The 72,089-nt window shown below is 43.2% G+C and overlaps 2 protein-coding genes across 3 annotated transcripts; one reads left to right on the top strand and one right to left on the bottom strand.

Annotated features, from left to right (window-relative positions):
• Window positions 1–18,631: 18,631 nt before the first annotated feature.
• traf3ip3 (TRAF3 interacting protein 3) lies at window positions 18,632–64,899 on the top strand. Of its 2 annotated transcripts, none has more exons than XM_080210037.1 (15): window positions 18,632–19,852; window positions 28,766–28,916; window positions 31,842–31,905; window positions 32,990–33,014; window positions 36,531–36,560; window positions 36,823–36,918; window positions 37,989–38,060; window positions 41,153–41,293; window positions 41,911–42,048; window positions 45,586–45,730; window positions 55,143–55,205; window positions 57,763–57,810; window positions 57,893–58,005; window positions 60,369–60,482; window positions 62,182–64,899. In XM_080210037.1, exons 1-15 carry the CDS (start codon window positions 19,445–19,447, stop codon window positions 62,275–62,277), a joined length of 1,704 nt encoding a protein of 567 aa, XP_080066163.1. In that variant the 5' UTR covers window positions 18,632–19,444; the 3' UTR covers window positions 62,278–64,899. The 2 variants fall into 2 exon arrangements, with proteins under 2 accessions (XP_080066163.1, XP_080066164.1); XM_080210038.1 differs by having other exon boundaries at window positions 60,369–60,523; window positions 62,182–62,258.
• A 2,580-nt stretch (window positions 64,900–67,479) lies between these two features.
• c22h1orf74 (chromosome 22 C1orf74 homolog) lies at window positions 67,480–69,929 on the bottom strand. The gene is made up of 2 exons (XM_080209793.1): window positions 69,807–69,929; window positions 67,480–69,114 (listed from the first exon to the last, which is right to left on the bottom strand). The coding sequence occupies exon 2, from the start codon at window positions 69,096–69,098 to the stop codon at window positions 68,286–68,288; it is 813 nt and encodes a 270-aa protein (XP_080065919.1). The 5' UTR covers window positions 69,099–69,114; window positions 69,807–69,929; the 3' UTR covers window positions 67,480–68,285.
• Between the last annotated feature and the right edge of the window lie 2,160 nt (window positions 69,930–72,089).

The raw sequence follows: 72,089 nt of genomic DNA, 5'->3' as shown, positions 1-72,089 counted from the left end.
CTGTACCATTTCTATTTAAATAAATTAGGGACGGCATGATAGCATGGTGGGGGCAATATGGTGGCACAGTGAGATGACACGGTGGCGCAGTCGTTAACATTGCTGCCTCTCTGCACCAGAGAACCAGGTTAAATTCCAGCCCTGGGTGACCATGTTGCCTATTCTCCCCATGTCTGTGTGGGGTCCCTCTGGGTATTCTGGTTTCCTCCCACAGTCCAGTTAGGTGGATTGGCCATGCTAAATTGCCCCTTAATGTCTAAGATATGCAGGCAAGGTGGATTGGCCATGATCAATGTGTGGGGTTGTGGGGCTAGGGCCGGGGGATGGGCCTGGGTAGGGTACTCTTTAGGAGGGTTTGTGCAGACTTGATGGGTTGAATGGCCTCTTCTGCACTGTAAGGATTCTATGAAGTTACTTTGGCCCAGATATTCCTGCTTGAAACAAAGGATGAATGCTTAATTCCCAGAAATTCCAGAGAATAAGCACAGGGCGGAAACCACTAGGATCTGTCTCCTGTCCCTCTGCACAAACCAAGGACTTCTGAGGGTTTTTTTCCCCATGGGCAGAGTGAAACCTGGGTCTGTATCAGCAAGATACCACAACAGAACCAGGAGCAAAGTGGGGCCGAGAGAAAGGCAAAGTAATTAATTGTGGGTAGGCCCTGCCTTTTTCTGTGATTTCCCGTGGATCCTTGAGCTTGGAGGTCTTTGTCTGCTAGTCTGCAGAAAGCACCCAAAAGAACCTGAGGCCAGTTAATTTTCAGTCTATTTAACATATAGAAAATTGGATAGCCTCCTTATGGGCGATCAACTCTCTTTTCCCTATTTTTCTCAATATATTGTGCTCAGGTAGCCCAATGTATTAGGCACAGTAACAGGAATATTTCACCATGACCTGGTCTGATTTCTTTTTATTCATTCGTGAGATATGTGTCACTGGCTGGCCAGCATTTATTGCCTATCACAAGTTGCCCAAGGGCAGTTGAGAGTCAACCACATTACTGTGGCTCTAGAGTCACATGCAAGTGTAAGGACGGCCAATTTCCTCACCTGAAGGATATTCATGAACCAGATGGGTTTTTCTGACAATTGACAATGCTTTCATGGTCATCAGTAGGTTCTTAATTCCAGATTTTTTTTATTGAGTTCAAATTCCACCATCTGCCATGGTGGGATTTGAACCTGGGTTTCCAGAACATTAACTGAGTTTCTGGATTAATAGTCTAGCAACAATACCACTAGGCCATCACCTTCCCTGATGCTGTGATGTATGTCTCGGGTCCCTAATCCTGAAGCCTAACTACAATGGAATACACATTGGTACATTGGCTATGAGAGTTTTGGCATTTGGCACTTAAGAATCAGAGATGATGCCTAGATATGACAGTTTAAGATCCGGCCATTCAAAGTCTTCCCATACTTTTTATTATGATCTGTTCTAGCCTTTGAAACTTTCATCTAAATGACCTTCAGTCAATAGTCTAAAGGATATGAGATTTTAGTGTTCTAATGCATCGATCGCTAAAGGTTCATGTGCAGTGCCTTGAACCAATATTTAGAATGAATAAGGTGTTAGGCAGAACAGTTAATTATACATCAAAATGAAGTATTTGGTTTTTGCAGAAGAACTTGGTTAGGCCTGATTTGAAATACTGAGCAGAATTGCATGGATCTCCTGGGATTGGGAAAGAGGTGGGTGGGAAGTCAAAAATCAGATTCCTGATGGTGAAATGAAAGTATGGAGTTAGAATCATAGAATCCCTACAGTGCAGAAGGAGGCCATTCAGTCCATCGAGCCTGCACCGACAACAATCTCACCCAGTGTAACCCCACACATATTTACCCTGCTCATCCCCCCTACTCTCAGGGGCAAGTTATACGCCCAATCAATGTAACCCGCAGATCTTTGGACTGTGGGAGGAAACCTGAGCACATGGAGAAAACCCATGCAGACATGGGGAGAACGTGCAAACTCTACACAGACAGCCACCAAAGGCTGGAATTGAACCCAGATCCCTGGCACTGTGAGGCAGCAGTGCTAACCAGTGTGCCATCATTGGCAGTAGGTTGATGCCGGAACAAGTTTCCCAACAGCAAGTGTCAGGAGTGTCTTTTTAATATATTTACGTCATACATTCTCATTAATAGGCAATCTCACCAGAATTAATTTCCAATGAAGCAATCAGTGAATGCAAAACATGTGCCTTCAGACTCACTACTGCTTAAACTTGCTGTGCAGCAAGTGAGGCAGTCTTCCTGGTGGATTTGGAGGAAGGAGGAGTTGCTTGTTTCTCTATCAGGTCTTAACTACTGGAGAGGGGACATTGATGACTGAGAATGGATGGCGGCAGTCAAAGAGGAAAAGGACATAGCTGTCAGGTGGTGACAGATGGCAAGGTCGTGGCAGCATTTGCAATTCCCAAAACCACCTTTCTGACAGCGAGATTAATGCTCTTAGCTTGCAGGCTTTGAATGCGAGCTCTTTAAATATGACACCCAGACTTTCGACCCGATAACAGTGGGGGTATCAAATTCCTGTCTGCCCCTTGCTGCATAAGTCGCCATGCTCCTCATGCATGAATATCTAATTGGCTGGCTGCCATGTTATCACCCGTGGCCACGCGTTCTACCTACAAGCAGAGGTGCCACGCACTTCCAGTCCCACCACCATCAATCTCACTTCCAGCAGAAGAGCTTGGCCATAATGCCCAGTTTTGGTTTCTTAACATAAAGGGTGATATTGAGATTTTGAAAATGGTTGAGAGTCTCTTTTTAATTGAAAACAACATACCCCAATACAGCCGGGCCTCTATGCATTAACAAAGTCTATCAGGCTTTAGGAGTGATAAGATTGAGGTCTATAGATGATGAAGTGAATGGATTGTGTTCCAGTTGGTACTTTGTTCCAATTAACTAGGTCAAGGTGGGCCAATTTCAGTCATATCTAGGATGGACGATAGAAGGTGGTTATTTCCACTGGGAACAGTGAACCTCCAAACAAATTGCTGACTTGGGCGTTGGACACTGATTTGCAGAATTCCTTCAAGTAAGAACGGACCCTGTTTCTAGCTGGGCTGGAGACTATCTGTTACAAAAGCAAATTACTGTGGATGCTGGAATCTGAAGCCAAAAGAGAAACTGCTGGAAAATCTCAGCAGGTCTGGCAGCATCTGTAAGGAGAGAAAAGAACTGATGTTTCAAGTCCAGATGATCCTTTGTCAAAGCTTAAAGGAACTACAAGGATTTACAAGGAAAAGTCAATCTGCTAAGTATGGACCCACTGAAGAACATTGGCGTTGGAAATTATTTAAACATTTCTTCTGCCTTTTCTGTCTCTTGCCTTTTTATCTCAATGTCCTTTAATCGCATCAGTACTTGGTTTTCTGTCCATGATTTAAATCCACTCCATACTCCCTGTCCAATTTATACATCCTGGTTTGAACCATACCTTCGTGAGGATTCTCCAATCTGATTGTTAAAGGGTCTTTTTGTTTTTTGTCACAGATGTAACAGATATCACAGATCACCTACAGAGTGGACCATGTTAAACGAGACTCGAGAGGATGTACGTATTATATGCTGCTGTAATGGGAAAGTGAAAGGTTTGAAGAGGATGTTCGTTCAGGAGAGTGATGACTTCACCAAAATTTATAGGGCCATCATATCAGAATATTAAAAGGAAAAGGAATGGACAGTGGCTGATGCAATTCATCAAGCCTGTGACCTTTCTGTCAGCACTGTTGGCCATGAACCCACTGCAGCAGACCTTTACTGTTACGAAACGTTGTGTATTCCAGCCAAGTTACAGTGATTTACATTGCCTTACTCAGTAATTATCAAGAACATCTCGGACCACTCAAGGACAATGAGCAAGGTACAGTATTTAGTTGCCATCGACAAGCGGATAAGGTTGACACAGTGGTATAGTGGATATGGGCAGCATGGTGGCACAGTGGTTAACACCGCTGTCACAAAGCATCAGGGACCCAGGTTCAATTCCACACTTAGATGACTGTCTGTGTGGAGTTTGCACGTTCTCCCCACGTCTGCGTGGGTTTCCTTCGGGTATTCCGGTTTCCTCCAACACTCCAAAGATATGCAGGGTTAGGTGGATTGATCATGTTAAATTGCCCCTCAGTGTCCAAACATGTGTAGGTTACGTGGATTGATCATGGTAAATGTGCAATGTTACAAGTATGGGGTAAGCCTAGGTAAGATGCTCTTCAGAGAGTTGATATGGACTTGATGGGCTGAATGGCCTCCTTCTGCACTAAAGGGATCCTATAGATTAAAAAAAAGTATCCTTCATTGCAGTTGCCTTGGTTGTAATCAAAACTGAGGCTGTGTGTTATATTTAACCATTTACCATTTAACCATTTCATGCTTATGACTAACAGTGAGAAAAAAAAGGTGGATCTGAAAAAACTGCGGATGTCAATTTTTTTCTGATAATACAGCTGTTAATTGCCCTGGGACGTTTTACTACATTAAAGGCATTACTTAAATTACATTTATTGTTGTTTGATCATAGCAAAATTGCCTCAATTCATCCAGGAGTGATGGTCAGTGATGACCTCACCAAAGTTTTGGGGCCTTCATATCAGAATATTAATAGAAAGAGGAATAGGCAAAGGATGTGCAATTCCTCAAGTCTGTTCTGCCAGATAACTTGTACCACAATTATCTGTCTCAGATCCATCTCCTTTTATATCCTTGTCTTATAAAAATCTGTTGATGTCAATCTGAAACTCTAACTGGGGCTAGGCTCTCTGATTTCACCCGTAGTCAGGATTCTCCAGTCCCACTGCAGTGAACAGAGATTTGGCAGAGTGCCTAATTCCCTGTTCTCGCTGACAACGGCAGTGGGGTGTGAATGGCTGGAGAATTCTAGCCTCAGTATCTGCGTTGTTTTAGGCAAGTGAGTCCCAGATTCCCTCTAACCTCATTCTGTGAGATTACAGGTATCTGCAAAGTTGTCCTTTAGCAGTGTGTGAGAAAGTCATTCCTGATTTTAATTCTGAATGGCCATTTCTGTAATTTTTAATATTGTATCCGTTTGTTCTGGATTTCCCACCAGAAGAAATAGATTTCTGGTATTGAGTCATTTTAGCATTTTAAATATCTTAATTAGATCAATCCTCAAACATTTGAGAAGAATGACAACAGCAGGTTAAAGTCAAAATAAAGTTTATTTATTAGTAGGCTTACATTAACATTGCAATAAAGTTATTGTGAAAATCCCACAGTCACCACACTCTGGCACCTGATCAGGTACACTGAGAGAGAATTTAGCATGACCCATGCACCTAACATGCACATCTTTGGACTATGAGAGGAAACCAGAGCACCTGGAGGAAACCCATGCAGGAGAATGTGCAAACTCCACACAGAAAATGACCCAAGGCCAGAATTGAACCCGGATCCCTGGTGCTGTGAGGCAGCAGTGCAAAGTATTGTGCCACCGTGCTACGCACAAGCTTTTGAGCTTCCTAAAGGAACAGCGCTCCGAAAGCTTGTGATTCCAAATAAACTTGTTGGACTTTAACCTGATGTTGTGAGACTTCTTACTGTGCTCACCCCAATCCAATGCCGGCATCTCCACATCATGGCTAAAACATCTAAACTCAGGAAAATAGTATGCGGCCTGTCCTTATAATTTAATCTTTTCAATTCAAGTGTCCCCATGGTGAATTTGTGCTATCCACCTGCCAAGGTCAATATATCCTTTCGGATGTGCAGTTCCCAAAACTGAATGAATTACTTCAAAATAAGAACTAATTAAAACTCTGCACAACTGAAGCATAACTTCCTCACATTTACATTCCAATCTTCTTGCAATAAAGATCAACATTCTACTAGCCCAACTCCCAATGTTTCCCTTTAGTGCCATGTCTTTCGCCATCAAGAAAATATTTCTGCCTCTCATGGATCCAACATGGATGATCTTCATTCCCCATTCACTTGTTCCTTTATAACTTGCCCGCATTGCTCCAACTTACTGGTCTCCGATGCTTGCTGATGAGTGAAAGCATGTGGAAGTGCAGCTGCTTGGAGAGAAAGCTGGTTAACGGAGAGAAAACAGAGAAAAAAGAACAGAGATCAGAGGATGGCACAGTGGCACCATGGTTTGCACTGCTGCCTCACAGTGCCAGGGGACCAGGTTCAATTCCAGCCTTGGGCAACTGTGTGGAGTTTGCACATTTTTCCCCGTGGGTTTCCTCTAGTTACTTCCCACTGATCAAAGATATGCAGGTTAGGTGGATTGGCCATGCTAAATTGCCCCTTAGTATCCCAAGATGTGCATGTTAGTGAAGTTACTCTTCATCTGACGAAGGAGCAACATTTCAAAATCTTGTGACTTGAAATAAACCTGTTGGACTATAACCTGGTGTCATGTGACCTCTCATAAAATAAAAGAAAGTCATTTTCAAAATTTTATCGCTTGCTCTCTCCTCAGGTGTTGCCAAACTTGTTGTGCATTTCCAGCAGTTTCTGTTTTTATTTACTATTAACAATATTCTAAACCTTTATCAGACTGATTAGTCCTCAGCAGAAATATTGTTGTCTATTCTGTTCAGCGCACTTTAGGAAACATGTGCAAAGTTAAGAGAGGGTGCGGAGGAGATTGTGATCTGGGAGGAAGGGATTATTTTACACGGTGAGACTAGAAAAACTGGGATTATGCTCTTCAGTGCATGAAAGTTTAAAGAGGTTTGACAGAGGTGTTCAAATCTTTTGATAGAGTAAATAAGGACAAATCTCTTACAATGGCAGAAGGGTTGGTAACCAGAGAATGCAGATTTCAGGAAATTGACAAAAAAAAGATTTTTTACATTGTGAGCTTTCATAAAAAAGAATGCATTGTCTAAAAGAGAGATGGAAGCACATTTAATAGTAACTTTCAAAAATAAATTAGTACAATATTTGAAAAGAAAATACTGCATGGCTATGGGGCAGATGGAGCAGTGTGGGACTAATTGGCTAGTTTTTTCAAAGATCCAACACAGGCTTGATGGGCCAAATAGCTTCCTTCTGTACTATCTCATTTAGTTAGTATCTTAAAGATGAGTGCTGCTACACCTTACTAACAGACACCTGTGCATCAAAACAAAGACAAGCAAGAAAGGGGAATTTGCTGGAAAATATGATTTGTTATGTCTTTGTGAGTGAGGTTGCATCGGAAAGTTAGCAGTCTTTATTCAAGTCAGTCTGCAACTGTGTTTGGAGTCGATTCTGTATCCCTGGGCTCATTATTGTTCCTAAAACATTCATGTCCTTAGGAAAATCTGTTTTTGATTTAGAAAGGAATTGATAATTTGAAGCAGATAAATTCAGCCCATCATTTTCCCCACATCCCTGTACACAGTCACTGCAGGAAACATTGCACATCCTGATCCTCTTAATCACCCGAACAGCGGCTGACTATAGGCTCGAAGATCTGCGTCACCCAATACATGAAGGAATATTATGATCTGGCCACTGACTGTACCAGAAGTAATTCCTTTCAGCCTGACAGTGCCAGGTAAGACCTTATGAATATACAACTACTTTTATAAGCAAAACTACAATTTAGAGATTGGCTCAGAATTTCCTCACCATCTTCAACACTAACCCATTGCTAAAGTAAGATTGGCCTAAAAAGGTGAAGGACAGCTTCACATTGTTACATTTGGGTAAACTTGCTTTTTATCAGTGCAAATCTTAAGCTTGTTAAAGCCCACTCAGGACTATTTTTCACAGCTGGACTATTCAAGTACACACATTAAAGTTTCCGGATTTATGGCTCCAGCAATCAAGTTAATCTCATGCTTCAACAAATATAATCCAGCAACTCTCCCATCACTTCAGATAGGTGTGTGTGTGAGGATTTTTGTTTCGCAAAAATATGCTTTACTTGTGTAAATCTGAAAGGCACATCACAAAACATTTTCAAGTATTATAACAGTAAAGTACGATGATATTTACATTTTCTCATGAGATCAAGACTCACTCTGAGGTGCTTCAGTTCGGTAATGAGAACATTACAAACATTTCAGTACTTTCTTTACAGAGAACCTAGTTCTTTACAAATGATATACACTGGTCATGTTGCACTCTGCAGTTCTTCAATAAAGTTACATGAAGTTAGAATTAAGCACACAGTCTGAGGGGTTTTACAACACAGTTACCTAATACAGTGGCCTTTCCCCATGGCACCTTGTCAAGCTTGAATACGTCTCTCAGTACGTAATCCCTGACCTTGAAACGTGCCACTCTGCCACAGTTGAGGAAGATTCTTTGCACTGAAAGATCAGTAGGTTTCGGGCAGACCAAAGATCTTTCACTGAGTTGATGACCTAATTATAATCTAACCTGATAAGTTTTTTTTTATGAATTGGATATTTATTAATTGTGTTCTCCTAAAGAAGGGTCACTTTTGTTAGATCGAGGCTGGGATTTTGGGTGGGTTTGGCAACAAGAGCGTAAAATATCACAAGAAGCCAAAGTTGAGCTTCATGTCCACAAAATATAGGAAGCGATTGTCCCCATCCCAGTCCCATCCTGCTCACCATCCTATCCCTGCCATTGCACCCACACTGGCTCCCCATCCCAAACCCCCATCCCTCCAGTCAGTGTAAGGCTGCTTTTTACACTTTTCAACATCACTATAATAAATTAGCATCTCATTGTTGGGCCCATGCACCAAAATCAAAAAATGCATCCACGGTGGTGTGATGGTGCAAACTATGACAGCTCTCAGAAGATGTGAACCTGATAAGCAGTGCTCTCATGGTGAATGCAAAGCTCGGGGAGAGATGGTCATGGCGGGGTGGGGGTGGTGGGGGCAGTGGGTAATGTCAGGGTAATGCTGGAGTAGTGCCAGAATAATACCAGAAGGTGCCAAGATAATGCAGGGGAGTTCTAGGCTAATGGAATGCACTGCCAAAGGAGGTGGTAGAAGCATATAAAATAGCATAGAACATAGAACACAGGCCCTTTGGCCCTCAATGCTGTGCCGAGCTATGCCCAATCCCAAGATCAAGCTATCTCCTCCCTATAATTCTGAACTGCTCCATGTGCCTATCCAATAACTGCTAGAAAGTTACTAAAGTGTCCAACTCCACTATCACAGCAGGCAGTCTATTCCACACCCCAACCACTCGCTGAGTGAAGAACCTACCTTGGACATCCCTCCTATATCTCCCACCATGAATCTTATAGTTACGCCCCTTAGTAACAGCTACATCCATCCGAGGAAATAGTCTCTGCGCGTCCACTCTATCAATTCCTCTCATCATCTTATAAACCTCTATTAAGTCACCCCTCACCCTCCTCCGCTCCAAAGAGAAAAGCCCCTGCTTCCTCAACCTTTCCTCATAAGACCAATGTTTAAGAGGCTTCTTAACAGACACATGGACAAGTATGGGATAGAGGGATACGGACCATGTTGAGTCAAAAGGTCTTTAGAAAGACATCATGTGTTGGCCCTCATGTGGTGGGCTGAAGGGCCTGATCCTATGCTGTTCTGTTGTTTGTTCTTTGTTTGACAGTAGCGCTGACGAAGTGTCACCCAGACTCGGAAAATTGGCTCTGTTCTCTCTCTCCACAGATGCTGTTAAAACTGCTGAGATTTTCCAGCATTTGTTTCAGATTCCAGCATCTGCAGTATGCCAGAGGGTGCCAGGGTGATGTCAGGGGTGCCACCTTGATGCCAGGTTCATGCTAGATTGGTGCAAGGTGGGGCGCATCTGGGTAAAGTTTGATTCCCAGCTTTCTCGCTGTGGCAGTCTTGAAAAACAGTGCCTGGGTCATTGATGCACTGAGTTGATGGCAGCGTGTGCGAATCAGAGGCCTCCCACAGTGATACGAAATAGAGGTCCCGCACCAAGGGTGGGATTTTACAGCCCTGCTCGTCCCAAAACCGTTAAACACAGTGTAGAAACACAGAGGGACCTAGGTGTGCAAGTCCACAAATCCTTGAAGGTGGCAGCACAGGTGGAGAAGGTGGTGAAGAAGGCATATGGTATGTTTGCCTTTATAGGATGAGGTATAGAGTATAAATGCTGGAGTCTGATATTGCAGCTGTATAGAACGTTGGTTAGGCCACATTTGGAGTACTGCATCCAGTTCTGGTTGCCGCACTACCAGGAGGACGTGGAGGCTTTAGAGACAGTGCAGAAGGAGGTTTACCAGGATGTTGCCTGGTATGGGGGGTCTTAGCTATGAGGAGAGATTGGGTAAACTGGGGTTGTTCTCCTTGGAAAGACGGAGAATGAGGGGAGACCTAATAGAGGTGCATAAAATTATAAAGGGTATAGATAGGGGGAACAGTGGGAAACTTTTTCCCAGATCGGAGGGGACGATCACGAGCGGTCACGGGCTCAAGGTGAGAGGGGCGAGGTATGACTCAGATATTAGAGGGAAGTTTTTTTTACACAGAGGGTGGTGGGAGCCTGGAATGCGCTGCCAAGTAGGGTGGTGGAGGCAGACACGCTGGCATCGTTTAAGGCTTACCTGGATAGTCACATGAGCAGACTGGGAATGGAGGGATGCAAATGAATTGTCTAGTTGGACCAATGAGCGGCACAGGCTTGGAGGGCTGAAGGGCCTGTTTCCTGTGCTGTACTGTTCTTTGTTCTTTGTTCTAAACCCTACCTGAGGTCAACGGACATTTCCATGGTTGTTGCTCACTCCGATTCCTGTGGCAGGTGGGACAGTAAAATTCCGGCCTATCTGTTGGGAAAAGCCACCATTGCCGTTGGCAGCGTCAATGCTGCTTCTCCCACTCAACATCAAAGATAATCTCCCCCCATCCCCACTCCCCATATGTTTGATGACCGTGAGGCAAGCTAGTGTCTTCTTTTCAATATAAAGAGTTAAACCACTAAGGAGCAATTCATGTTCAACTGGACTGGAAAATTAGCTAGCTCGGCATGTTAACACCACCTTATGGCCAAATTGCTGAATTGCGCTCGATTCTCAATTTCCAATACTCAATTCTAAGTGGCAAATTAATCCTTTCTGTGGTAGAAATATTCTGTATTCCCTTGGATCTCTATTCCCCTTCTCCATACTGAGATGGGGAGGAATTCTCATGGTTTTCCACAGCATTACGATCTGAGACCTTGTCTCCCTTTTCAGAAAAAGAAGTCCCGCACTATGGATGGGATTTTACAGTCTCACTTGTCCCCAAACCATTGAATCCTGCCTGAGATCAATGGAGCTTTCCGTGGTCTGCTCCTCACCCACTCTGATCCCTGTAGCAGGTGGGACGGTAAAATTACGCCTATATGTCAGAAAAAGTCTCCAGAGGGTGGTGAATTTGTGGAACTCACTGCCCCAAAGTGTGGTGGAGTCTGAATCATTAAATGGTTTCAAGAACGAGATAGATATATTTTTAAAAATACAGGTTAAAGCAATATGGGATATAGGTTGGGAGGTGGATTTGATACCAAAGAGAGATCAGTCATGAACTTATTCAATGGCAGAGAAGGCTCAAAAAACTGAATTGCCTACTTATGCTCTTAATTCCTATGTTCCTATTTCCTATGCCCTGATTCCACTCCACATGTACTCCTCACTCACTGCAGATCCACCTTTACTAGTAAGAAATGTCCATGCCAGCTGACATTCTCCTGCCTTCCTTCTTTACGTCGCAGAGTTCACCGAAGACAACCACTGAGTTCATAGATAATGGGTGTGGGGGAGGGGATTTTCTGGGCTCCCCGCAGTGGGGTGGCACGGTGGCACAATGGTTAGCACTGCCGCCTCACAGAGCCAGGGACCTGGGTTCGATTCCCGGCTTGGGCCACTGTCTATGCGGAGGCTGCATATCCTCCCCTCCACGGTGTGTTATTATATAACATACACAGCATTATACCCAGTGACGCACTGTGTGTTATTATATAATATACACAGCATTATATCCAGCATTACATCCAGTGACATACATTGTGTTATTATATAGCACCTCTGGGTGCTCTGGTTTCCTCCCTAGTCCAAAATGAGCTGGTTAGTTGCATTGGCCGTGCTAAATTCTCCCTCAGTGTACCCAAACAGGTGCCAGAGTGTGGTGTCTAGGGGATTTTCACAGTAAATTCGTTGCAGTGTTAATGCAAGCCTACTTGTGACACTAATAAATAAACTTATAACTTAAACAGTGTGTTTCTCACCGTGGGAGGTGGTACGCCATCTGCTGACAGCAGGATCTTCTGTAGTTGTGAACGGGATTTCCCATGGACTGCACCCTACGTCACCAGGAAACCATGGTGGGGGTGCACCATTGTTGGGGCAAGAAGATCCTGCCAATGTGAACAGCCGAAAAACTCTGGCCTACTACGCGAAGCTAACTGTCGCACGCCATCTTTAAATGAACCTGAACCAGATGGCACAAGAGTTCTGCGCACGCTCATTTCATCATGAAGGTAGGATATAATTACAAAATATTCTGATAGAATAAGTAATGCTTGCCACAGGACAACATGAGCTGAGTTTATACGATGTTGAGTTGATCTTTAAATTTGAATCCACCATCAGGATAGTGAAATTTTAGCTCCTGCCTAATTAGATCACCTCACCTGCCACATTTTTTGCTCTTCCAGACTCCAGTGAAACTCCACATAGGAAGGGTCAATTTTGATTACTCTGACCGCTAAGGAAATGCCTAGTTTTCCTGGGCATAAAAGGCAGACAAAAAGTGGTAATGATCCAGAGGCCTGTTACATGTCCCAGAATTTCAATGGTTTGTAATGGTGAGGATAGTAGCGTTCACCATTATTATGGAATAAATCGGACAGCAGCTTCCACAAAGATAAATCCAGAAGCTGCAATCTATGTTACACTGCCACCCCACAGGGGAATTGTCTATAACAGAACCTCTCTTGTAACTCTAGCACCGAAAGGCATGTAATAGTGTGAAGTTGGAATGCTTATTAATTAGTTAGTATGAAGTCTCACAACACAGGTTAAAGTCCAACAGGTTTATTAGGTAACAAACGGCCACTAGTTTTCGGAGCGCTGCTCCTTCGTCAGGTGAGTGGGGAGTTCTGACCACAAATATAAAGGCACACACTCAGTTTACGAAATACTGATTAGTATAAAAAAAGTTGGCAGGAAGAGGTGTGGGTAAACCCTGAGGTTAGCACTGGGAAAAACTGGAGACAGGCAGAACTGTGCCCAGCTGCACAAAATAAATCACCCAAAAGATATTGTTTGTTCAAAGGAAGAAATATACAGTTGAGAGCATGGCCAGAGGTTGAGAGTAAGTGGGGCTTTGAAATCTACTGTAAGAGAGGAGGGAGGCTGCAATGAAGGGTGAGGTGTTCATGAGAATGCAAGCAAGGCTGGGTAAGGTGTCAATGGATTGGTGAAGTTTTGAGATTACACAGTGTTGATAATTCAGGAAATGCACAATGCCAGCACCTCCCAAAGTGCTACGCGGTGGCACAGGGTAGCACAGTGGCACAGAGCCTCACACTGATGTCTCACAGTGCCAAGGCCTTGGGTTTGATTCAGGTTTGGGTGGAGATTCTCCCTGTGTCTGGTGGGTTTCCTTCAGGTGCTCCAGTTTCCTCCCACAGTCCAAAGGTGTGCAGGTTAGGTGGATTGGCCATGCTACAGTTGCCCCTTAGGATCCAAAGATGTGTAGGTTAGGGGGATTAATGGGATAAATGCATGAAGTTACGAGGATAGGGCAGGGGAAGGGCCTGAGTAAAATGCCCCATTGGAGAGTTGGAGAAGTTGAATTGGTCAACTAATTCTATTAGTTGAGATGTGTACTAATATAATCACTCACTAATTCCATAAATACACACAGAAATCTGATAAACCTGTTAAACCAGAACAAGCTCAATGGGCTTTTGTCAACATTAGTTAGATAAACTCTATTCATTTCCTTTCATTTGCATACTGCAAGAATCTGCAGGCAAAATGCTTCTACCGGTGTGCGGAATTTTGTATGTGAGAGTGCATGGTAAACCATTGGCTGCACAACCCCATGATTTTCTCTATCATTTTGCAATCGTAGAATTGTAAAGTATGCTGCAAATAAGGAGCCTGCCCCATAATGGTTTTCTAATTAATCCCAGCATCGGCCCTTTCTTTTATTTGATCATATTTCTCCTCATTTTTCCTACCAAAATGCACTCCTTCACATCTCACTGTGTTGAATTTCATTTGCCATGTGTCTGCCCAGTCCACCAGCTTGTGTTGTCCTGGTGGACATTCTCTTTGCTGTTCACTGCACACTTCTGAGTTTTATGTCCAACTGCAAACTTTGAAAAACCACCTTCGTGCCCAAGTAAAGGTCATGATAATATATGAGAAAGAGAAATCTTGCTAATTCTAATCCCTGGGGAACTCCACTGTACATTTCCCTCCAGTCTAAAGCAGCATGTGGAGAATTGTCAAGTTTACATTTGGACCATTTCGTGCCCAGGATCCCATGGAAGATAATAAGCAGCTGAGGTGACAAGGATTTGTTCCGAACTAAGATCCTATGAAGTCATTACATAGAAAGGTGCAATTGGTGGGGCATAACTGAGGATAAATCACATCCATTCCAGCTCCTTAACTACCAAGATCCAAACAAGTCCCAAAATCCTAAAATAATTTTGGACATGATGGGGCAAATTTTCCCATCCCTCCTGCTACGGGAATCATAGTGAACAAGGGACGGACTATGAAAAGGTCGTTGACCTCGGGTGGGATTTTCCAGTTTTGGAAAATCCCACCCGATGTGCAAAGATGTGCTGGTTAGGTCGATTGGCCCTGCTAATTTGCCCTTTAGTATCCAAAGATGTGTCGGCTAGGGGATTATCCATGGTAAATGGGTACGGTTACAGGAATTGGGTGGGGTTAAGGGCCTAAGTAAGATGCTGTTATGGAAAGTCAGTGCAGATGTAACGGGCCAAATGGCTTATTTCTGAACTATAGGGATTCTATAGTTCTTTGATCCAAAATGCAATCAAGAACAGCATCCAAGAGTGACATTCCCACAGGTCACTATAAGCAAATAAAAACACCTCCAGGCAAGGTTACCATGACAACATCTGAGTATACATTTTAGTGGTACATAGATTCACCAGTCCTATGTACTTACGTATTGGTAATTAAACCTGAACAGGTATTGTAAATAGTTATACTTTGGTTGGGGGAAAAGAGGAAGAACTGTCTTTAAAAAGAAAGTGGATGTTGTAACATGCTGTTGGGGCATAGCAGCATGCTATCACTTTAAGGGAGGTGTATCATGTGATCCAGCCTTCACTTCACTTTGGACTGGAGCAGGACACCCATTTATACAACTCTGTAGCTATGATATCCACAAGCTTTCCATCCATTGCAGTACGGTGGCACAATGGTAAGAACTGCTGCCTCACAATGCTAGGAACCTGGGTCTGATTTCCAGCTTGAGAGTTTGCACATTCTCCCCATGTCTACATGGGTTTCCTCCAGGTGCTCTGGTTTCCTGCCATAATCTGAAAGACATGTTGGTTAGATGCATTGGCCATGCTAAATTTTCCCACAGTCAACCCGAACAGGTGCCAGAGTGTGGCGACTAGGAGATTTTCACGGTAGCTTCATTGCAGGGTTAATGTAAGTAGCTTCAGTGCAGTTTTAATGCAAGCCTACTAGTGACTAATAAATAAACTTTATCTATTTTCATGTGCCTGTTCTTAATAGATAAATTCACAACACAGTTGCACAATCCCTTATGAGAGATTGGTACCTTATATCATTATAACATACGCAATCGAAGAAACAATCTTCTTTGTGAAGACTGGAATATATTCATACTGGCAGTTTTATGCAGCGGGGTTCAGTTAACTTGCCAAAGATGCTCAAAGGTAGACATAGGGCCCAGTTTCACCAAAATTTCACGCCCGAAACCGTGGTAAATTCGGGCACCGGGCCTGTGACATGATCTGCACCCGAAGCTGAGCAGATCGCACCTTTACCGACACCCGATTTGGGCGCGGATCCGGTCTGCGCCCCAATTGGGTGGCTCGATGATTTAAATACATTAGCATTCACTTAGATCGATTTAATGAACCTCACGCCCAACTCTACTGCCAAACCCCACTTTACCGTCTTCGGATCTGCTTCGGATCCGCGCTGCTATTGACCTGCAGAATAAAAATCCGAAGCCGATTCCTGTTCTGCAGGGGAACCTCTGAAGCCCTTCCTCCTCGAACACCCTTCGCAGGCCCCCAGCTAACCACCCCAGCAGACCGCACCCCCCCCGCACCCCCCCAGCACCCCCCCCCCCCCCCCCCCCCCCACACCTCCCCCCCCCCCCAGCAATCCGAACCCTCTGGGAGGCAGAAACCCCCTCACCGCCGACCCCGCCTGCCATGATCAGACCCCCTGGGAGGCAGGCCCCCCTCGGCAGAGCACATCCCCCCCCCCTCCACGATCCAAACACCACCCCACCGCCCCACCCCGGGAGGCAGCCGCCATCCACGATCAACCACCCCGTAACTTCCTGGGAGGCAGGCCCCCACCCTCACTGTCAGAACCCCTGGGAGGCAGACCCCTCCCCCCATGATCAGATCCCCCCCGGGAGGCAGGCACCCCCTTGGCAGAGCACACCCCAAACCTACCTGGATTGCTGCCCTCCCTCCACCATCCTTCTGACCTGCACTCGTTGATGTGGAGATGCCGGCATTGGACTGGGGTAAACACAGTAAGAAGTCTCACAACAGCAGGTTAAAGTCCTGTTGGAGGATGGGGGGAGGATGGACTTGGGAGAATCTCCACCACCTCCCCCCCACCCAGAGATCCACCTGAGCCCTCCCCCTGTCCTCTGGCAGACGCCAGCGGAAGGCCAGGAAGGTGCTGCAGGCTGTCCAACGAGTGCAGTAAGGAGTCTCACAACACCAGGTTAAAGTCCAACAGGACTTTCCAACAGGACTTTAACCTGCTGTTGTGAGACTTCTCACTGTGTTTACCCCAGTCCAATGCCGGCATCTCCACATCAATAAGTGCAGGTCAGAAGGATGGTGGAGGGGAGGGTAGCAGTTGAGATAGGTTGGGGCTGTGCTCCGCTGGAGGGGGGGGGCCTGACTCCCGGTGGGGGGGTCTGATCGCAAAGTGGGGGCCTGCATCCTGGGGGTTCTGACCATGGGGGTGTGGTTCTGCCGGAGGAGCCTGCTTCTTGGGGGGGGGGGGGCTTCTGATTGCAGCTCATCCTCTCCCCATTCCACCCCCCCCTTCCACCACCTCTCTCCGCTGTTCTTGTCTTCCGTGCCCGGGCGCGCTGTTTCAGATTTTTTTTCGAAGTGCGCATGCGCAGTTCAGAGCGCTGATCGTACCGGCAGCACTAAGCCCCGCTGAAGTGCAGTCCGGACCAGAGCCGGCAAAAAGTGTACGGGCGCGCTGGAACGAGGAATCCGGGCTCGGATCCGTTTTACATCTGGATCTGGCCCTTAGCCTCCAATTGGTAAAATCAGGCCCATAATATCTTCTGTGGAAAGCCGAGGGAAAAAAAGATGTGAAGTAATGCTTTGTGAACTATTGCAATCCTTTGATTAAAAAATGTGCAATCAGCTGTAGAACATTAGGGGTGAGTGAGTGTTGGCTGTCTTCGGGCATTCAGTGCGAGAATTAAGCAAATATGTTGGGTGGAATTTTACGGCCTCGTTCGTCTAGAAACTGTAAAATCCCGCCTGAGGTCAATGGACCTTCCCATTCCGATTCCCGTGGCAGGAAGGACAGTAAAATTCCGGCCATTAGGTCTGGTGTTCTCACTCCAGTTAAGAGAACAGAAGGAAACATACCTGACTGTATATTTTCCAAGTCATTGCATTTATAAATAGTTGCACTTTTTATTTGGATGATTGACAAATTATGAGCAGCAACACCCTAACACAAGAGCTAACAGACCATCTGACTTGCAAATATAATTTGTGTCAAGTTCCCTTTTAATAGAGGATGATGTCACACATAATTGAGACTCTTTTTAAAAAAGATTTCACAAGAAGTTGTGCATTTAAAGGTGTGAAACCAGATCAGCCCCTTTAGCCTCCAATTAAAAAATAAAAGATATCACTGTGTGGCGGTAACAATTTACAGTTGGATGTTGCATGATGCAACGTATTATCAGCAAACATTTGGTCGTACTGCAGGAGAAAGGACCAGGGTGTTTTTTTTTATTTCTGGGTGTGTTTAAAATATTTTCTCTCTCTCAAATTCTTCTCCCTCCCTCCACCACCCCCCGTCCCATAAACTGATAAACATCTGTCAGAGCTCAGAGCCTAAAATGCACCATATCCTGTGTGATTGGGTTATCTCAGTCAGTGTGTAGTTGAGATACAGCCTGTCTACAAATAGGCAGAATTAACGAGAGAACTTGAAGGAAGGAGCAGGGCACATTACAGGAACAAAGTTGGACTTTACATAGTGTGAACTGGCAGACACAGGCTCTCACAGTGCAACACACACTCAGCACGATGCAGAGCTCCTTGTCAGGTGTACCTTTAAAATAAGACCACCTTTTGTGGAACAGTCAGCAGGGTGACTTAACTGGCAGGATGGTGAAGAAGCCACACGTTCTGACTCGAGTGTGAGAGACAGGGACAGGAAGAACGTTAGAAGCGTGGTGGTTTATTCAAAAAAAAAGTCTATTTCCTGTTTTAAATTGCAAAGAAGCATGAGTACAGTGGAAGTAAGCGACCTGGCTCACAGTCACCCCAATTTGATTCGTGGCTCAAACTGGCCATGAGCGTCACTCTCAGAGTAACTTTGCCGCCTTTGGGAAGTGAGGATTGATATTGCTGAAGAATCCTGCTGGAGTTGGAGTTTATGGGGATGAAGATGAGAAGCTGAAACACCTGCAGACTTCCAGACTCTGAGCAGGGCCCAAGGATTAACACATCCTCTGACTGTTCACCTTGCTTATGTCTCTTTCTCAGTCCCTGGCCAAGTAAGTTCAGATCTATTTGATATGTGGATAGCCAGCAAATGTAGAATGTGCACATGAGGCCTGCTTAACCTTTTATTCGCTGAGGGTTCACCTGTATCTCTGAGGAAGCAACAATCTGTCAGGCTGACAACTAAAGCAGAGAAAGGCTGGAATGATAAACAGTGGATCAATGCATTGCTCGTGAAGAACACAGTAAACTATGCACGTGGAGAAAGAAAGTAACAGTTCCAAAGTGATCGCACTGTCCTGAATGAACTGTTGTTTATTGTATAAATTTTGTTGATTAGAAAACAGTTCTGAAACAGAACTCCTGGATACAGCCAGCTTCTGGAGATAATTTTTGAGTCCAGCTAACCTGAAATATTCTTGGGTAGTTTTACACTCATTGTTGCATTCTGCAAACATCAGAACTAACTTAAAGTATCAGGGCCTCAGAGGATTTTGTGAAAGCTATATCGTGTTTTGTGGCTCATTGCCAATTGCTAAAGGAGAAAGCAGGTTAAACACTTTGGGTCCAACAAGTATTCTGTGAGTATCCCAAGGAATGACCACTGATATCCTGTGCTTCAGAATGACGGTAAACAGTCCAAAGCGGGGTCTAAGCCCAGGGGGACCCGACTTGTCCAAGAAGAGGAGACTCTTTGCTGAAAGCTATGATGAGAAACTTGAGCGGAGGCACGAAAACCATCTGAGTCTCATTGGTCGCAATAACACCACAACCTGCCGCAGCTCGCCGAGGGAGCGGAACGTGGAGCAGAACTCGAGGCAGGCGCAGTTTCTGAAGCGAAGAAATCTAACAGTAGACGAAGAAGAGATTAAACAAAAGCCTTCCAAGGTGACGCGTCACAGGGTGGAGAGGACAACAGCAACCACCACTTCTGCTGCAGCTGCTGCTACAGCACAGGAAGTGGCTTTCAAGCCATCACAACAGAAACCAACTGCAGTCAACCAGGTAAAACTGTCTGCTTTAATAGACGTGGTAACAGAGAGGGGAAAAAAACAATTACTATTGCCTGCTGGAAATTAAAGCTGAACAGGTTTATGCAAATATAATGTGATTCATCAAACAAAAATTAACTCTGAAAATAAAACCTACTTCTCTGCATCATTTTAAAACAGCAAATAATGGCTAATCAGACCAAGATAGAATAGATTATTTTCCTCCCTTTGCTCTTCCTGCATTATCTGCTGCTAACTGCCCTCGCAGTTTGGCTTCTAGGTTCATGGTCTTGGCTAGACTGGTGCTATCTAAATCTAATGACAATTATCTTCCAAACTTGATAGCCTCAAAAGTTGAGCCTGAAAAAGATTTTTTTAAACCACCACAACATTTTGTTACTCAGTCAGAATCACAACTATAAAGATTGCACTTTTGAAAATTACATTGATGTTCAGGATGGGAGACACTAATTTATCATAGAATTATAAAATCTACAGTGCAGAAGGAGGCCATTTGGCCCATTGAGTCTACACTGACAACCATCCTACTGGGTCCCATCTCTGTAACTCCACATATTTACCCAACTAATCCCCCTGACGCTAAGGGCACTTTAGCACGGCCAATCAACCTAACCTGCACATCTTTGGACTGTGGGAGGAAATGAGAGCACCCGGAGGAAGCCCACGCATGCACAGGGAGAATATGCAGACTCCACGCAGACAGTGACCTGAGGCTGGATTTGAACTCAGGTCCCCGGTGTGTGAGGCAGCACTGCTAACCACTGTGCCTCTGTGCTGTAATTTGGGGAATTAAACATTTTTTTCATCCATTGCCACCATCCAGGTCATATACAGTGAGGGTTAGGATTCATATACTGCCAATTAGCAATATTCTGTAACACAATCTCTCTACTCCAACATTGTGGAACTTCAGCTATCTTTCAGGGCTCTCAGAGTGAGACAGTAATGTTATCCCTAATGGTTTGCAATTATTTTGTGTGCATGCCACTCCAAACTAGACTGTCAAAGATTAATCTCACTTGTCAAAGACAGCAAACTATCATTTCTTCATTCAAACTCATGGTTCAGAGATGAAAGACCAGTGTTCTAGCGATGTGGTAATTAGGAGCAGAAGTAGGCCATTCAGCCCTATGTGCCTGCTTCATCATTAGATAAAATCATAGCTGATCTTGTTGTGGTCTCACCTCTACTTTCCTGTCTGCCCTCATAACCTTCAAGTTCCTTGTCTATCAAAAATCTATCGAACTCAGCCTTCAAATAACTCAATGATTCATCCTGCACAAACCAGCACACTTCTGAGAGAAATAAATTCCCCAGTCTACGTCTTTAAAGGGAGACCATTTATTCTTAAACTGTGTCCCCTAGTTCTATTCTCCCTGCAAGAGGAAATATCCTCCTAGTATCTATCCTATCAACTCCTCTCAGGATCTTATGTTTCAATAAGATCACCTCGTGTCCTTCTACACTTCACTGGATGTAGGTAGGCCCAGCCTAATCAGAAGATAAATTCATCATTTCAAGAATAAGTGAAGCAAACCTTCTTTGAACTGCTTCTAACACAATTATATCCTTCTTCAAATAAGGAGTCCAAAACTGTACACAGTACTCCACGTGTGGGCTGGAATTTTATCGGACGCCTGCCTCAATTCTAGGGGTGGGAGAGGCTCAGAGAATGGCATTCTACATTGGCCCTGAGCGGGATTGTATGGTCCTTGCATATTAACTTGTGATTTCAGTACCAGATCCCTCTTTGCCACTAGGTTAAGCAGTCTCTCTCCATTTATGTAGTACACTGCTTTTCAATTCTTCCTGCCAAAGTGGGAAAGTTCTCATATTATGCTCCATCTGTCTTTTTTAGCCCACTCACTTAACCTATCTATATCCCTTTGCAGCTGTCTACTTTCTCTTGACTGCTTGCGTTGCTACTGACTTTGAGGCTATAGCTGTGTCACCCAATTCCTTTATCCAAACTGCTTATCCCGATGAAAAACTCCGATCTACCACACTTGCAAGAGCTGTATGCAACACAGAGATAAACCTTGGAAGATGATAGTATGAATATTTATTCTGCTGTTTTAGTTTTCCATTAAAGGTATTATTACAGGCTAACTATCATGGATAACCCTGGATTTATATGTTGGGCCTTTGCCAGTAGGTAATGAACAGGAGTATCTCAAGATGAAGCACAACAGACTCAAAAAAATGAATGATATTAAGCATTTTATGAAGTTGTGGCTCCCACAGGGCCAACTCTTTAATTACTTAAGGGAAAATCTCTAATTTCCAAATGAAAAACAGATTATAATTATTTGGGGACTTCATAGAATCCCTACAGTGCAGAAGGGGGACATTCGGCCCATCGAGTCACACTGACAACAATCCCACCCAGGCCTTATCCTGGTACCCTACGTGCTAATCCCTCTGACACTAAGGTGCAATTTAGATGGCCAATCAACTAAACCCACGCATCTTTGCGCTGTGAGAGGAAACTGGAGCACGCGGAGGAAATCCATGCAGACAAGGGGAGAACATGCAAACTCCACAGTCACCCAAGTCCAGAATTGAAACTGGGTCCCTGGCCCTGATGCAGCAGTGCTAACCACTGTGCCACCTTAAAGGGTTTTATCAAATGAGGTGAGAGAATTGGTGTAATTACCTTGAATGGATAGGTCAACTCAATAACACAGCTTTAAAATCGGCAGATATAGAAATACGCGACTCATATAAGATCCACAGTGATGGCATAATATCTAGTTCATTAACTGTCTCACTCTGGGAATAATCACAACGTTAATGGACCAGTCCATTAACCTCCACCTTTACTTAGGGTAAAATCAACATTGGCCTATGATTTAATTTCTCATTGCAGTAGTCGCCACTGTTTATAGGGGATATTTTTGCTCTCCTCCTGGCATTGTGTATTGGCAGTGGTTTAATATATATAATATATTATTTATAATATATTAAAAATTCTACATCTACATACATTCTACATTTACATACATAATATCTATATTATGTTATAGATACTATATTAAAAATTCTACATCTTCAAGCTATCTCTGTCTATGAAACCTTAATTTCTGGGAACCACATTTTTGTCATGTTCTCTATTTTTCTGTTATAAATTCTTAACGCAGATTTTTATTTTAGAATCTGCCAATGCAACCTCAAAAGCAAAATACTGCAGATGCTGCAAATCTGAAATAAAAGCTGAAAGTGCTGGAAGTACGTAGTAGATTGGATAGCATCTGTGGAGAGAAAACAGAAGGAAAGACAGAGTTAATAGGTCAGATTCTTGTAGAGTACGGAAGTCTATACGGTCCTTTAAAAATAGTGGGCGGGATTTTTTGGCCACACTCGCCCCAAGATCAGAAAATCCTGCCCGAGGTCAACAGGACTTTGTGTGGTCCTGTCCCGCCTGCTTTGATTCCGGTGGCAAGGAGAACAGGAAAATTCTGCCCAGTGAGTTAGACCAAGGCTCAGAAGTCCTGGCCCCATTTCTGACAGATTGAATTGCCCGCAGGGGGAAAGGGCAAAGCCTGAATCACACGAAAGGGAAACCCAAAATCAGCTGCGTTATTTGAACTTAGTGCTGAGTTCAAACAGACCCCGCTTTGGCTGTTGCAAGGGCCTTAACCTGCAATGTGGGTGTGACAAATTGATGGAACGGACACAAATCTCTTAGACGGCAGATAAGGTCTGTTTAGGTATCCTGATCTGAAGTGTTTTAGATGTCCTGCTCTTTAAACATTAAAAACAGGCTGCAGTTGTCAGTGAAATTTTTAAAAAGTTACCTTTGTTGAATGTACTTTGATTGAGAGGCCACCTGGTGTACATTAAAAAAATGAGCATTGTTTCATGCAGCTCAATGGAATTTTTTGTTGATATTTTCTCATGAGAACTATTATTCTCTTGAATGGATACTTGGCTGAGTTTCAAAAGCTATAATTATCTCAGTAGAATGTCCTGAGGTCACGGTTTGATTGACAAGTTAAAAAGCATATTAAAGGATTAGTTGTTTTTGATGTGGGGTCTGAATAGAAGTGTGTTTGTTTTAACTGGTGATTAACTACTTGAGGATATTTAAAAGTTTGGAATGAGTTTTATGGTTGGGAGTTTCTTCAATATCAAGTGTGTATATTCAAGAACTACATTCGATCATTATTTTTCTTCTGTTTCCCTGTAGCTGTTGAGATTTTCTCATAGTGGTTATGGATTGTGTGGCCATGAGTGAGTATGGTGGGTATGAGGTGGCATGGAGATTACTGGGAGGCATGAATGGATATTGAGCTGCAAGGGGCCAATCAGGGGTTTGGGGATGGGTGGGGGTGGCATGAGTTGAAATTGAGTTGGCATGGGGCCTATAGGGAATGGAGGTTGTGGGAGGTGAGGGTGGGGTGTGAGGGGTGAGAGCTGATAGGTTGCAAATTTGGGAAACAACTAGGATAAAGTCCCAGAGATCTGAGATAGGCCTTCTAACCTGGCCAACCTGTATCAGGCCCAGCTCTATCCCATCCTGGCCCCACACTGCTGGAGTGAACCTTGTGTGTATTGGGACACTTTTTATTGAGACAGGTCTGGCGTATTGGGAAATAACCCAAACATAGTTATCCACAGCAAGAATGAAAATCCAGCCCAATGTTTCAGGTCTCCTGTCAGAAATGCTGCTAGATTTGCAGAGTATTTCCAGCATGTTCTGCTTTTGTGTAACAATAACACCTTTAGTTTAATGCCTCCCACTTACTCAACCTGTATTATAAACTCTTCTGCTTCAACTTCACTTTCCTTCTCCCCGATTGCAGCAATTTTGCTTAGAAAATATAAATAAATTAAAAGTATTACCTAAAAATAAAGAAAATTTGGACTGAACCATGTCTGGGTACCCGCTCCAGTTATTCCAGCACTCTCACACATTACTTGACCTGAAGGCTGCACTTTCTCTTAATGCCTCATGTACAACACCACGAGAGATCGATTATTATTTTAAACAATTTGAGGAGTGGTATTGGAAGATATATAAAAGCAAAGTGAGAAGAGTTAGGATCCCTACAGAGCAGACAACAGCCATTTGGCCCATTGAGCCTGCACTAACAATAATCCTACTCAGGCCCTATCCCTGTAGCCCCATATATTTATCCTGCTAATCCCTCTGACACTAAGGGGCAATTCAACCTAACTCGCATATCTTTGGACTGTGGGAGGAAACCGGAGCACCCAGAGGAAAGCCACGCAGACACAGGGTGAATGTGCAAACTCTACATAGACAGGCACCCAAGCCAGAATCGAACCCAGGTCCCTGGTGCTGTGAGGCAGCAGTGCTAACCATTGTGCCAGCATGCTGCCCAAGGTGCAAAAATAAATAAAAAGGACAAACGAGCAAACATAATAAGAAATTAAAATAAATTTTAATGTATATTGATGATAAATTAAGTATATAAAAATAAGTGACAACTCTCAGAGACAAACAAGACATCTGTTAGCCTAAAAATACTGCTGAAAATCTCTGAATATTACATTTTGTCTTGATGCCTTATGTACAGTGTGTGGGATGAGGCTGGTAAGGAGCAAAAACACCAGCGCTGACATGTTAAATATATTTTTTTATGCTGCCAACCTCCATGGATCATTTGAAAGATACTTTTGTGTTAACATTCTCTGCAGATGGCTCCTATCATAATGGGAGACATTGGTACAGTGGCACAGTGGTTAGCACTATTAGCACTGCTGCCTCACAACGCCAGGGAGCTGTGCTTGATTCCTGGCTTAGGTCATTGTCTGTGCAGAGTCTGCACGTTCCTCCTGTGTCTACGTGGATGTACACTGGTTTCCTCCCACAGTCCGAAAGACGTGCTGGTTAGGTAGATTTGCCATGCTAAATTCTCCCTCAGTATACCTAAACAGGCATTGGAGTGTGGCGAGCAGGGGATTTTCACATTAACTTCATTGCAGTGTTAATGTAAGCCTACTTGTGACAGTAATATAAAAAAAGCTTTAATCATTTGGGCCGCACCCATCTCTGACAAAATTCTTCTTTTGAAATGATAACCCTTTTTTTGGGTGCATAAGCTCTCTTTTTCCTGAACAATGTGTCTTGTGTTGACCACTGAAGAGCATCTTCATTGCACCACTGGGAGTTTTCATTTTTCACATCCTGGGACCTGGGTTCAATTCTGCCCTTGGACACTGTCTGTGTGAAATTTGCACGGTCCCCCCCTGTATCTGCATTGGTTTCCTCCCGGTTCTCTGGTTTCCTGCAGTCCAAAGATGTGCGAGTTAGGTTGATTGGCCATGCTAAATTGTCTCTCAGTGTCAGGAGAACTAGCCAGGATATATACGTGTGGTTACGAGGATAGTGCAGGCTCAATGGGCTGAATGGCTTTCTTCTGCACTGTGGGCAATTCTATGATTCTACGACGCCTTCGAAGTTTGTGAATTGTGTCGAGGAAAGCTAAAAGGTTAGATTGCCCATGTGTAATTCTTGCTGATGCCTGATTGCTGACAAAGGAAACAAATAAAATCTCATTTTACAAAAACAGATTTTTCCAATTTCTAGCGAGCTCCTGTAGGTGTAAGAACCAGGTCCATCCATCTTCAGTTCTTAAAGTACACAGCAGAACTGCAATTGGAATATGTACAGGTAGCTATGATGTTATGAACTGGGAAGATGCTGCAGTATCCCAAATCCATCCTGACAGCATTCTGTGGAGGTTTGTTGTATCACATGACTGGGTGTGTGGTATTATTACTTCCTTGGACAAAAAGTATCATGTTGGATGTCAGGAAATGCCAACAGTACAGAAAATGTTTGTGATAAGGCAAGATTGCATTACATATCATCCCAGAAATTCCTGGAACTCCTCACCATTAACTGTAGCATGAGGCTGTGTATCCTGATATTTTTTATTATCTTGTTTTTGCAAGTTTTATACTGAAACATCAGTTTATGCAAATTTCCTCACTTCTTCGTGTCACTTCATAGAATCCCAACAGTGCAGAAGAGGGCAATTTGGCCCATGGATTCCACACCAACTCTTTGACAGACCATCCTACTCAGGTCCTTTCCCCGTAACCACAAATATTTACCCTCCTAATCCCCCTAACCCACACATCCTGGGACACTAAGGGGCAATTTAGCCTGGCCAATTCACATAACCTGCACAGCTTTGGACTGTGGGAGGAAATTGGAGGAAACCCACAGAGACACGGGAAGAACATGCAAGCTCCACTCAGACAATCACCCAAGGCAAGAATCGAACCCGGGTCCCTGGCGCTGTGAGGCTGCAGTGCTAACCACTGTGCCGCCTTGCCACCCATTTCTGTTATATGTCTGCAGAAACCCTCTTCTACTTATTGACATGGCCCCCATTCCCCACTCCAGCCCATTACAGGCACAAATTTCCTACACTTATGTGGATACTGCACTATTATCGATTACAGAGCAAAAAGGTTGGCGTAGCACATCTGATAAGTGATTTCTGAAATTTCTAAGTTTGTTAGAAAGTTTTTTTCACAAATTAAAGTTATATCTGATACTGAGATCTGCTCTGTAGTTAAGCAAAATGACTGTCAATCTTAGTGCACGTCATTTTGCAGACCCTTAACCTACTACACACATGCACAGCACATACATTCAGAAGAACTAAGCAGCTGGGGTTGTTTTCTTAAAGGTCATCTCTGTGTTCTGTATTATAAGGGCAGAGGGAAGAGAAACAAAGAGGCGAAGCTCTGAGAATGAGACACAGTAGCAGAGGAAAATAGCCCACTCACCATTGCCCCTGATGGTGCTCCAACCACACTTGTTTCACTTTTTAAGTTCCAAACTAGGCAAATAAGTTTAAGCAGGGACTTTGGGTGTAAGCTCCCATCAGCAAGATTGGCACAGACATTGGTGTAAATTTCGGCATGAATAAGATCAAGGAAATTCAGGGTAATTGTCTCTAAACTACTGACAGCAAAGTCCACACTATAGTTAATAAGATGAAAGTGAGTCTCAGTGTTTTACCACATCTGACATCTTCAGTCTATGAATTAATTACTTCAGTACACTTTGAAACAATAATTTATTGTAACAGCCTCCACTGCAGCCAGTGTTAATAGATGGTTGTACCCACTCGTCTCTCAGTGCAGGAGAGGTGGGATCTAGGCCGTTAAACAGTCTGAAGATTTCTCCATTAGGCTAAGAGACTGTTTCAATTTGAGTCACTTGAGCTTTGATGTGGTGATTTATATCTGCAAAATTGGTCTTAGGTAGCAAAAAACAAAGATTCCACTGCCCTAAGGGATTTTTGACGTTTTAGCTTCTGAGTCTGAAGATGAATCATCTTTCAGTATAGACACTTAAAATGGCAGAGAAATAATAATTTTCTGCTGCACCAAATTCCAGATTGAAATTATGGCGCATTTAAAAAAATCTCAACTTGAAAATTTGGACTTTATTTTCATCCATGCAACAGAACTGAAAGTCATTTACTGTTGAAATTAAGACTGATGATCTTATAACTTTGACATGGTGGTATTTACCATGTCTTACTATCTGGTAAAAACAAGTTGCTTCGGAAATTTTTACCAATTGGAAGATTAATTAGACAGCCATGGTTCAATTATTATCTGCAAGCAGATTCTTATCAAGAAATGTTAGGAGTAGAAAGTCACTTCCTCAATCAAAAAACAAGGCTAATTTTTAACAAAGCTGCATTGAAAAAAACACTCCAAACATTTGTATGTGTCCAGGAAAGCCTGGTCCTCCAGAGAATGTGCCCTGTCAATATAAAGCCGCAGAGAAGAAGGAGTTTTATTTTGGTGTACGTGAAGGAATTATCTCCATCCTACGTAGGCCGGGTCCTCAGAAGAGTCCCTTGCTGTTGAAGGATTTTTTTAAAATGAACTCTTTTCCTGTTTACAGATGTCTCCACGCTTCGCGTCGTGTAGCAATGGCACTCCATTAACTAATCAGCGTCCTCACTGGGGAGTACAGGACTCACATTTCAGTTTCCGTGCCAGTGCACCACTCCAGTATGACAGAGCCCTCAAGAAGGTTTCTAAAAGGGATAAAGGTGAGATTTTATGCCTGAGCACATAAATAAAAATTCTAAAGCTAAAGACAGTTTGTTTCCATTGTTAGGACATATTATTTTGGATTGACGAAGGCAACTGCAGGAGCCCCTGGAGTTGAAGGTGGATTGGATGAAATTCTTGTCCTGACTGATTGCTATATTCTGGACAGTTTTTGTGCCGCACAAAATTTTGGAGGAGATCATAAATGAGAGAGAGATTAAATTTCTAAAGTTTAAAGTTAATTTATTAGTCACAGGTAGACATACATTAACACTGCAATGAAATTACTGTAAAAATCCCCTCATTGCCACACTGCAATGCCTGTTTGGGTATGTTTGAGTCTCTCGGCTGCAGTTTAGTAAAGGAGACATGAGTCCAGCTTCTTCATGAAGTAACTTTAGTTCTTTGATCCAACTCCACATACAATTCTCCTTCAACACAGTGCCATCTGCAGCCCCTTTATATATCAGTGACTTCTATTGAATAATTGACATCAAATTAAGATTTAATTGGGAAGTCTGTTAATCCATTTCTAACAGGGTACACTGAGGGAGAATTTAGCATGATCAATGCACCTGACCAGCACGTCTTTCTTACTGTGGGAGGACACCAGAGGAAGCCCTCACAGATGCAGAGAGAAAGTGTAGATTCTGCACAGACATAGAACATAGCACATTACAGTGCAGTACAGGCCCTTCAGACCTCGATGTTGCGCCAACCAGTGGAACCAATCTAATAACCCTCTAACCTAAACAAGACGGTGACCCAAGCCAGGAATGAAATCCAGGTCCCCGATGCAGTGAGGCAGTCAGGCTAACCATTGTGCCACCATTTGGCATCAAGTGTTAATTTTTGGTTTCTAGCAATTCTCTGGTTCATTTTATTATGGCTTGGACAAATTAGGTTTTCCAAATATCCATTGTTATGTTTAATAATTTTTGTTGATCTGTAACACATCACATGGCTCTGTTAATATAGAGGGATGTATTTGAATTAAATGATATTTTCCCTGGATCGGGGGAAGTATGTATAATTTCTAAAGCTAATTGGCCCAGATTTTTCGGTAATAAAAGTGGCAGGGCTTTCAGCGCTCATTGTTCATATAGTGGAGAAAGAGGCTTGCTACCTGTGTCGACCATCGAGTACCTATCTATTCTATTCCGTTTTCCAGCACTTAGTCTTTAGCCTTGTATGCCACAGCATTTCAAATGCTCAGGGTAATCCTGATGGCTACTTCTTGGGGTGGACTTAAAGGGGGACCATAGCCCCTACACCCTTTGACTGAAAGGTTAGGGATCCTGCCCATTCCCATTGTTGCTCTGCAGCCATTTAAGGTCCACTGATTTGAGGCTGGACTTCTGCCCCTGAGCAACTGGATATCCTGACTCAGAGAGCTGCTGGCCAATCAGAAGCAGCTAGCACTCCAATATTGACAGCACCACTGGGAGAGGTGGCCACTGACGGCACTACAGTGGAGGGAATGTTGTTCTGGGTTAGGGATTTGAAGCGAATCTGAGATCTTACTGGGGTTAAACTGGCAGGCTTTGTGAGTGATGCAAGGGGAGTGGGGGGGGAGGGGGGTGCCATAGAAAGGCTGGTGAGAGTGGCAGTGGAAACTGGGAAAGTCTGAAAGGGCCCTCTGCTAAGTAGAGGTGGTGAATTAAAGTGGGATCCTATCCCTCCTAGTTGTTACCAGCCTAAGCAGGAAATGCTGTCGGACTGGACACTTGGGCTGGAATTATACTGCCCCGCCTGCCATGGGAATCACAGCAGGCGAGGGGTGGACAATGGAAAGGCCCATTGACCTCGGATGGGATTTTACAACTTTGGGAGGTGCGAGGCCTTGAAATCCCACCCTTGGTGCAGTGTGGGAGGCGCCCCCAATAGTTTAATCCCAACGATGGGATGAAGCCCTCGAGTGGGCATTAATTACCCACTTTGGGGCCTCTGTTAGCCCACAATTAGCCCACAATTAGCACAAACCCTAATCCCCCCTTGCCTCGCCACTGGTAAAGTTGTTGGATTTGACCTGCACTACCTTCAAATCCCTGGCAAGGGAGCATCATATCCAGCCTCTGAGTGCTGCACAGATGCAGTTATATGTAGAACTCCATACCTTGGTGTCAGAGATAGCATGCTGCTCCACACAGCACACTATTGTCATCCGTATCAATCAATTCTGCACTGAAATGTCTGCAAAGGTGTATATTTACCCAGTCCTTCCACACACAAAATTACTGCAGCTATCAGGTCTGATTCAGTCAGGAGAAAATTAGTTTTTAATAATGTAAAAAGCAATAATTATTGCTGAACAACCTCTGTGGCCCAAAAATTTTATTTCATAAAAGTGGAGTTCTATTCCCTTGGACGCAAATTATTGATGGAGATTTTTTTTCAAATAAAAGTGATTCTTCCTGTCACTTTCTTAGTGCCATCTGTCTTTTTCAATCTTCATTTGATTTTTTGCACATGATTTAAATCGAACTTCTACTTCCTGATTAGAATTTTTTAGTTTGAATTTTGTGCCTCTCAGTGAGAATTCTTCAGTTTGATTGGTGGAAAGTCTTGCTGTTTCTTCTGCTGCTCACTGAAGCCTCAGGTCTGCTGTAGAAGAGGGGGTCTCACTGAAACGGGAACAAGATATGCTGAAATTGAGGTTTAGGAAAAACAAGCCCACCAAACTCCTGTGGTTAGCTGATAGCAGTGATGAGTGCTGTTCCTTCACCACTGACAGGGCCAATGTATAACCCTTATTTATTCATATATAATGTCTATCTATAATGCACTGATTTAATAGATCAAAATGTCACACTTTTCTGCAGACTACATGTCAGTTTTCGTAAGCTAGTCACTTCTAAACTTCTTCTGGGGAGTTTTAACCGTCACTGTATTTATGCAACCAATGTTACTCTTTTTCTGAACAGCCACACAGATGCCTTCAGATACTGCCAATGAACTCATCAGGAAAGAAGCAAGTCAACAAACAGAGTATGTATACGCCTACTGTCACGTGCACTGTTGTTCTGAGACTTGCTTCTTACCAGTACTCAACTATCTTCATAGAATCATAGAATCCTTCCAGTGCAGAAGGAGGCCATTTGGCCCATTGAGCTTGCACCAACAACAATCCCATTCAGGCCCTATCCCCATATCCCCACATATTTACCCTGATAATCCGCCTGATACTAAGGGGCAATTTAGCATGGCCAATCAAACTAACCTGCACATCTTTGAAGTGTGGGAGGAAACCGGAACATCCGGAGGAAACCCACGCCAACATGGGGAGAACATGCAAACTCCACACAGATAGGCTGGATTTGAACCTGGGTCCCTGGTGCTGTGAGGCAGAAATGCTAACCACTGCGCCACTGTGCCACCATCAGTCTTAAGCGTTATTTAATATTTCTCATGTTGACTATTCCATAGAACCATAGAACACTACAGCACAGAAACAGGCCTTTTGGCCCTTCTTGTCTGTGCCGAACCATTTTTCTGCCTAGTCCCATTGACCTGCACCTGGACCATATCCCTCCACACCCCTCTCATCCATGTAGCTGTCCAAGTTTTTCTTAAATGTTAAAAGTGTGAACCCTCATTTACCACTTCATCTGGCAGCTCATTCCACACTCCCACCACTCTCTGTGTGAAGAAGCCCCCCCTAATATCCCCTTTAAACTTTTCCCCCTTCACCCTTAACCCATATCCTCTAGTTTGTTTCTCCCCTAGCCTCAGTGGGAAAAGCCTGCTTGCATTCACTATATTCCTTTTAAAGTTTTTGCCAAGTTCCTGTGTAGTGATCAAGGAAAGTGAAATCAAACGACTGTACAGGAAGGTAAGAGCGATCTGGGCAAAGCTGTACATTTCTGCTCTGCACCTTGCCTTATGAAACTGTCCTAACCTGAAACACAATACTTCATGCAGAATGAAGATGATCATCGATCACAGATTGCACGTCCATCATATGAACATCCTGTAGGAACAATGTAGCATTTACAGATAGGAATCACACCATTTTAGTTGGAATCTACTGCCTGGTGAACAGCCCTAATTGATTTTATATTTTTCTTTACAGATGCGGTATTGCTGTTCTAGATAAGGTAAAAAAAATTACATCAATGGTCCCGTTGTGTTTCAGTCAATCCTTTCACAATGCAGTCATTCATTCTTGGGGGTCACTGATGACAAACTATTTGCCGCATGTTGGTTAAAATTACAATGTCGCCTGAAGAAATTCTCATAGTCTCAACAATCATTCTGTAAAGCGTTAACTCCTTGCCATCTGTATTCGCAATCATGATCTCGTTTTTACACTGGGGCAGTTGAGGGGAAGTGTACCTAGTGAATGCTTGGGGGGAGGTTTTGAAAAGGTCTGAAATGGCAGCGGACTGCACATCGACATGTTCAATCACGATAGAGCCACAATTAACTAAGTAATGGGAATAGTCATGCGTCAGAAAGTGATGGAAACACTCAGCAGGTCTTTGACCATGGGTGAGCAATGAAACAAGAGTTAATGGGTGGAATTTTACTGCCCAGAATCAGGAAGGGCGAGACTCACAGAACAGCGTTCTCCGTTGGCCTTGGTCGGGCAAGGCGGTAAAATTCCGGCAAATATTTCAGACTGATGACCTCTCACATTTCTGGTGAAAGATCATTGACTTGAAACATTAACTGTGTTTAACTCTCTATGGATGCTGCTCAGTCTGCTGAGTGTTTTAATCATTAAAAGTGTCCCTGGTACTAAGGGGAAATTTAGCATGGCCAATGCATCTAACCCACACATCTTTGGAGAAAGCTGGATAGCAGATAGGAAGCAAAGAGTTGGCATAAATGGTTCTTTTTCCAATTGGCAGGCAGTGACTAGTGAGGTGCCGCAGGAATCTGTGCTAGAATCTCAGCTGTTTGCATTAGATATTAATGATTTGGAAGAGGAAACTAAATGTATTATCTCCAAATTTGCAGATGATGCAAAGTTGGGAGGGGACAGGTTGGGTGAGCTGTGAGAAGGATGCAGAGATACTTCAGCGTGATTTGGACTGGCTGAGTGGGTGGGTGTAGGCATGGTTGATGCAGTATAATGTAGATAAATGTGAGGTTATCCACTTTGGTAGCAATAATAAGAAGGCAGATTATTGTTTGAACAGTTGCAAATTGAGAGAGATTAATACTCAATGAGACATTGGTGTCCTTTTGCATTGGTCATTGAAAGTATGCGTGCAGATACAGCAGACAGCAAAGAAGGCAAATGGGGTGTTGGCCTTCATAGCGAGAGGATTTGAGTATAGGAATAAGAATGTTTTACTGCAATTGTAGAGGGTGTTGGTGAGGCTACACTTGAAGTATTGTGTGCAGTTTTGGTATCCTTATCTGAGGAAGGCTGTCCTTGCTATAGAGGGAGTATAGCAAAGGTTTACAAGGTTGATTTCAGGAATGGCAGGTCTGTCACTTGGGGAGAGACTAAATTGGTTATGATTATATTCATTGGAATTTAGAAGAGTGAAAGGGGATCTCATAGAAACTTATAACATTCTAACAGGATTAGACAGGGTAGATTCAAAAATTATGGGCCCGATTCTCCCCAAAAAATTCAAAGGCTGAATTGGCGAGAAAGATGGCATAATTCATGATTGCTTTTTCAGTGTAAATCCAGGCTCGAATCTCCCACAATGTAATATAGAGGTCACAATCGTGAACCTAATTAAAAGCTCAGGGGACAGGGCCTATTCATGCCGGACACTGACAGCTCCGGAATTCTGTGCATGCGCGGTGGCCCCGAACTCTCAGATTGCAGTTTGCTGGCCAGCTCAATCACTAGCCAGCCTGGGACCCTCGCATTGCTGCCCTCCCCAAACCTCCCCCCCAACCTCCATGGCCCAATCATGGTCCGATCGCAGCCCACACAACATTCCCGGGCCAGGCCGACTGCACACCCCCCACCTCCAGCCCGGAGTACTGAAATTTCAAGCACCCCGCTGCCCCACAGCAGTGACCATGACCCCCACTCCCACACCAGACACCGCCCTGCTGACCCACCCCTCCCCCCGGGAGGCAGTCCCCCTCCCCCGGCAAGCTACCCCCCCCTCCCCGTGACCCGATTGCTGGCCTCCCTCCAGCCCCGACCGATCCTATCTGCAGACCTTCCACCCCTGCTGATCACCCCTGAGGCCTCACTCACAATAGGCCCCAACTGTTGGCCCCATCCCCTGGCCCTGTCCATAATAGGCCCCACCCATTGGCCTGCCAACTTGGCACTGCCCAATGCCTGGTGGGCAGTGCCATGGTGCTTCCTGGGCATTGGCACTTTGCCCCTTGGGCAGTGCCAGGGAGCACAGGCTGGGACTGCCAGGGTGCCCATGCCCAGGGAGCACCAACCTGCCCACCACCCACGCCCCTTCCCCTTCACTATGGTTGAGTCTCCTGTTAGTTCCTTGCAAGTGGGAAGCTACTCTAAACCCCGCTGGAGTGAAATACTCCTGGCGGGGTGGGAGATGCTATCGGACCCGAAGAATTCTGTGCCAAGCCCGATAATGACATTTAAATAAGATTAAAAACAGATTTAAATCACTTACCTGTCTTCCCACTGGTTTCCAGCACGATCCTGATCGCGCATGCTCTCCGGGTGTGGGAGGTGGCCAGGCATTGAGAACGTATGCGTGAACGCTGTGAAATGGTCGACATGCGCATTTCCCAACCCGACGTGCCAAAAAAATGTGCACATTGGAATGTTCCTGATGGTGGGGGAGTCCAGAATTAGGGGTCATAGTTTGAAGGTACAGGGTAAACCTTTTAGAACCGAGATGAGGAGAAATTTCTTCAGCCTGAGAGTGGTGAATGTGTGGAATTCACTACCACAGAAAGTAAAGGCCAATATGTTGTGTGATTTCAAGAAGAAATTAGATATAGCTCTTGGGGCTAAAGGGATTAAGGGATATGGAGGGGGAGAAGGGATCAGGATATTGAATTTGATGATCGGTCATGATCAAAATGAATGGCCAAGCAGATTCAAAGGGCTGAATGGCCTACTTCAGCTTCTAGTTTCTGTGTAATTCCTTGTATGCAAGGAATGAACTCTGAGGTCAGTCCACAAACACTTGAACTTTCAATCTTGAGGGAAGGTGAATGAGAGAGGTGTTTAAGATACTCAGTGGAGTGGAAAAGCTGAAAGAACTATTGAACATATGTCAATGTGACATTTACAACTAATTAAAAGCACACTTTGTATTGATTTCAGAAACACCTCACAAATGATGTTTCAAGTGGAATATGACTCTTCTTCAGGGCTGAAGATAAAGTCCCAGTTCTGATCAAGTCATATCTGACATGAAACATTAACTCTGTTTCTCTCCCTACAGGTGCTGCCAGACCTGCTGAGTATTTCCAGAACTTTCTGTTTTTGTTTCAGGTTTCCAGCATCCACAGTATTTTGCTAACGGTGATGGATATCTGCAATTATCTTCTGGGGAGAGAAGGGTAGGGGAATAAAACTCTGTGATTATTCAAGAGGCATTTGGGTGGAGGAACTGAGGTTCCTATGAATGGATGAGCTAAATGGTCTCCATCCACAATTCACTTTGTTTCTTGAAGTTAATTTTATCTGTATTCATGTCTTGCAGGAGATGCAGCAGCTCTCGGAATATCTGAAGGTAATATCCCAGCTTTATCTTCCTGAAGACAGCAATGACTATTTATTATCTCAAAAAAACATTCAGTTCAATCTCACCAGAGTAATTGGTTTCTGTCAATTTATATATGTCCACAGTAAGATTTTCACAGTTAAAATGAGATAAATATAATGCAGCAAGTGTAGATTTAGTGATTTAATACAGTTTCAATCCCCAAGTAAAAATATATGTTTATCAGATTGTCAGAGTTTTGGCTGAGTCTAACTGTGTATTTCTCTTGCAGGAAGCGCTGCATCGTGAGCTGATGCTAAAAAAGAAGCTCACTCTTCTCCAACAGCTACTTGCAACAGTCTTACAGGCGGCAGAGAAATCATGGAAGGTAGGAAGGGAAGGGGCGATCTATTACCAATTACTATTGGTTGTTGAATTCAACATCTCCCGTTCCATTGAGGTGGCACTGCTGCCTCACAGCACCAGGGACCCAGGTTCAATTCCCGGCTTGGGCAGTTGTCTGTCTGGAGTTTGCACATTCTCCCTGTGTCTGCGTGGGTTTCCTCCGGATTCTCCAGTTTCCTCCCACAGTCCAAAGACGTGCTGATTAGGTGGGTTGGCCATGCTAAATTGCCCCTTAGTGTCAGGGGGACTAGCTAGGGTAAATGTATGGGCTCACAGGGATAGGGCCTGGGTGGGATTGTGGTCAGTGCAGACCCGATGGGCTGAATGGCCTCCTGTAGGATTCTATGATTTACGATTTTATGTTTTACTCGAGATGTTAGAAGTGCTGACAAAGGTCAGGAGAACGGGGATAAGAAAAATATCAGCCATGATTGAATGGCGGAGCAGTCTCAATGGGCCGAGTGGCCTAATTCTGCTCCTATATCTTATGGTCTTATGGACATCTTATTGTTCCTGCATAAACAGAAAATACTGGAAAATTTCAGCAGGCCTAACAGCACCTGTGGAGAGGGAAATAGAGCTAAGGCTTTAGAAATATTGGCTCTTTTCTCTCTCCACAGATGCTATCAGACCTATTAAGATTTTCCAGCATTTTCTGTTTTGTGTTCAGATTCCCCCATCTATAGTATTTTGCTTTCACCTTCTTGTTCCTGATAGACAGATTGCAAGGCCTTCAAAATTCAATGCACAAGTAACAAGGAATTAAGCTAAAAGCTATTTATTCAAATTTATTTTGGCCTCTTAGGTACTGTGTGGACTTTGTCATGTTTGCAGGATCAGAGTTGCCTTCATATCCACCTCATGAATTTGGAATTAAAACGCATCGCAATACCAGTAACATCATCAGGCATGTCTTTAATATTTAAATGAGATCCACACCAGCCTAAAGATGAGGCAAATATTCTGAGGATGAATATTTTGTAGCACAGCATCATCTGGACTCTTCTGCTTCGCTGTTGACTTTGAGTTGAATCTTTATTTCTGCTTTTACAGGTGCAATTGGATGATGACTCAATGCGTTGTAAACTGCAGTCACTAGAGAATCAGTTACACATCTGGGCACAGGTAACAGAAAGGAAGAGTTATTTAAAAATAAGTAAATTCTCAACTGAGCTAATTCCTGCAAATTGTTGAGTTAACAAAGGCCCATAACTTCTGGATTGCCCAGCATCATATTTGGGGGATATCCCAATGATGTGCTGGGGAATCCCTCCAGGATATCCTCACGTAAGAGTTTACCCAGCAACTGCCCAGAAGCACTAACTTCCACTGGTCAGTTGCACTGGACTGGGAACTATCCAACAGAAGTGATTTAAATTACTGACTTCGGATGGTTCTGCTAGCTTTATCCTGATAGTTAACTTGAAAGAGTTAGAAGGAAAAAACTCACTTCTAATTCTAGAGTAACTATCGAAACACCCAGATGCAGCCTTGCAGAGGGCACTCCAAACATACACACACAACCTCTCCCCCAGTGTCTGCCACGCCAGCCCACCTTCAACCCCAACCCTGACCCAACACCCCAAGAGATTCAGTACATCACCCTTACCCCTGACTACCCACCTTTCTAGTCTGACCCTCCCCCTACCAAACAATCCAATATGACCATCCTTCCCTGCTCCAACTATCCCCTCCATTCTGATCCCCTCCTTCCAGTCCAATATGACCCTCCTTACCTGCTCCAACTACCCCCTCCATTCCAATCCCTCTTTTCAGTCCACGCACCCTACATTGCTCCAACATCTCCTCTCCCCTCTCACCCCACCCGCCCCACCCTACCTCCCCAACAGCCCACCCGCTGGTCCGGAAGAGATAGGGCCTTTGGAATCCCAGTGAAGTTAAATTCATTCAGAGTGGCAATCCAATGGTGATTGTTACTCTGAGGAAGTTATGGCCATTGTCTCCTAATGTATGTTCACAGGCAAAAATATCATTCAGATTAAAGCTTTGACATGGTAAAGTATGATGGATGTTATTAACAAATCCCATTTAACAGGAAAAATGTGTATTATTGCTTATATGACAAAAATGAGCCACGAAAGGGAGTGTGACCTGAACAATAAAGATTCTGAACAGATTGGAGGATCGTGGGTTGTAGATATGTAAATGTGCAATTTGAAAAACTGCTACAAATAAGGCATTTGGTGAGTTTTATACTGGGACAATAGGTGTAAAAGTGAAGTAATATTGGACATGTATAATACTTTAATTAGGCCAAGGTTAGAGTTGATCATTCATTCTCGGAAGGATATTAGATTTATTAGAAGTACTATGAAAATTCACTGCAATGGCACAAGGAGTCACTTAGTCCCAATGTTTTCAACTAAACTGAAGAGGTTGGACAGGCCTAGGAAACTCCTGAGACTTTCACTGTAAAAAGTGGAAGTTTGTTTCCATTGGTTGGTAAATCAGGTTTATCCAATAAGCTAGAAGAATGAAGGGCAAGGTTCAATGAATTATTTTCACAAAGGATTGTCAGAAGATTGAATGCTTTACATGGAATGTGAGTGAGGGCTGGATGTCAGGAGATACCATGTTTTGTCTAAATTAGCCCATTTTTTTCACTTCTTATGTCTTTTTGTGTGTCTGGTGGGTGGTGATGGGGGTGGGGGCAGTGAGGTTGCAGATGGGAAAGGCAGATATGGAACAGATTGTCTAGAAATTACCTCAAAGGATTATGGAAGAGACCAGAGTGATTTGCCTCCACCTTCTAGCCTTTGTTTTTGTTTGTTTGTGTGTTCATTAGTCGAGCTCAGAAGAATGAAGGTCAAAAACTTTACAACTCAGAAAGTGACCAGTGATCTATTAGGATGGACTTGATCCAAATACAATGATGGGAGCTTTATTTACTCCTGGCTTGCTGACTGCTAACAGAGTCAACGAGCAACTAAAACAGAGCTTCGCTTTCAATTCCATTGCCCCATTGCTGTGATTGTAATGTTGCTGGAGGACAAAGTGTCCACTGGGCTTGATCAGAGCCTCATGTATAAATGCCAGCTGAGGTTCCATGATGTCAATAAAATCCCAATGGCATTTTAATTGAGCTATGAAACCTACTGGACTGAGGCAAGACTTCGTCCGTGGGAAGATGAAGGGATCCCCCCCCCAACCCAACCTTCCCTCCCCCCCCCCACCCCCGAAAAATGAAAAACAATGCTTTAAGGGCAAGGAGGGGCAGGAGTGCTCCTCCAGGCTCTGTAAAGACAGTTGCAGCCACTCCTGCCACAGATATTTACTCCCTTCCCTCTGGGTGAGACCTTGGGCGGCATGGCGGCGCAGTACTTAACACTGCTGCTTCACAGCACCAGGGATGCAGGTTCGATTCCCGACTTGGGTCACTGTCTGTGCAGAGTCTGCACATTCTCCTCGTGTCTGTGTGGGTTTCCTCTGGATGCTCCGGTTCCCTGCCACACTCTAAAGATGAGCGGGTTAGATTGATTGGCCATACTAAATTAGTGTCCTGGGCTGCATTGGTTAGAGGGATCAGTGGGGTAAATATGTGGGGTGACAGGAATAGGGCTTGGGTGGGATTGTCGCTGAATGGCTTTGTTCTGCACTGTAGGGTTACTATGATTCTTTAAGGCCTGTCTCTCTCTGCCACCTACTTGTGAGCTGGCTGATGGCCAATAGCTACCCAGTTCTCCCAATTCCTGTCAAAGAACAAAGAACAAATAAAATTACAGCACAAGAACAGGCCCTTCGGCCCTCCAAGCCTGCACTGACTATGTTGCCCGACTGAAATAAAACCCCCTTCCCTTCCAGGGACCAAATCCCTCTATTCTCATCCTATTCATGTATTTGTCCAGGTGCCCCTGAAAACTCACTCTGCACCTTGTTCACAAGTAGAAAATGGGCCATTTATACTTAAAGGTAAAATACTCCAGGCCTGAAACTGGGGCCATCAAACTTATTTTGTACTTGCCCCACCCCTACGCACCTGGAATCCCCTATCTTTGTGATCAAAGGGAAATGAATAAGCAGATCCAGAGAATGACAATGACATGAAGTAATCAGATTAGTAGTAATCTGAAGTTACCAATAATTCTGCATAGTGGTCTGATCAGGGACACATGTAAAATCTCTGGTCGTTAGCACTGACCTTTCGACTGTGTTGTGTGAACAACTGGGAAATAGCATCCTCTGCTGTTTATCTGTAGAATCACTCGCGGGACACTGTGAAGGAAAGCATGATCGAGATGCAGGAGCAGAAACTCAAGTATGAGCTGGTTGCTAAGGAGTCACTCCAGAAGGCAATCAAGGAGAAAATGGCTGCTGAACAAATTTTAGCCAACGTACAGGTAAGAGAGAGGAAATTCAAGTTCAGAGTGATTGAGAGCTCAGTCCCAGCTGCCAACACTGGAAAATGTCTGGACCTAGAGTTATGATTTAACAGAGCAGACCAGAGGCTAATACTTGGAGTTGGATTAGTTCTTAAGAGAAGCATTAAAATCGCTTACATTTCTGAACCAGCCTCATACAGATGTGAATGCAATTGTGATCAAAGTTGTTCACTTTTCAAAACATATCTGATATGTGTAGAAATTTCTTCTCACAGAGGGTGGTGAACGTCTGGAATTCTCTGCCCCAAAGGGTAGTGGAGGCTGGATCATTAGAAATATTTAAGATGAAGGTGGATGAATATTTCATAGACCAAGGATAGTGGACCATAGGGAAATAGTAAAGCAAAGGTCATTTATTAGTGTCACAAGTAGGCTTGCATTACACTGCAATGAATTAACTGTGAAAATCCTCTAATTGCCACACTGTTCAACTCAGCAAAGGACGTGACGAGAAAGTAACAGGGTTAACTTGTAGCTAAGAAGATCTGAATTTTTCAATACTTCACAAATCATGTCTTCTGTGCGAAACAGTTGATTTGAGAAGATGCATTAATCCTGCATGTTTGTATCTGCAGAGATCACTGAGTGAAGCAGAACAGGAGTCTGCTCATTGGAAAGAGAAATATAACGGAGCTCAGGCAGACTGCACTGAACTGACCATCAGACACTTGGAGACCACAGATCAATTGCACATAGCCCAGAGCAAACTACAGGTAACTTAATATCATAACACACATTGACTCATTGATTTTAAAGTAAGTAAAGTTTATTTATTGGTCACAAGTAAGGTTTACATTAACACTTCAAGAAGTTACTGTGAAATTCCCCTAGTTGCCACAGTCCGGCTCAATGCACCTAACCAGCTCGTCTTTCAGAATGTGGGAGGAAATCGGAGCACCGGGAGGAAACCCACGCAGACATGGAGAGAATGCGCAAACTCCTCACAGACAGTGACCCAAGCCAGGAATCGAACCCGGGTCCCTGGCAGTGTGAGGCAGCAGTGCTAACCACTTTGCTGCCATGCCACCACCCATGTTAAAAACATACATTTGATTGAAGTATTAGTTTATATTTTACAAAATGTAGAAGTGGAGTCTTTCAAGATGTTGTTGCTGCACGTCTGTGCCTGCCCTACTGATGAGTTCCCCACCTTATCTGTGGCAAGTGGGGAGGTTCTGATTGGGAGGCATTGAATGGGGCAAATATGTGGGTTTAAGGGGAAATGGCCTGGGTGGGATTGTTGTCAGTGCAGACTTGATGGGCCAAATGGCCTCCATCTACACTGTAGGGATTGTATGAACCTAATATCTTACTTATGACCCTTAAATGTGGAAAGCGAGAACATTTAAAAGGAATTTAAGAACAATCAGTAAAAGTTCAAATAGGAGTAGCTTCAATTTTTAAGCTATAATGTCCAAAGGATGGTGGTAGCAGGATTTGTCGAATTGTTGCAGTTTCCATTTCTTATCTGAGCACTTCCATTTGGGATCTTAGCCATGTGTTCCTTTAGCACCCCATCCTTAGTTTCCAACAATGGGGCAAAAAACAGGCCCATTTCCCTGCTTCCTTCAGTCAGACCAGAAATGGCAGCTGATTATCCGTGAAAGAGAAAGGAGAGACTAAATATGCATCAATTGTCCCTTTACTGTGGGGCAGAGGTTGGTTCTGCTACTTTGGCTTTTCCAAACGTTTTGAGATAAACTATAGTGCAATGTTCCAGAGTTGCCTTATTACTTTAATCCAGAATCCTCTTCTTTCTGTTGAAAGTTTAGCTGCAGAACTGCTGTAATGCCCTCACTAGCAGTGAGTTCCCTCCATTTAGCGGGTTTGTCTCCCAGAAACTATATCTGCATTGGTAATAACTTGCAGCACAGGTCAGAGTCAGTTTGAAGCCAGGCCATTGTGAGGGCGAGAGGGGGGAACCTATTCCCTTAATCCCCCTGTGATGGTGAAACTGCTCCAGAGGAAAGTTAGAACAGTTCTCAATCTTTTGCCTGGATTGATCCAATACCAAGTCTACAAAAACTTCTCAGATTGCAGTAATTCTCCTTGGTCTCTGTAGGGGATTGTGGGTTGGCTGACTGAGGTGATTAGGTAGACATCTTGTTCCAGTTGTCTGCTAATATGCCTCAGAACCAGACTACTAGGATGTGCCTGAAGTCCCTCCTTCTGCACACTAATTAACAATGTTTGGGAATTCATTAAGAAAAAATAGATCCATAATTATGTTTTAGGTTTGAATGAAATGCATGTTCCCCATCTGGGGATACTTCACTGCTTTTGTCCATGAATGTGCCATACTTTACTTAGGTCATAAAAACTAGGAGCAGGAGTAGGTCACCTAGCCCCTAGAGCCTGCTCTGCTATTCAATAAGATCATGACTGATCTTTTTGTGGACTCAGCTCCACTTACCCACTCGCTCACCATAACCCTTAATTCCTTTATTGTTCAAACATTTATCTATCCTTGCCTTAAAAACATTCAATGAGGCAGCTTCAACTGTTTCACTGGGCAGGGAATTCCATAGATTCACAACCTTTTGGGTGAAGAAGTTCTTCTTCAATTCAGTCCTAAATTTGCTCCCCCTTATTTTGAATCAATACCCTCTAGTTCTACTTTCACCTGCCAGTGGAAACAATCTCCCTACTTCTATTTTATCTAATCCGTTCATAATTTTCTTTGTTTCTATAAGATCCCTCCATTCATTCTTCTAAATTCCAAGAGATATAGTCCCAATCTGCTCAGTCTCTCCTCATAAGCCAACCGTCTCAACTCCAGAATCAACCTAGTGAATCTCTTCTACACCTGCTCCAAAAGTAAGGAGACCAAAACTGTACACAGTACTCCAGGTGTGACCTCACCAGCGCCTTATTCAGCTGCAAAATAACCGCCCCATTTTTAAATTCCATCCCTCTAACAATGAAGGACAAAATTCCATTTACCTTCTTAATTACCTGCTGCACAGGCAAACCAACATTTTGCAATTCATGCACAAGAACACCCAGATCCCTCGGCACACTAGCATGCTGCAATTTTTTTACCATTTAAATAATAGTCCATTTTGCTGTTATTCCTACCAAAATGGATGACCTCACATTTACCAACATTGTACTCCATCTGTCAGACCCTTGCCCACTCACTTAAACTATCAATATTCCTTTGCAGACTTTCAGCATCCTCTGCACACTTTGCTCTGCCACTCATCTTAATGTCATCTGTGAACTTTGGCACACTACGCATGGTCTCCAGCTCCAAATCATCTATGTAAATTGTAAACAATTGCAGTCCCAATACTGACCCCTGAGGCACACCACTAGTCACTTCTCACCAACCCATTTACCCCCACTCTTTGCTTTCTGTTAGTTAACCAATCCTCTATCCATGCTAATGCTATCAATCTTTATCTTATGCAGCAGCCTTTTGTGGGGCACCTTGTTGAATGCTTTCAGGAAATCCAGATACATCACATCCCCCAGTTTCCCATTGTGTGCTCACAGTGTCCTCAAAGAATTGATGCATTGTTTGATGCATTGCTGCAGAGGGTCACATTTATACTTAGGTATCTCTTCATTGTCAGTTCCCATTCTCAACTGAATGTATGGGATCCAGTGACAAACAAAGTCAATGATGTTTCCAAAGGGATTCTCTACAGAGGGAGTAACTCACACACTAACATGTTATAGAAAGAATATTCCTGGTTACAGGGTGAGTAACCCAAACGTTGACTGATTATAGAGAGAGTAATCAGCAGTTTCAGAGAGTAAGCTATACAATTGGTTAATTATACCGGGTTTGCCATACATTGCTTAGCAATGGAGGAGGTACCCTACAAACGGTTAAGTTACAGAGAGAGCATCTCGTATATTGGTTGGCTTCAGAAGGGGTATTCACAGGCTAGTTGGTTAAGGGGTAGGATTCAAAACACTAGCTGAATACAAATGATATATCCCTTGTACTGCTTAGCTATAGAAGATGTAATGTTCATGATGGATCGTTTCAACGAGGGATTCTTTGTGTTTTGAAACAGGCTGGTTCTTGTTCTGTTGTGTGAAAATGCAAAGCAGCTGCCATATTGAAAAGATGAGTAATTGGAAATTGAAGTCACTAAAGGAAATGTTTGATACTTTAACTTCATGAGCTATTTCAATCAAAATGTTGACCCACTTTATTTGATAGCTTGGCTTATTTGATTGCTTCCTTTCTCTTGTGTTTTGTTTTGTCTCAATCTCTTCATCTCTTTTTTTTCCAGACAGCAGAAAATGACAATTCGTTGCTCGGAAATTTACAAACGAAATTGGAAGTGGTAGAAAGGGAGAAACAGAAACTCTTGGATCAAATCGATACATTAAGAGAAGACAATGACCTCAAACAAGAACAGCTCCTAACCAACCAAGGTACTGTTTCCAGCAGGGCTGCAGGGGCGGAGGGTGTGGGTATTTGTTTAGCAGTAAATAATTGTACATGATTTACATACTGTATATTTAAATAACAAGCATTAATGCAACAAGGAGATTTTATTGATCATTTTAATCCATAATCAAATTGAAATTTGAGTGGTGCAAATGTTAAATATTGTTGAAAATACTTGTGGAAAAGCAACTATGATCTAGTCAGTCTGATGTACTGTGATATATCTCATTTTTAATATTTGATTCATGTTCCCATCTTTAAAGCTACATAATCGAATCACTCAATCATCCAATTTCCTCACACGTCCGAAAATGGTTTTAGTCAAAGGTCATCCTGCATAGAAATTAAGATCTTGAATTTTGGCAGCCCCTTTTGCATCACTCAACAAGAATAATAACAACTTGGATTTATGTAACTCCTTAAAGTCATGATATTTATATGGCTAGTCAGAAGATGTGGTAGGGGCAGGTACAATTACAACATTTAAAATATATTTAGATAGGTATCTGGTTAGTGTGGAAGAGATGGACCGAAGGCTCTGTTTCCATGCTGTATATCTCTATGAATCTAAACTCAGTTCTGGTCAATGGTAACCCACTGATGGGGGATTCAGCGTTGGCAGTGCCATTGAATGTCAAAATTAGATTTTCTCTTGTTGGAGATGGTCATTGCCTGGCACTTGTGTGGCATTAATGTTACTTGCAACTTGTCAGCTCAAACCTGAATATTGTGCAGGTCTTGTTGCATTTGAACACGGGCTGCTTAAGTATCTGAGCAGTTGTGAATGGTGCTGAACATTGTGCAATCATTAGTGAACATCCCCACTTCTAACCTTATGATGGAAGGAAAGTCATTGATGAAGCAACTGAAGATGACTGGGCCTAGGACATTCCTTGAGGTTGCAGCAATGTCTCAGGACTGAGGTGGTTCACCTCTAACAACCACAACAACCTTTCTTTATGTCGGATATGAGTCCAACCAGTAGCGTTTTCCCCTAGTTTCCCATGGGCTCCAGTTTTGTTAGGGCTCCTTGATACCCACTCGGTCGAATGCTGTCTTGATGTCAAGGGCAGGCACTCTTATCTCATCTCTCGAGTTCAGCTGTTTGGTCCATGATTGAATCAAGGCTGTAATGAGATCAGGAACTTCATGACCCTGGCAGAACCCAAACTGAGCGTTCATGAGCAGGTTATTGCTGAATAAGTATGACATGATAGCACCGTTAATTACCTCTTATATTATTTTACTGATGATGGAGTACACTGATGGGGCCATAATTGTCCAGGTTGGATTTGTCCTGCTTTTCATTTATAGGACATACCTAGTCAGTTTTCCACATTGTTGGGTAGATGCCAGTGTTGTAGCTATACTGGAATAGCTTGACTAGGGGCACAGCAAGTTCTGGTCCACAAGTCTTTAGTACTTATGCTGGAATATTATTGGGTCCATAGCTTTTGCAGCATCCAATGCCTTCAGCCACTACTTGATATCACCTGGAGTGAATTGAATTGGCTGAAGATTGTTACAAATGCTTCAGCCTTATCTTTTGCATTTAAGTGCTGGGCTCCTCCATTAATGAGGATGGGAATGTTGATGGAACTTCTTACTCCACTGAATTGTTTAGTTGTCCATCATCATTCATGGCTGGATGTGACAGGACAAGGAACAATGAATAGTTCAGCCCAGGAACAGGCCCTTCGGCTCTCCAAGCGTGTGCTGATCATGTTGTCCTATCTAAACCAACCACTTATATCCCTCTATTCCCCGTTTGTTCATATGTCAATCAAGATAAGTCTTAAATGTGACTAACGTAACTGCTTCAACCACCTCACTTGGCAGTGCATTCCAGGCTCCCACCACTCTCTGTGTAAAAACCTTTCTCTTCACATCTCCACTGAATCTTTCCCCCCCTTATCTTGAATTTCCCCTTCTAATTGTCATTTCTGCCCTTGGAAAAAACTTCCAAATGTTCACCCTATAACTTTCATAATTTTATAAACTTCTGGAGCGACGGAGGTTGAGGGGAGACCTGATAGAAGTCTACAAGATTATGAGAGGCATGGACAGAGTGGATAGTCAGAAGCTTTTTCCCATTAACTTTTAAGGGGCATCTTGACAAGTACATGAATGAGATGGGAATAGAGGGATATGGTCCCCAGAAGTGTAGGAGGTTTTAGTTAAGTCAGGCAGCATGGTCGATGCAGGCTTGGAGAGCTGAAGGGCCTGTTCCTGCGCTGTAATTTTCTTTGTTCTCTGTTCTTTGTTCTATCAGGCCACTCCTCAGCCTCTATCTTTCCAAGGAGAACAATCCCAGTTTATTCAATCTCTCCTCATAGCTAATATCCTCCGTACCAGGCAACATCCTGGTAAACCTTTTCTGCACTCTCTCCAAAGCCTCTGCGTCCTTCTGGTAGTGTGGTGACCAGAATTGAACACAGTAAGCGAAATTTTACCACCATGAGCGCCCGAGATTCATTCGATCCCACCCGAGGCCAATGAAGAATGATGTTCTCTGAGCCTTGCCTGTGCTCGGAATCGAGGCAAACATGCCGGTAAAATTCCAGGCAATATTCCTAATGTGGCCAAACCAACGTTATATACAACTAATATAATTTGCCAACTTTTATACTCAATGTCCTGTCCGATGAAGGCAAGCATTCTTTCTTCACTACCTTTTCCTTCTGTGCTGCCAATTTTAAGGATCTGTGGACCTGTACTCCCAGATCTCTCTGTGTGCTTATGCTCCAGATTATTCTTCCATTTATTTTATAGCTCCCACTTGAATTGGATCTACCAAAATGCATCATCTTGCATTTGTCAGAGCCTTAGATCTGATTTGTTAGTTGTGGAATAGTTTATCTCTGTTAATTGCTTGCTGCTTATGCTGTTTGGAATGCAAGTCATACAGTACAGAAGGAGGCCCTTTGGCCCATCGTGTCTGCACTGGCCATCTTTTCTAATCCCATTTTCCAGAACTTGGTCCATAGTCTTGTATGCTATGGCGTTTCAACCGCTCATCTAAATGCTTCTTAAATGCTGTGAGGGTTCCTACCTCTACCACCCTTTTAGGCAGTGAGTTCCAGATTCCCACCAGCCTCGCGGTGAAGACATGTTGCCTCAATCCCCTCTAAATCTCCTGGCCCGTATCTTAAATCCTGTCCCCCAGTTATTGACTCCTCTCTTATCTAACCTATCTATGTTCCTCATAATTTTGCACATCTCAATCCGGTCCCCCCTCAGCCTTCTCTGCTCTAAGGAAGACAATCCCAGCCTAACCAGCCTCTCTTCATAGCTGAAATGCTGCATCCCAGGCAACATCCTGATGAATCACCTCTACATCCTCGCTAATGAAATCATATCCTACCCATAGTGTGACAAACAGAACTGTACACAAAACTCTTGTTGTGGCCTAACGAGCGTTTTATACATCTCAATCATAACCTTCCCTAAAGGACATTAGCAAATGACAGTCAACAATGGTTTCATAGTCAACATTAGGCTTTTAAATCCACATTTATATTGATTGAATTTAAATTCCATTATCTGCTGTGTTGGGATTCAAACCTGAGTCCCCAGTGCATCACCCTGGGTCTCTGCCACTCCACCTCCAATTGATAGTACTCTGTTAACTCTGTACTCAGCAGAGCACACTCTGGAACAATTTTCTGACTCCTCACATCTCAGATTGTGAAAAGCGTAGGAGAGAGTGTGGGAGATTGCAGAAAATCCAGACTCTTGTGTTCAGCTTGTACAATGCCTGAATACAATATTCTATGATTCTACAAATAGTTAGGGTGGCACTGCTGCCTCACAACTCCAGAAACCTGGGTTCAGTTCCGGCCTTGTGTGATGGTGTGGAATTTGTACATCCACTCCGTTTCTGTGTGGATTTCCTCTGGGTGCTCCAGTTCCCTCCCACAGTCCAAAGATTTTAAAGTTTATTTATTATTGTCACAAGTAGGCTTACATTAACACTGCAATGAAGTTGCTGTGAAAATCCCCTGGTCGCCACACCTCGGTGCCTGTTCGGGTACACTGAGGGAGAATTTAGCATGGCCAATCCACCTAACCAGCAAGTCTTTTGGACTGTGGGAGGAAACCGGAGCACCCGGAGGAAACCCATGCAGACACAGGGAGAACGTGCAAACTCCACACAGACAGTGACCCGAGCCGGAATTGAAACCGGGTCCCTGGCACTGTGAGGCAGCACTATGCCACCAATAAAGAAGGGGCTTGATGTGCAGGTTAGGTGGATTAGCCATGCTAAATTGTACCTCAGTTCCAAAGATGTGTAGATCCGATGGGATTAGCTATAGTAAATGGATGGATTACAGGGATAAGGCGGGGGAGAGGGACTGGATAAGATATTCTGTCAGAGAGTTGGTTCAGACTTTATTGGCCAAATGGCTTCTTCTCCACTGTAAGGATTGTATGATTCCTGATGGTATTGTTTGAGGGGATGATGATGACATGCACCTCAAGTGTAGTAACCTGCTGGAAAGTGGGATTAGACTGGATGGCTTGTTTTTTGACTGGCGGGGGCATGATGGACCGAGTAGCCTCTTTCTTGTTATAAATTTTCTATGATTCCATTCTTTGTCGCCAGGACCTTATAGCACCTTTAGTCTAGACAAACATCCCAAGGCCATAAGGAGAACTTGGAAATAAAAGTAAAATACTGCGGATGCTGGAAATCTGAAATAAAAACAGAAAACTATGGAAAAACTCAGCAGGTTTGGCAGCATCTGTAGAGAGAGAGAGAGATAGAGTTAGAGTGTCAAACCCTTATAACTCTTCAAGAAGGTTTTCCAGCATTTTCTATTGTTATTTCTCAAAGAGAACTTCTTATGTTTCTTAACGTCCAAATGAATAGAAAGAGAAGTTGGTTTAGTATGTTACCTGAAAGGCCTCCAACAATGCAGCACTCTCTCTGTAATGTGCTGGATGAGTTCCAACCTGGCATTTGGCTTAGAATCTCTACAGTGCAGAAGGAGGCCATTTGGCCCATCCAGGCTGCACCAAGCATAATCCCACCCAGGCCCTATTCCGACAAGACCACATATCCACCCTGATGCCAAGATCAACTTAGCATGGCTAATCAACCTAATGCACAAATCTTCGGACTGTTGGAGGAAAACCAGAGCACCTGAAGGAAACCCACGCAGACATGGGGAGAATGTGCAAACTCCACACAGACAATGACCTGAGGCCGGAATTAAACCCGGGTCCCTGGCACTGTGAGGCAGCAGTGCTAACCACGGTGCCACTGTGCCGCTTTAAAGGCAAAAATTCTTGAAGCTAATATAAGTTGACACTCTTAACAAAGGCAAAGTCACAAAATAGCATCATGCAAAGATCTATATGGCAAACCAACTGATTCTAAATACTCAAATAAGTGTCACTGATTGAGTAGAACAGACTTAAGAGAAACTATCAACACTCAGACTCATGCTTGCTGCAGGTCAGCCTGGTGGTGTTCAAAATAACATAAAAAGGAATAAACAAAATGCAATCATTAAAAATAAACCTGCAGAATGAACTTCCTGAATTTGATGCATTTTAAAAATATTCAATGTTATTTTCGGTCTCACTGTGGTTATGCTGGGAGAAGCAGTAGCTGTTCGTGGGCTGAGACTAGAGTGAAACCAATTACTTCCTGTTTGTGTGCCGTTTTTGAATGTGTTTCTTTTAAATGTGACAGGTGGGTAACTGTGACAAATGCAGCATGTAAGTTTATTTGAAAGTGACTTTCTGAACCTGATTCCTTATTGGTCTGTCTTAACTGTGGGTGCACTGATACTTGCACTGTAAAAGAAGTAATTTCATAATGGAGAATTATTTAAATAACATCTTTGTTCGACTTGTGAGCATTTTCCAAAGTTCTCATGCACAACAGAAAATATCATAGCATCCCTACAATGCAAAAGGAGGCCATTCGGCCCATCACCTACCACAGACAACAATTGCACCCAGGCCCTATCCCCAAACCCCGCTGATCCCTCTAGCCTATGCATCCTGGGACACTAAGGGTCAATTTATCACAATCCATGCACCTAACCTGCACATCTTCGGATTGTGCGAGGAAACAGGAGCGCCTGGGGGGAAGCAGACATGGGGAGAACATGCAAAGTCCAAACAGACAGTGACCCAAACAGGAATCAAACCCAGGTTCCTGGCACTGTGAGGCAGCAGTGCTGACTGCTGTGCCACCGTGCTGCCCTGTGGGAGGAAACCAGAGCACCTGGTTATGCTAGTCCAATTTCATTTTTATTCTTTGTGTGAAATATTATTATTGAAAACAGTTACCTTTGAACCTTAAAATTATTGCGCAGTGTCATGAATAATTATTGTAAATTCGCCTTCTGCTCTTTACAATGCAATGGGTTGCAACCAAAACAGTGGACAATCTTTGAGATGAAGTATTATGTTTGGGTGGTACTCTTATCACTTTCAGTGAAACAATTGCTCTTGGTGTTATATCATTGGGTGGAATTTTCCCATTCCTCCTGCACAGATGTGGTACCGGCAGGCTCAGAGACTCTGGCAGGTATCTAAAAGTCAGAAACCCATCAATGTAAATCACGCTGCAATTCTGCCAATGTCAGTCTTCTTGCTGGCTGGTGACGTGAATCCCATTTGCATTCATTTGCATCTTATGAATGATCATTTTCAGCAGCACGGTGACACAGTGGTTAGCACTGCTGCTTCACGCTGCCAGGGACTTGGGTTCAATTCCTGCCTTGGGTTTCTGTCTGTGTGAAGTTTGCATGTTCTTCCTGTGTCAGCATAGGTTTTCTTTGGGTACACAGTTTCCTTCCACACTCCAAAGATGGGATTAGGTGGATTGGCCATGCTAAATTGACCCCTTAGTGTTAGGGAGATTAGAGCAGTAAATGCGTGGGCTTATGGGGATAGGACCTAGGTGGGATTGTTGTTGGTGCAGGCTCAGTGGGCTGAGTGGCCTCCTTCTGCACTGTAGAAATTCTTTGATTAAAACAGCTAAATGTCTGCATCCCGTCAGTCTTTCCAATCTTGCATCATGCCAGCAGGAAATTACATTGGCCAAAAACCCCAGTTGGTATAGAGTGGCATACACAAGGCAGTCCTCAGTTCACAAGAGACTTTGAAGTGACTGCTGGTCCCTGCAAAAGACGAAAAGGCAGGTTTAGTGGGTGAGCTGAAGCTGATTGAGAGTGCATTGTCCTCTGTGTGAATTGCAGGATCGGGTGAAGTGATGGAGCTGAGATCTGCACTAAGCTGTTGTGAGAGGCCAAACTCTGTGTCGCCACAAGAGCGATTCCAGTCCTCACCGGTGAGCTCATTGAGGGCAATCATCTCTGCTGCCCCTTCCCCAGTCTGGGCTTGCTCGCAGTTGAGTTTGGCCTGCGTGGAGACAAAAGAAAGAGATGTGATTAGAGAAGATGAAGTAGAGGTTGGGTAAAATACATAACCCTGGTGTGTGGTGAACCTTACCCGGAAGGGACAGAGAATGGAGACAGATGGGCTGGTGGTGTTTTGAAAGTCTTGTTATGAGAATTAAATGTTGACATGCGTTTTCCATGACTGATATGTGAGATCCATGAAGAGAGTGGCACATGATGCCATGCTAAGAGTTTGACTGTAGAGGGAGCTGAGAGAGGGCTTAACCTGGTGAAGCCAATCATTCATTCATTTCCTGCCCTGGACAGTGTGTCATGGGCGGGTAACAGCTGTGCTGACCTCCTAGGTAACGGCCTCCCTAGCTGGAGATGTGAGGCTGGTGTGCTTCCTTGAGCCATCCCTGGGGCAAAGGACAGACCATTGGGCCTTGTCTCCCCGAATAAGGGCCCTGGCAGACAAATTTGGCGTTGCCTTCTTCTTGAAACTGCATAGCCTTTTCCCTCTGGGTTTTGGGCATCCTGCACTGTCTGGTGAAGACAGGTGGGTGGGCCACGTGTGGTGTGGATGAGCTGAACTGGTGTTTAAATTTGGAAATCAGGGAATCCTCCCCATTGCAGCCAGAGTCCTGGTTAACAAATTCCGACATTTATTCAATTTGATTTGTTGTGGTCACATGTACTGGGATACAGTGAAAAGTATTGTTTTTTGCATGGCAAAATGTACCATTCATAGAGTACATTGGGGAGAAAGAGAGTGTGCAGAATTATGGGTGAGATTCCCCAGCCTCCCAGCCACGTTTCCCACCGGCAGGAGGTGGTCTGTTGTTTCTTAGCAGCGGGATTCTCTTGTTCCACTGCTGGCAATAGGAATTCCCGTTGACATCACCCCACACCGACGGGAAACCCATGGGCTGGGGTGTGCTACCAGCAGGACTGGAGAATCCCACCAGCTGGAGAATTCCGGTTATAGTCTTACACTTATAGTTAGCATGAAGGGAAAGATTAGCTTAATATATGATAGATACATTCAAAAATCTGAAGGCAGCAGGGAAGAAGCTGTTCTTGTGTCTGTTGATACGCATTCTCAGACTTTTGTGTCTTTTTCCTGATGGAAGAAGGTGGAAGAGAGGATGTCTGGGATGTGTGGGATCTTTGATTATGCTGATTGTTTTTCTAAGATAGTGGCAGATAGAGACAAAGTTGAGGCTGGTTCTGTGATGGACTGGACTGCGTTCAGAACTTTTTGTAGTTTCTTATGCTGTAATGTCAGCCCTGTGGATTTGTAGGGACGCTGATTTGCACAGTGCCAGGATCTTTAGACATTGACCTCTCTCTAGTACTTTGCCTAAGAGGCCATTTCGAACCTAGATAGAGAAATTGGGTCTGTGTTGCCTCATGATCCAGAATGCGCTCTGCCAGGTGATCAGCATGTGAGCAGCAATGAATTTTATGATTTATGTCCTGCTTCCTAATTTGAACAGGCAAAGCTGAGGGCTGGCCTCTCCCAAACCTGGCTGAGAAACTCTGTGGCTCTAAAAACTTACAGCACAGAGAGGAAGTGGCTCTGAAATGGGTGAACTTCCTCTGAAAGGAGAGGCTATTACATCACCAGAAAAATTACCTAATTGTGGAAACTGTCACAGCTGAGATTTGGGGCCTACCCTGATGCTGAGGAGTTGAAAGCTCTGCTGCAGTAGCTGTGCCAAAGTTGGCCATTTTTGGGGTTGAAAGTCCCTCAGTCTCCAGTAAGAGCTCAGGTAGCAGCTGCATAGTGGACATCAACTGAGTTAATACCCAACCAGCTTCAAATAAGGAAGAAGCACTGGGTATCCAGAAGGAAACAAAGGTGAGTTTTTGAGAGAGGTGTGTAGGGTTTAATATTTGCTGCCATAACACTATACAAGCTCCTGAAACCAAAGGTTGGATTTGTGCCACATGATCTTCAAAAGGGTTGAAAGTTTCAACACCAAAGCTATATTGCGAGCTAGGTGATTAATTATAGATTGTTTTTTTTCAGAAAAACTACAAGAAATGAACGAGCAGAAAAGGTTGATGGCATCCACAATCAGTAACCTACAGGGTAAGTGTGTAGCTTCTCCTGCTATTCTCTCATGGGATGTGAACATCACTGACAAGGCCAGCGTTTATTACATATTCCTAATTGCCATTGGGAAGATGGTGGGGTGCTGCCTTTAACTACAGCTGTCAATCTGGTGTAGGCACAATGCTGATAGAGTTGGCGTTCCAGGTTTTTGACCCAGCCATAACAAAGGAATGGTATAGTTCCAGTCAGGATGGTGTATGACTTGGAGATAAACTTGTAGATGGTGGCGTTCCCACATGTTTGTTGCTCCTGTCATTCTAGGTGGTAGAGATTGCAGTTTTGGAAGGCACTGTCAAAGGAGGCTTGACAAGGTTTTGCAGTGCACCTTGTATCTGCTGGCACTGCGTGTCAGTGGTGGAGGAATGAATAAAGTGGGGGATGGGGTGTTAACCAAGCTGGCTACTTTGTCCTGGATGGTGTTGAGTTACTTGAGTGTTGTTGGACCTGCACTCATCAAGACAAGTGAATCAAACTCGGGACTTGTGCCTTGTAAATGGTAGACAGGCTTTGGGGAGTCAGGAGGTGAGTTATTTGTCACAGAATTTCCAATGAGCAATTGTAATGCTGATGTCACCGTAGATTTGTATTACAATGAAAAATGTGCTTACATGGCTTGAATTGGAAAACATGGCCCAACTTACACAGTGCAGTGTGAACAACTGCTATAGACAATATAGTCTCCTCTCTGCTTTAATGAAGTTATATGACATAGTTAATCTAATTAATTAGTTTGGATGGGAAGGAGAAGGTTGACTGCTTTGTTGTGTATTGCACCAAATTTGGATCCAGCTGATTAATTTCATTATATCAACATAAGAACATGAGAACATAAGAAATAGGAGCAGGAGTAGGCCATCTAGCCCTTCGAGCCTGCCCCGCCATTCAACAAGATCATGGCTGATCTGTCGTGGCTCAGTTCCACATTCCCGCCCTCTCCCCATAACCCTTAATCCCCTCTCTTATCAAAAACCCATCAACCCGCATCTTAAAAATATTTAGCGAGGTAGCCTCCACCACTTCAACGGGCAGAGAATTCCAGAGATTCACCACCCTTTGAGTGAAGAAGTTCTTCCTCAACTCCGTTCTAAACCGCCCCCCCTTTATCTTGAGGCTGTGCCCCCTAGTCCTATTATCCTTTCTGAGCGGGAAGAGTCTCTCCACCTCTATCCTATCCATCCCATTCATCATCTTATACGTCTCAATGAGATCTCCCCTCATTCTTCTAAACTCTAACGAGTACAAGCCTAGTTTATTCAGCCTCTCCTCATAGCTCAACCCCCTCAACTCCACTGATCCATTCTTTACCTGAATAGCCAGGACAGTTCAATTCACTTTAAGAACATTCCAAAGTTAAATATTATTCGGGAATCCATCAAATGCTGGGATGTTACAATGATAAATGATGGTTAGAACTCCATGAGGAGACCTTTCCTCTGTATGTGAATTTATAGAGAATTTCCTTTTAATAAATTATCACGATAAACTGAAGAGAATTATTTTTCAATATCACATTCAGATAAGAACATACACCTTAAAAGTTTGAACTAACTCAATTTTAAATGAAGGCAAATCCATTAAAATACTACCAAGGACTCAGTAGGTATAAGGTCAGTTTTAACTCCTGGCATGAATTGTCTAGATGGGATCGGAAGTTACAAAGGATCTCTCTGGCCACCCACAGTAAATAGCCCAGGAGACAAGGCCTCACTTTGAGTCTTGTCAGATTTCCACCCTACTGCTGCAGGAAATAGTGACTCTCCTAAAGGCAGGTGTGTGATTTTGGGCAACGGGAGGACATACCTGGCTCGTACTGTGACGCAATGGTTAGAACTGCTGCCTCACAGTGCCAACGACCTGGGTTCAATTCTGGCCTCGGGTCACTGTCTGTGTGGAGTTTGCACGCTCTCCCCGTATCTGCGTGGGTTTCCTCCGGGTGCTCCAGTTTCCTCTTTCAGTCCAAAGATGTGCGGGTTAGGTTGATTGGCTATGCTAAATTGACCCTAGTGACAGTGGATTAGCAGGGTAAATATGTGGGGCTAAGGAAATAATGCCTGGTGAGATTGTGATCAGTACAAACTCGATGGGCCGAATGGCCTCCTTCTGCACTGTAGGGATTCTATGATTGCTGTGGGGGTCAAAAGAATGATCTAGACCATCACAAAACTGCTGAGGAGAATGGTAGTTGTGATTGAGTTCCTCAGCCTCTTGCAATCACCAGGCTTTTCCTGAAATTTCCTCGACCGATCACTGCCTCCAGCAATGGAGTGAGCAACAATCGAAATTGCTGCAAGATGCACCTTCCAACTTCATAATGTCAGCAGCTATTGGAGAAACCTCTGACTCACTTGACCACTGTTGGAGAGTTGCAAAAATAATGGAACAAATTAATAATTAATGGAACAAATTAATAATATGTGCATTAAGGTAGCGTTGGTTTTGAGTAGATACGAAATTTGGCTGAAGTCAGACGTTAACTATGTGCCTAACAGCAAATTCTATTCAATATTTTTTTCAATTATCCTTCCAATTGCAGACATGATTGAGAAGAAAACAGCCCAAGAGAAGGAAATGCAGCAGAACGGTTAGTTAAAAAAAAACACAGTAACTCCAGATTAATTCAATGTTTGATTATCAATGCCAAGCTTGGATTTGATTTATTTTAGACTTGTTTAGTGCCAGGAGCGAGCAACATTATCAGGCACTTCAGCTGAAGGTCAGTGAGTTGAGTGACCAGTTGGAAAGGCAGGCAGCCTTGCTTCACGCCACGGAGAAAGAGGTGAGCAAACTACCACTAGCTCAAGCGACCCAATTTTAATGAGAAATATAAATATGTGCACAGCCTCAAATTTGCAAAAATAAAAACCAAAACCAATGGAACGCCAAATATTGATTTATAACAATGCTTTCTAAAAATGTTTTTTAATAAGGCATCAATCAATACTAAGACTCTCTATTAGAATCTATGGTCATGTTTGCATTGGAAATATTTGGTTCAAGTGCTTAAATGTATTTGTACTTGCAGCTAGGAATAAGTTGCTTTCTCTTTCATATTAATAACACAGTAGGATTGTATCAGGCGTTTTGATTTTAGATTAATACTCACCAATATTTCATTCCTACCACATGCTGAAATAAGAGGAAGCATATTTCACTCCTCGCAGTGTTTACTCCCTAGAAGTTGTCAGATAGCCAATTTTACGATAATGCGACTGACCTCTCCTGGCCCTTTGTTGTCAGGCTGGGAGGTGGGGGGGTTGGCAAAATGGCGGGGGAAGGTGTCAGGGGAGGAGCCTGATGTTTGACTGTCACCATGGCATATGCAGTAAGAAGTCTCACAACACCAGGTTAAGGTCCAACCAATTTATTTGATAGTAAACTCACAAGCTTTTGGGGTTTGCCCCTTCGTCAGGTGAATGGAGAGTTCTGGCCTCAGACAGAGCATATAACAGCACAGACTGTTTACAGATTACTGATTAGAATGTGAGTCTTCACAGCTAACCTGCTATTCAAGTCTTAAAGATGCAGACAATGTGAGTGGAAAGAGCATTTGGCATATGTTAAAGAGATGTGTATTGTCTCCAGACAGTACAGTAAGTGAGGTTTTGCAAACTCAGGCAAGTCATGGCATATGGCCACTGGTGGGAAATTTAATGGTGCCCAGGTGGTCAGCTGAGTCATTTAATGGCCCAATTGAGGTTGCTCATGGATATTTTGCCACCATGTGGGAAACTGTAGGAAAAGCCTGGGCAGTCTCCCAGCCATTTCCCAGAGATGTCCTCCTTAATTGGCATTGCATGGCCCACAGCTGGGCTCATGATTACAATGGTTCCTCCTGCAACAAAGGTGCCACACCACCCCCCATGTTATAATGGCCACAGGGATCATCACTAGGACTCTCCATGGGCCTCATAGAGTACGAGGTCCGCTATTAAGTGAACAGAGGTTCACCCAATCGGAAAGGAACAGCATTTTAAGTAGCATTAAAATTAAGCTATGGTTGAGAAGTTTCACATTAAATGTAAATATCACTTTCCTCTCAGTAACCAAGCTACATGTTCCAGAGATTGTTGAATCCCTACAGTGCAAACAGAGGCCACTCAGCCCATTGAGTCTTCACTGACCACAAGCCCACCCAAGCCCTCTTCCCGTAAACCCTTATATTTACCACGCTCATCCCCCTGACACTAAGGGGCAATTTAGCATGGCCAATCAACCTAATCCACACATCTTTGGAATGTGGGAGGAAACCGGAGCACCTGGAGGAAACCCACACAGACATGAGGAGAATGTGCAAACTCCACACAGACAGTGACCCAAGGCCAGAATTAAACCCAGGTCCCTGGCAGCAGTGCTAACCACTGTGCCACTGTTTCTCTGTAATGTCATGAAATGACATGTCCAGTCAGATACGGAGATTTCAATTACAGCTTATTATTGCAATAGAGAAACCCTGAGAATTCTACAATAAATAACAAATTCATATTTTATGTATGTTGCACGGTTTTGTTCATTCCAGGTGTGTGGCCAGCTGAAAACTAAGTGAGCAAAAAGGCATTTTTAGTTCTTATTTGGAGGAAGCCCATCCTGATGCTCTGATATTACCATAGCTGTTCTGGGACAAATCACTGAATGTGGTACAATGCATGAACAGCATAATACTTGCATCATTCAATCTCAGCCTGGCATAGTGGCACAGTGGTTAGCACTGCTGCCTCATAATGCCAAGGACCTGGATTCGATTCCTGGCTTGGGTCACTGTCTGTGTGGAGTCTGCACATTCTCCCAGTGTCTGCGTGGGTTTCTCTGGGTGCTCTGGTTTTCTCCCACATTCCAAAGATGTGCAGGCTTGTTGCATTGGCCATGCTAAATTTTCCCTCAGTGTACCTGAACTGGTGCCAGAGTAGGGGATTTTCACAGTAACTTCATTGCAGTGTTAATGTAAGCCTACGTGTGACTCTAATAGATAAACTTTAAAATCTATGTATAGCCAAATCGTTACATAATCTTAACCACACTCCTTATATGAGGTGGAACTCCTCGTTAGTTCTGGAGATTTTGTGTTAGGGAATATTGATTCTATTTATGAGCCATTTTCTTTTACGCACTTGTGTAATCTGTTCTTTTCCATTAACCTTACAGTGCAGCGAACTTCGTTCAAAGCTCACACTTGTGCAAAATGAGCATCACAGCTGTCTGAAAAAACTGCATAATCCTCAGGATGAATTAAAGAGGTTTCAGAAGAAACCTGCCCAGGTGAGGTTCTGAAATCATCTCATCTGCAGTCACAAGGCAAGGTGAGACATGGCCACAAATACCACAGTTTAACAGTTAGCAAGCAACACATTACTAGAGTTTTATTTCAAGACCTGAAGTCAAACACAAAAGGTTCTTTTTCAAGAATTCACTAAACCACATTCGTTTTAAATAATGTAACTTTTGGACTAATTTGATTATTGTTTTTGTAATTGTCACTAATAACTATTTTATTCACGTACTAACTAATTAAAACTGGTACATTATGTGACAACATTTGGTTGAATTAACCTGATAACAGTAATTTAAAAAGAAAAAAAACCTAAAGATATTATGTTGAATAAATAACACAGTAACAGGCCATTCAGTCCAACTAGACTGGTGGTGGCTATTCTTTTAATCCTAGACCAGGCCCCAAGGTTGGCCTGTTGGAAAGAACATCCAAACAATGATGGTAATGAATTCAGAGGAATGAGAATGAAAGCACAGCTCATTATCACGAGGTAAAGAAAGAGAATGTGAACAATATTCGTGAACACAGAATATTGTAAAACTGCTTAGGAAGAGTGGGAAAAATGAGAAATGGTATTTGTAACTCACAGCTCAAGAGGGAGAAATGTCCAAGACTATATCCTGTGCAGCAGGAAGGAAAGTGCCGTGATAAGGGAAACTAGAAAGCTAGGATAATGTGAAAAGCTAGGAAAGCACTGACGAAGAGATGTTTAATACATTATGAATATATTATTCACTCACATCAGGACATGACCTTATGAATAGGGAAGAGGCAATTGGACTGTTACAGGAAACCACAGATTTGACAGAAAGGAAGGGCCTAATTTTAATTCTGTATCGTTAATTGAGTTTTTGAGTGAGTTAAAATTGGGTTTCAACTGCAACAGATCAATGCCAACATAGAACAGTTTGAGAATTTTTTTGTTATTTGCAAAGTCAGCACACAGATGAGGAGCCATATAATGTGCTGTATGGCATCGTCTTGATTTAACTATGCTTTGTTCTAGAATATATTGTGGTGGAACTTGCCATTCATATTGAGCAGTATTGAGAATGCATATTCTAGCATTCATCTAGAATTCAACATACAGCTGGATATCACGTACATCTGAACATGCTGCAGTATCAAACTGAAGCTGCCAATATGTAATGTTGCATAATGTAACTCATACGCTGAAGGTGCAGACAAAATAGAGAATATTCAGGATCGCTTCAAGGTCATGGAGAATATTTGAATATATGAATTATCAATTTTCATCATATTTACAGATTTTAAATGTAGTAAGCAAAAACTATCTCATTGTATCCATAAAATTTATGAATAGTTGATTACAACTGATTAAAAAGTCCAGGTTAGGTGGATTGGCCATGCTAAATTACCACTTATTGTCCCAATTAGATCAGGGGGATTAGCGAGGTAATTACAAAAGATTATTGATATGGAGAAAGGGCGGGGGGGCTGGGACGATGGAGGGCCGCGGTGAGATTCTCCGTCAGAGGGTCAGTGCAGACTCAATGGGCTGAATGGCCTCCTGCACCATGGGGATTCTATGGAATCGGAAGTTGCCACATGGTTAGTGCATGTTTCCAATAGGGAATCAGGATCAGCGTGAAGTAGAGGGGCACATGTAGATTTGTCTCTTGGATGATTTTTAATAATTTGTCTGAATGTTTTTGTCTCTTCTAGCGGCGATGCTGTCGATGTGTACCCTTCCTCCTACTGGCTGCAGTAGCAGCAGGGCTTGCAGCACTTTGGGCAAATATAGACAATATCCCTTTCTAAGAAGTTGGAATAAGGCACATTTTGTTACCAGCATAAACTTGCTTCAGCCTTTGAACACCAAACGTCCTTCAGTATAAAATCCTTTTATCTTTCGAGATTTTTCAAAAATAATTTACTGGACATGAATGTTACAACATAAGAATTACGCAGATGCAAAAACTCACGGAACACAGGCTTGCTGCTTGCTCTTGCCAACCTGACTGAGATCAGTAACTTATCAAGTGTGGAATTCTGATTGCTTATCTATGTGACATTTTTCAGTTAGCAAATTGTAGCCTATAGAGCCACCACTTCTTCAGTTAGAGACGGCAAAAATCAGTGAGAGATATTTTTATCTCAGGTTTGTGATCGTGCATCTCCGTCAGGCTGATTACAGAGCAGTATAAGCTTAGTTAAGCGAATAGCTTTCCTGATTAACTTTTGACCGCCCCGCCCTCCAGTGATAAGGCTCCCTTAAATTGAGAGGAAAGGATACAATCACTCAGCGTCCCATTTTGTTTTATGTGGAGAGAATGGGCATCCATGGTCAACGCCTACCTCAACGAAAAATGTTCATCCTTTAAAATTTTAACTTCCTGTTTAAACTAGAATTTCAAAATGAAAATTTGATAAAGATATCGGGAACTAAAGATTTTAAAGCGAAATACTGGGGCCCCCATCAGGGAAAGGTCGGGGATTTGCCCAGGGAATTGGGGCTGCCCCAAACTCTCGAGGATAAGGTCAGTGAAATTAATTACTACTGAACAGTCAAGGATCAGTAGTAAAAATAGAGTCACTGTTTAGAGAGGATTGTGCATTTTACTGAGGAAAGAAATAGCATAATTACATGTTGTGGAAAATCCGTGGATCACTGTTTTGAACACAGAGCTCAGTTACAGCAGAGGATCAAGTAACAAGAAAGCTGTCTTCAAAGATATTTTATTATTTATCAAATAACAATGGTGATTGATGGAGTTAATTTGATCATTAACTGAACAAAAATTCACCAGTTCCTGTATAGGTCCACTGTTCATGAGTGAAAATGTTTACATTTAAAATAACAATTCACTTACTCAAGCTATGACACTTTTTTAAACATGGGTACAGCACAAAACTTAAGTGTTTCAGCACTTTACACTGATGCTGTAGTGAGAACCTGCCAAAAAGTAATCAGACAATAGCACCAGTGAAGTAATGATTCATTGCCACAACTCTTACCTGTTGTATCACAATTTTTGAAGTCCACATAGTAAACTAGCCCCTTTAAAATTTATTTTATATGTTGGATACCAACACATCTTATGTTACTTCAGAAGACAGAAAATATTAACCATGGCAAACATTTTTCATAAGGGTCCCTCAAATTGAGAGAAGAGGGAAACAACCATTTACAGCATCCCATTTCATTGTATGTGGAGAGAATTGGCCATGTATGGTCAAGGCCTACCGCAATGAAAAGTTAATCATTTAAAATTGTATCCTTTGATTTATTGTCACATGTATTTACAGTGAAAAGTATTGTTTCTTGCATGCTATACAAAGCATACTATTCATAGAGAAGGCAACAAGAGAGTTCAGAATGTAGTGTTACAGTCATAGTTAAGGTGTAGAGAAGGATCAACTTAATTTAAGGAAGGTCCATTCAAGAGTCTGATAGCAGCAGGGAAGAAGCTGCTCTTGAGTCGGTTGGTACGTGACCTCAGACTTTTGTATCTTTTTCCCAATGGAAGAAGGTAGAAGAGAGAATGTCCAGAGTGCGTGGGCTCCTTAATTATACCGGCTGCTTTGCAGAGACAGTGGGAAGTGTAGACAGAGTCAGTGGGCGGGCAGCTGGTTTGTGTGATGGATTGGGCTACATTCACATCTTTTGTACTTCCTTGTGGTGTTGGGCAGAGCAGAAGCCATACCAAGCTGTGGTACAACCAGAAAGAACGAATGGTTGATGAGAGTCGTAGCCAACATGCTAAGTTTCCTTCGTCTTCTGAGAAAGTAGAGGCGGTGGCAGGCTTCCTTAACAATAATGTCGGCAAGGGGGTCTAGGACAGGTTGTTGATGATCTTGACAGCTAAAAACTTGAAGCTGTTAACCCTTTCTACTTTGGCCCCGTTGATTAAAGTTTCAAAATGATTTTTCATAACAATTGATAAAGATTTGTACTGAGGAGTTATTTAAAGATGAAAGCAAACGGTAAGATTTTGAATTGCTCAGTATAGAACTACATGCACGGTGGTCTAACAATTGATGAGCAATTCCTGCAGACTAGTTAACCTGAAGTGCTCAGGTACCATATAAACTTCCCAATCAGCAAGTCAGAATTATTTTGTTCCCTTCAAGACTGAACCAGATTTTTTATCAAGCAATGGTTCTTACTTGAGTGAACATGTGAACATAAGGACCGTGCTATTTAAAACTACTAATTGGGCAAAGGGAAAATGAGAGAAATCATTAGCAACAAATTCCATTTCAATAATTCACTTCACAACATATATGGTTAAAACCCTACCTAGCTACTTCGTTGTTAAGGTGTAAAGGCGAATTAAAAATATATTCACATTTGAGTTTTATGTACTGACATCAAAAACGGCAGCTGAAAATGCAGTATTTTCTATGTATTTTGTCAATAAAATTAATATTTCAAGACGATGCCGAGTTCTAGTTACATTTATTTCATTGACGTTTTAAGTTGTACGCAAACCTGCTGGCAACATCCTTAAGCAGCTTGGAATAATGAAATCCATACTCGTTTTCCCACTCAGCTCGATATGCAATTCATTGTTGCAGGAATAGGAGGAGTGGGAAGAAATCACATGAAGCCTTCATTGGACCCTTATCATGCACAGTCTGATAGCTGGCCAACAATGGCACTGACGGTTACCTGCACCATTCTCTCATCTGTCAGTGAACTATCCTGGAGAGACAATGAAACAAAACTGGGATAATGATGGTGGTGTGGAAAGTGATGTGTGGATATGATCATGAGGCGGAGAGCACAACTATTTACTGCTATGCTGAAGATAGAAATTGCACATCCTTCTTAGTGACGTTTGTTTGCTCTGATGATGACGACAACAATCCTTTACTGGCGTTAACATGACAACATGAGCTGCTGATCCATACAGATGTGCATTGTAAAATAATCCAAGAATAAGGACCTGACAAATTAGGATTTCAAAGAATTTGCTCACGTGATAAAAAGGAACCAGTATATATCTGAACATTGAACAAAAGCATGATATTCACTCCACTGTGAATTACTGATAATCCTAAACAGAAACTGTGCTCATAATTTAATGCATAGAATCATTGCACTATACTCAGCTCATTATGTGAAAGCAACAAGCAGAATATAAATGCTTATGTTATCTTGATTTTCATTGACAGTTTTTTTGGTTATTCTTCTTGAAAATACTTTATTTTGAAGTGAAGATAGAGATGTGAAAATGTGTAAAATATTAATGCCATTGTTGTTGTGCAGCTGTTAAAAATATCTTTTGTGGGTTTTTCAAAAGGGAATGGTCTCATTACTGGTGAGAATGGGTAGCAAAATCTCAAACTGTTTCAGTGAAGGAGACAGCTATTCAGTCCATCATGTCTGCATCAGCTCTCAATTGAGCAATTTACCTGGGGTCATTCTCCCACCTTCTCCCTGTAACCCTGCACATTTTGAAATGTTGTCCTGTACAGCAATGTCAAGATCAAGAATCCCAATACTGAGCCCTGGGGAACTCCACTACAAACCTTTCTCCAGCCCAACAAACATCCATTAACCACAACTCTGTTTCCTGTCAGTCAATTTTGTATGCATGTGCTACTGTCCCTTTTATTCCCACGAGCTACAACGTTGCTCAGAAGACTGTGACACTATTCAAGCACAACATTCCAGTGCAACCTTCCATTCACACTCCAATCTCTCAAAACCTGATCCAACCTATCAAAATTACTTGTGAACATTAATGAAGTAAAAGGAGGAAAATTCTGTTAACACTTGCAACCTGAAAATAAGTGGATTAAGGGCCTCAAATTGGCATTCATCTGCAGTTGTACTTGTGTTGAATATAGATAGATGCCTGGGGAGCGTTACCCTTCCCGGTTCAAGAGTAGATCAGAAATGCGACGTGAATATATCTGTCAAAGCCTTCTACATATCTCTCACTAGCTTGTATTTACAAACGTATGTCTGGAATGAATAGCCAAGTTTTTCTAGCAACTGAATACGTGTCTTAATACATCCAATAGTATTTTAACATGCATTAGCTAAAAGTCTCCTCACCAGTATGGGAGTGGATTGCAAAATCCTAACCCTGCTTCAGTTTCACAAACTACCAGAAAAAGTAACTCCTGCAATGCATTTCTCAAACTGTTTTTAGATATGCACATATTTTGCTGGAGATGTCAAAAATAACAGACATAAATTGCAGTCTATCTGAATTGGCCTCTTCTTGACTTTTCTACGAGTGAACTGCTGGAAACATTGAAAGTATCTGAAGGAGTCTTGGCAGAAGTACACAGGCTATTATTTGATGTTAAAAAAAAAATCAAACAAAAGAACCACTTCAAAGGTGCAAGAGTTCAGAAGGCTCACCAATTTCTCAAGTTAACCAGGAACTGGCAATAAATGGGGCCTGAACAATATCACCTTCATCCTGAACACAAGCAGACAAAAACTAGAGAACCCCAGAATTGTCAGAACACTGGGAGCCATGTCTGTATTGGCTCTCCAAATGAGCAATTCACCTAGTGCCATTGCCCCACCTTCTCCCCATAATTTTAAACATTATTCCTTTTCGGATAACAATCTAATTCCCTAGATTGAACCTGCCTTCACCACGCTTGCAGGCAGTGCATTCCAGAACCCAACCACTCGCCATGTCAAAATCCATTTCTCCAGCCATTATTGTTTCTTTTGCCAATTATGGAAAATAGATTGGAGAAGTTGAGACTATCTACATAACTAAAATTCCTAATTTCTGGGACCATTCTCGTGAATCTAAACTGCGACAGAAGAATAGGACATTGGTGAAAACTGGAGCAAGGCCGTACTGTCTGGGTTTAAGCAGAAATTCTTAGTTAAAGAGTGATCAGCATTCGGAATGCTCTTTCAATTAGTACAACTGAGGCAAAAATGTTAGGATCCTTTAAGAACCAGAGAGATGGCATGAAGAGTTTCTGGTAATTTATAAACTGGACGGGTAATCTCAGGAAATTAATACTAGATAACCTGCTTCATTTGTATTTTATTTTGCAAAACATACAAATTTTAATAACAAAAAATATAATTAGAACAATGTCAGTGCAAGTGGACTGATAGAGCAATGAACATTAACTGGTCAATGCAATAAAGCACCTTCCAAACTCATGCTACTTCCATCTAGAAGGACAAGGGCAGCAAATACATGGGAACACAACTAGCTACAAGTTCCACTCCAAGCCACTCACCATCCTGATTTGGAAACATATCGCTATTCCTCTGCAGTCGCTGGGTCAAAATCCTGGAATTCGCTCTCTAATGGCATTATGGGTCAACCCACAGCACGTGGGCTGCAGCGATTCAGGGAGGCAACTCACCATCGCCTTCGCAAAGGCAATCAGGGATGGGCAATAAATGCTGGCCAGCCAGCAATGCCCATGTCCCACGAATGAAGGTTGCAGCCTGAGAGTTTCACAGATCAACCAGAATTCAAAATCCAGGAACCTCATGAAACTTACTGATGAATTTTATAATTGTATTTTCAATTGACTTTAAAGGGGAAAGCTGATAGCTTTCACAGGGTTCCTCTGCTTACATGGATTATTATTGCAATTACACAGGCTTAGTGGCTGCTACAAAATAGTGTTGCCCTACCAAGCATATAAAGTGCTGTAAAATAGAAGTAAATGCTAAGCAGGCCAGGCAACATCTATGGAGGAATCTTAGAACGTTTGGTAGAACTTCACAGATGCTGAGTGCTTCCAGCATTTTCTGTTCGTATTCCAAATATTGCTTCTTAAACGCTTCCTGAATGACACAATATTCCCTATTTGCACATTACTTAAAGAGTAATTGCAGCTTGACAGGCGATCTCTGTGGATATATCAAGTTCAGAGAAATTAGTCTGCTTGTTAAAGTCTGACTGCAGATGCCTGTTCCATTTCTCTATGGTGCTCTGCAAATCCAGGTAGAGGGTTTCTGGGACACTGAACGAGTACATTTGGTGTTTGAGATTTTTAGAGATCCTGGGGCAAGACGCAGAGACAGAGAAAACCCGAAGCTCAGTCATGCTCAAACAATTCTCAAAACTTTTACTAAAATCAAACCAGTACGAAACCGGGAAGCCAAGGAGAAATCCAAACACTGTGCACAGATTCCACTCTGAAGAGAAAAGTGCACTTGCACTAACAACACATGATTGGTGCTTTCCCCTTTGAGCCACTTGGGATTTCAAGTGCTTCAAAATAAGGTCCAACTGGGCCTTCACTTGTTCAGTAACACAGGCCTCAGCTAATCTAGGGCTAGCCCGGTGTGCGGAAACATCAATGACGGGAAGCTCATTTTCTTGCAGCATTCTTTCCAAGTGTTTGATAGTTTTATTTAAATTTACTATCAGTGTGTTGTCCTCAATGCTGAGGATGTGCAAATCTCGAGAAAGAAGCCCCATTTTCTGTAACTCCTGGACATATTTCTGGATCTGCTCAGTTCTTGCTGTACTGTAATCGAACAGGAAAGTGGGCTTCAATTCTGAATCTACAGTTAGGATCTCAGCAAAAAGATTTAAGCAACGTAATTCAGAGAAATGTTTCTTTTGTTTTATCCTTAAGGTTTTTTGGACAGCAAAGATCAGTTGCTCCTTCAGTGTAGTCTCCATTATGGTAATGATCACACTGAAACACACAACATATTTGTAGATAAATAGACTATGAAAAACTGATTCTAGTACCTGAAACATTTGAGAAATTTGCAGAAAAAAATCTCTTCTGGTGAATGGCACAATGAGTAATGTCAATAATGGTACCTATAATTATTTGAATATTATGTAATTCATACGTATTTATACCCCAGTATTGTTCCATTTTATTTTTCGTGGGGGGAATGGACAGCCACCCAAGCCCAGTGTTAATATCTCCTTCCCTTCATAGTCATTTAGCACTGACCCCCACATCACCCACCCTCACTCCTCCACCACGCACATCACATCACTCCCACCCCAACATCACTCCTAACCCCACACGCATCACCCCCACTCCTACATCACCCACACCCCTCCACATCATCCTCACCCCTTCACCACCCTCCCCACACATCACCCCCATCCCATCACATTTCCAGTCCTCCTACACACACATCACCCCCACCCTTCCACCACCCTCACACACACATCAGCCCCCCCACCTCTCCAGCCCCCACCCCCCCACCCCAAACCCCAAACCCCAAACATCACCCCCCACACATCACCCCCATCCCTGCCCCATAACCTCACTCATACCCCCGCCCCGCGGTTATTCATTCAGAAATCCAAGTGGGTCATTTAGGAAACAAACCGTCGACGATAATTTTTAATGAAGCCCGAATTTACCCGGAACGCACTGCTCTCCCGGATTCACACAAGGGGGTCTCAGGCTGTGACCCACAGAGCTACCCGCCCTTTGCTACCGCCTCAGTCTCTCAGACAGGCCGCTTTCCCCACCGCCATCTTAGAAATCCCATCCCGGGGCATTGTGGGAAGGGAGCCACCTCCTGGAGGACCGGGAAACACCAGCAGAACAGATGTCCCTCGCTGAAAACGCTCTTAACAGGCTTGGCGCTGTGTTAACCAAATATATAAAATCAATAAACCGCGGGATAAATGAAAAATACCGTTCCCTAAAGGGATACTGCATCAAAGTCAACAGACACTCAAATGAAACTTAAAACATCAAAACAAAAGTGATTAAAGGGGTCCGATAATGCATCCCAGTCCCTTGGTGTCCAACGAGAATGGAAGTCCTGGATGCTGCGGGCCGACTCTGTGTGCTCCCTTTCCCGGGATATCCAGTAGCAAACATAGCCACAGAAGAAGGGCACATAGTCAGAACAGATGTCCCACTTGACAGCTTGGTCCTGGACATGTTAATGACCAGCTTGGCTAGGCCCAGGAACAGGCTCAGAAGGAGGACCTGCTTCCTCCCAAGCCCTGTCCACACCGGGTGCATGAAGATCAGGAGCATGAGACTGAAGTGCAACCAAAAAGAAACTAACAGATTTCTCAGAAAACTAAAAAGAGGGTGCCACCTAGGACAGCTTACATATACATGGTCCACAGACTTCACAAGGACGCAAAAGACACATGTTCTGGAAGTCCATAACCAATGGTTGTAAGGAATTCTAGTATGCAACACCCCCCATCCCCATATCTAGGAATGTCTGGTGACATGTGTGAGAGAAACCTAGTTAATGTTTCAGCTCAATTAAGCCAAAAAAAATTTAAGGCAGGAAAAGGTGAAGCTGAACAAAATGGAAGCAGAGTCAGCATGGCTTCATGGAAGGGAAATCAAGTCAGACTAATTTATTAGAATTTTTCTAGCAAGTCTCAACCAGAATAGATAGAGGGAAACCAGTAGATGTATTGTATTTGGACTTCCAGAAGGTGTTTGACAAGGTATCTCACAAATGTTAAGTCATAAGATAAGAGCCCATGGTGTTGGAGGTAGTGTATTGGCATGGATAGAGAATTGGCTGATGAATGGGAAACATTAATGGGAAGAAGGAGTCTTTTTCAGGTTGGTGACCTGTAAGCATTGGGGTTCCACAAGGATCAGTGCTGGGATCGTAATACATATTAATTTCTTGAAAGAAGGAAGCAAATGTACTGCAGCCAAATTTGCAGATGACAGAAAAATAGGTGGAAAGGCTAGTTGCGGGAGGGATACAAGCAGTTTACAAAGAGATGTTGATAGATTAAGTAAGTGAGCAAAAAGTTGGCAAATGGAGTATAATGTGGTAAAATGTGAAGTTCATTTGGAAGGGAGAACAAATGAACAGTATTACTTAAATGGAGAAAAATGCCAGAAAGCTGCAGAACAAAGGGACTTGGCGGTACTTATGCATAAAACACAGAAACTAGCACACAAGTGTAGCAGGTAATCAGGAAGGCTAATAGAATGCTAGCCCTTATTTCAAGGTGGTTGGAGTATAAGATAGGGAATTCTTGCCACAACGACACAAGGTTCCATGTCTGGAGTACTGTGAGCAGTTTTGGCCCTTTATTTAAGGAAATATGTTATTTCATTGGAGGCAGTTCAGAGAAGGTTCACTAGGATGACCCCCCCCCCCCCCCCCCCCCCCAACCCCTGCCATGGGGGGATTGATTTATGAGGAAAGTTTAAACAGATTTGGACTCTACTCATTGGAATTGAGAAGAATGAGAGGTGATCTCATTGAAACAGACAGGATTCTCATGGAGTTTGACAATGTAAATGCTGAGAGGATATTTCTCCTCATGGGAGAATCTAGGACCAGAGGACATAGTCTGAGAATAAAAGGGTGGCAATTTTAGACTGAGGTGAAGAGAAATTTCTTTTCTCAGAGGGTTGTGAGTCTTTGGAACTCCTTTCCACAGAGAGCTGTGGGGTAGAGTCCTTGTGTATATTTAAGGCTGAGATGGATGGATTTTTGATCAGTAAGGGAATCAAGAGTTACGGGCAAATGGCAGGAAAATGGACATGAGGAATGTTGGTCAGATCAGCCATGATCCTTTTGAGCCAAATGACCTACTCCTGTCCCTATTTCTTATGGTCTTAAATATAATCCAATATAAGTCTGAGCAGTTGCATTTAACAATGATAAGAGATGTTATTGTTATTTGGGGTTGGTATCAATG

Source organism: Carcharhinus amblyrhynchos, chromosome 22 (assembly GCF_965287045.1).
Source record: "Carcharhinus amblyrhynchos chromosome 22, sCarAmb.v2.hapA, whole genome shotgun sequence".
NCBI classification, from domain to species: Eukaryota; Metazoa; Chordata; class Chondrichthyes; order Carcharhiniformes; family Carcharhinidae; genus Carcharhinus; species Carcharhinus amblyrhynchos.
Note: the sequence above shows the minus strand (reverse complement) of the source record. Positions and strands in the feature narration are given on the sequence as shown.

What these genes read in the sequence shown, in the direction of transcription:
- traf3ip3 (XM_080210037.1), top strand. Translation starts at nt 19,445, where the DNA reads ATGACCACTGATATCCTGTGCTTCAGAATGACGGTAAACAGTCCAAAG. An exon ending in AACCAACTGCAGTCAACCAG is followed by an intron (nt 19,853 to 28,765) that starts GTAAAACTGTCT and finishes TCCTGTTTACAG; the next exon opens with ATGTCTCCACGCTTCGCGTC. An exon ending in CGGCAGAGAAATCATGGAAG is followed by an intron (nt 36,919 to 37,988) that starts GTAGGAAGGGAA and finishes CTGCTTTTACAG; the next exon opens with GTGCAATTGGATGATGACTC.
- c22h1orf74 (XM_080209793.1), bottom strand. Translation starts at nt 69,098, where the DNA reads ATGGAGACTACACTGAAGGAGCAACTGATCTTTGCTGTCCAAAAAACC.